Below are 72,089 nucleotides of genomic sequence, written 5' to 3' on the forward strand. Positions count from 1 at the left end.
CTCAATCCTTTGAATTTTTTCTGCTTGTAGAATATATAATATGTTTTTGAAAATGAAAATGACATGTGCTGTGGCTTAAGCCTTTATAAGGGGCTCAATCCTTTGAATTTTTTCTGCCTGTAGAATATATAATATGTTTTTGAAAATGAAAATGACATGTGCTGTGGCTTAAGCCTTTATAAGGGGCTCAATCCTTTGAATTTTTTCTGCTTGTAGAATATATAATATGTTTATAACATATATATATATATATATATATATATATATATATATATATATATATATATATATATATATAAAGGCTCTTCTTTCTAGTGAGAGATTTTTAAAATTTTTATTTTTGTCTTTTCTAAGGATAGGGCATTAGACCAACTTTTCGATCACATATCGGCATCTCAACCGTTCAGTTTTTAGGACATAATGTGTTGATCACCTCTGCAAATTTTCAGCCAAATTGATTATCGTCAAGGCATTCAAACAGCGACTTATAATTATAAGTATGAATGGTTCAGGTTGGACAGATTTGGTTGGTCCATTGATTTAATCTAGTTCGATACTTTAACGATTACCGATTTGGTTGAAGGTGATCTACACATTAGGACCTAAAATGAACAGTTGAGATACTGATATGTGATCAAAAAGTTGGTATAATGCTCTATCCCTATAAAAGACCAAAAAATGAATCCCTTATTCAAAAGGCCCTATATATATATTGCTTTAATCATATATACTTGCTTGCTTGTCGGTACCTAATTGACAACAAATTAAACATACAACAGCTTAGTGGAACATATATATAAAACCGAAGGAGATTAGTCAAGTTGATGAAATCTTGTGGGTACGTAATGGTCTGTAATTTTCGTGGCTTCAAAAAAGAAATAGTGCTTTTGGAAATGACATGTGCTGTGGCTTAAGCTTTTATTAGGGGCTCAATCCTTTTTATTTTTCTGCTTGTAGAATATATAATATGTTTTTGAAAATGACATGTGCTGTGGCTTAAACTTTTATAAGGGGCTCAATCCTTTGTAATTTTTTCTGCTCGTAGAATATATATATATATACGATCCTGATCACATGGTCAGCAGCTGACCATGTGATCAGGACTGTATATATATATACATACCCAGGGTAGTGAGTTGTGGAGTAATTGCAAGAAGTATAGACAATATTTGACCAAGTCACCAAAGACTTGTATAATGTCAAACTTCAAATGAATGAACAAACTGGGAAATTTCCCATTAGGAAGGATTGCACACCAAATACAGTGATTTTAATATATTAAATCAAGAAAGCATATGTCCTGTCTACATTGTTAAGAAAGATAAGGGAATAAATGTCAAACAGGATAAGGTAGATGATGAGAGAGAATCTTGCGTAGGGCACCCGCACGGGACACGTGGTGGGGAGGGCCGATTACTGCCCAGCAGGGGAGGTGTTTTGGGTATTTCACTTTAGGGAGCAGAGGCAGTTTCGAAAAAGATGAAAAATTTACTTGCTTCTGATTGGGTGGCCGTAAGGCCACGTGGTGGGGAAACCCCCACCTAAGTATTTGCCAGATGATGAAGAGAAGTTATTCTTACTTTGGATTAAAATATTATAAACAAATTAATCTTGGAATAGAAGGAATATATTGCTGTGGAAGCTTAGAAAGTGCCTGCAGATCTCTATGTTTGTTTACAAGGTGTACACAAAAATATGACCCTCTCCTATTTCTTTGTTGGCCTAGAAAGTGACTGTAGATCTCTATGTTTGTCTTTGAGGAGGGAATGAAGAACTTCGTACTAGTTTATGTAATGTGAAAGTATGGAATTTAAGATGGTGGAGCTGATGAAATTTCTTGCCAAAATAAATTGAAAATACTGAAAAGAAAAGGTGACTTCCGATTGTGCCAATTACAGCGTGGTATGCATCACTTATGGTATGCATGCAAGACTACGTAATAAGTTGTTGGATGCTTCCAAATTGTGTTTTGCGATTGATTTGTGAAAGTGTAGTCTCAAAGTCTAGCCTACTCGACATTGAAGGCTAAATTAATGATTTTAATTATATCGGTTAATGTCTGCGAGCATGCATTCTACAACAATGGTTGATTAGAGTCGTGTTATCGTACGTTTCTCCTCAAAAAATAGTTGACAGCTAGTCTTCTACAAACATTATAGCGTCTAATTTCTATGTACCGATGAATGATCTCCAATGTATATATAACAGCTAGCTAATCAGCTGGAAAGAAAGATCAACAAACCTCAAAGGGTGGAAAACAAGTGAACTTTGATCCTGAAATATTAGGGAAAATTTCGCAAACAGTACATTAAGTAAATGCCACTAATTAATAATTCTTATACATAAAGTTCCAAACCAAACATTTCGGTACACGAAATCTGAAACTCGACTCACTATCAGTACAGGACGTCAATTTTTGACACCAAAATGTCCATTATGCCCTCAGTTCTTTTTTTTTTTTAATAAATTTTTTTTCCTTCGTTTTTTCTGTTATTTTTTTTCCTTCGTTTTTTCTGTTATTTTTTTTTCTTCCTTCGTTTTTTTTTTCCTTCGTTTTTATCTCTTTCTTTCTTTTCACATTACTAAATATTGGCTGAGTTACAAATATAAGTTGTAAGACCATAAATCTCACCAATTGGAGGGCAAGGGCGGCGTTGGAAGCGAGGGAGTGAGCGTGGAGGTGAGGAAGAAGAAAGAGATAAAAACGAAGGAAAAAAAAATAACAGAAAAAAAAAATTTATTAAAAAAAAAGAAAGAACTGAGGGCATAATGGACATTTTGGTGTCAAAAATTGACGTCGTGTACTGATAGTGGGTCGAGTTTCAGATTTCGTGTACCGAAATGTTTGGTTTGGAACTTTATGTATAAAAATTATTAGTGACCTTTACTTGGTGTACTGTTTGAGAAATTTTCCCTTTATTAAGCAGACTGGCTGAAGAATAGCTAGCATGCCAGATATCAATGTATTTGGTTGTGAGAATAGAGAGAGGATCCTCTCCTGAGTTATGTTTTTGCCTGAGCTTCCTGAGCTTTGAATTAGATGAAGACACGTGGCTCTCTCTAATCTAATGGTCTACACTTCCTCTTTTTCTTCAGAGCCACTATGTTTCTTTCCTTTCTCTCTCCTGTTCTTCTTTAAAGAAAGTGTGTGTAGTGCAAATGCCGTCGTCGTGATCTGCAACAAGATGAGAAGATGGGTTTTCAATTGATTTTGTCCATTGATTTTTTTTTTCGGGTAGATAATTTTCTGCGTGTTATGTACATCTTTGAATATGGGTTTTCAAAGTTCAAGTGAGAAGATGAACTTGAACCCACCCTTTACAGTTGCGATTTGACAATGGAAGGCAATTGAAGTGTTGGAGGTCAGGTCTTGTAGTTAGAATTTCAATTGGATGGCGATGAGAATAGCAATTGGGTCAACTGGACTGGAATGGGACAATGAAAAATTGGATTTTCTGGAAGAGTTTTTGTTTTCCAGTTTTTGGGTTACCTATCTGCTTTGGAGATTCATAAAAACAAAAAACAATGAGTTTTTGCTATGTGCTGTGAATATGTGGTGAAGCCACTTTTTCTTTTTCTATAATGAAAGGGTTGTTGATGCCCTTTGTTATTTCTTCAATTACCAAGCTTGTTAATAGTTCTCAGGCAATGGATCGAACCACTGGACATTGAATAATCTTCACTCCCAAAAGCAGAGAGAGAGAGACTGTGCACTTTAGAGTTTAGAGAAAGAGTCTCCCGAATACTTTTAATAAAAAGAAAATTGAAAATGAGTGAAAATAGAGGGCAAAAGCAATATGAGCCCTTAGAGGAGAAGAAGAACAGCGAAGGAAAGAAGAACAGGAGAGAGGAGGGAAAGAAACATAATGGCTCTGAAGAAAAAGAGGAAGTGTTGACCATTAGATTAGAGAGAGCCACGTGTCTTCATCTAATTCAAAGCTTAGGCAAAAACATAGCTCAAGAGAGGATCCTCTCTCGTGAGAATATGACATGATGATAAAGATGGATTAGACATATATAGAAATGGAAGCTTTTGGGTGTGTTTGGTATGGTTGTGCTTTTAAGAGAAGTTGACTTTTGCTTATTTTTGAGTGTTTGGTAAACTGACTTTTTATAAGTGCTGTCAGAGCATCTTTAGCAGACTCTCTATTTTGGCTTCTTAGCTATTTTGGAGAGCATGTTTAGTTTTTTATATATTTTAACAGCTGCCCCAGACTCCTAAGTGGATCTCCATTATAACTTTTAGCTATCTCGCTCCTAAATATAAAGAGCGAGATGAGGCTCTCTATAATTTATAACATTCATTTTGAGTTATTTTATGTAATTTTTAAATACATTTAAATTATTTAACCTTCCTTTAAAAAATAATATAAATTCAAAACTAGCTATCATAGAGAGCACTGATGTAGACGTATTTCTAAAGTGGCTAGCCAAAATAACTTTTCAGCTACTTTGGCTAAAATATGACTCAAAAATGGCTAGCATTGCTAAAGATGCTCTCAGTGACAAAATACTTAGTAAACTCAAAACTGGCTTATGCTTTTAGTTTGCGGAATGACCAATTTAGACATAACAATATTTTTGCCTTTATTATGTGGTTATATAATGTAGTTGCATTGCTCTTGTTTTTTTTGTTTTTTTTTTCCCTTTCCTGTGAAGAACTTGAACGATTAGTAACGTATCTTTAGAATTTACATATAAAATCCTTGGTGGTTAACCACCTTCATTCCATTAGCCAGGGCATGTAACATTTCTTATTAATGCTATACCTAACTAGCACAGAATACTTGTGCTTCTACGTCAAGCTAAACCAAGGATCAAATCGAAAAACTATAAAATAAAAGATCATCACGAGTCTAGTAACATTGGTTTCCCACCTTGGAAACAAAGCTCAAAATTGGCGAAATCAGTATCATATAGCTTCATTTCACTTTTGCTACTTGTGCTTCTACATCAAGCTCAAACCAAGGATCAAAACTAAAAACTATAAAATAAAAGATCATCACGAGTCCAGTAACATTGGTTTCCCGCTTTGGAAACAAAGCTCAAAATTGGCGAAATCAGAATCATCTAACTTTATTCCATTTCTGCTACTTGATGTATTGCTGGAGTATACATTTCAGCATGTTTTGGTGAACTTTTGCTTGATAATACTACAAAAGAAGAAAGTTAGAAGGAGCGATAACCCAGCCATGTTTTTACTTCAATACATCTCTGTATATGCCTTACTCACATGTTCAAAATATGAGAGCTTGCTTCGATTACAGTAATGAATACATCACCTTTAACAGAAGGGCACATCGTGACTGAATCGTCAACTACAAAGTCATGAAGCTCTGCACAGAGTTTCCATTAATAAATTACAATTTGTTTCACTCCTAATCCAGCTTAAAGATTCCATACAAATAAAATTTGCGATGACTGCTAATCGAATAGTCATTGTCTTGGAACTTAATTCTTGTAGCTGTTCTTTGTTAATACACTAGTTATGAATCCCGCGCGTTGCTGCGGGCGTGTTTTCTGCTTGAATTTTAGCAGTTATATGGCTACGTCTAAATCAAATAGCAATTACAAACACGGGATATCATACAAGTGTATAACTATATAATAAAAATCTTTCTGTTTATAACTTCTAAATCTTAAAAAAGAAAAAAAATTGGCTCTAGCCTTATCTGCTTTGGACCCCTTGTTTAAACTTTTATACAGCACCATGATCTTCTTACAGTCCGGATAAGTTCCATTTTTTTATAGCCTTGGTCTTGCTGGTCTTGTGCCAACGAACAGCCTGTGCAGCCAAAGCATGCTCTTTGTCAATCTTGCGACGCTTCCACTGACCAGTAGAATATGCAAATTAGTCGATTCTTTTTGAGGAAAAATGACTTAGTTTAGTACTGAAAAACATCTACAACTGATATAAAATATGCTGAGTTTAACATATGCAAATAGGCTAGATAGAGAATTTAACGTTTCTTATACATCTACAACTAAAACCGCGATTAATCACTAAATCTATGTGCAAATAGGCTAGATAGAGAATTTAACATATCTTATACATTAATCAAACCACGCATGACAACAGCGTCTCCATAATCAATTACATCTCTGTGTTGTGCAAGGTAGTCCTTTCTCCTGCATGCATTCACTCTCTTGAAAACCATTAAGTTTCTCGCAAAAATGCACCTGAATCAGTTCCTTCTCTTATAAACACACATCACTCAATTCAGATTACTGAACCTAAACCTAAACCTGATCCAATTCCAATGGAGGATTTGCTGAACCGAAAATCAAATACTGAAATTTGACAAACTTTATTCATCGATCAAAGCTGACGAAAACTCAGAAAGAATGCAAGTCTAAGTACCTGCCAGGCGTTGTAATAAAAAGAATCTCTCGTATGAATTCCTTGAAACGCACTGCACAAAGAAAAAGGAAGAGAGGAGTTAGTGAATCTGCAAACAACCTTCAGTGTTGAAAACTAATTATTCCCGCATCCAAATTTATCAAGTTTACCGAAACGAAAAACTCTTGTCCTAACAAATCGGAGATCAAACAAAAATAAAAAAGGAAATGATTGGAGTGAAAAGAACTCCAGGAACCTAGCTACCAACATTCATGGAAAACTTCATGAATTCAAATTCTATGAAATCTTCAAGCTTCTGCACATAAAAAATTAACTAATTTTGGTGGACAGCAATAGAGCGTGGAAGCTGGATCTATCACTTACATAGAGTATAAATTAAGTCTACTTCTTTCCTCTCGATAAGCTCTGAGCCCTCCAGGACATATCTGCCATTTTATTCTTATCCCCTGTAAAAGAGAAGAGATCGTTATTAAAGGATATTTAACCTCTAAGAGTCAATTTGGATAGTGAATTTGGATTCAAATTAAATTATCTTTGATATTCTAAGACGCAAATAAATAAAGTAAATATACATATATTATGTGCGTACACAACATGCTAAACAGTATATGAAAAATGTCAAAGTATCAATTAGGACCTATGATACCTCCAGATTATGAGACAATTTTACAGTAAGAAGTGTTAAAACCTTAAGGTCAAGCAAGCAATCTCTTATAAGGGAACATAGCAACAGAGTGGACATACCTAACATCTCTTCAATTGCATTTCCAAGGGTTGTCGAATCAAGTTCATCTTCAGTTATAACCCTTGCACTCGCCAAGTCTGCCAACAAAGAAGCAGTTTTAAATTGATGTCCTTCAGCAACATCGGGTGACGGTACCTACAAATTCAAAAGTAATAATGAGTTCTCCCTTTTAGCAGAAAATAGGCAAAACTACAGACATTAAAACATGATCAAAACATGGTTGATAGTGGCATATTAGATTCACACGAAAGATTGCCTCATACAACATGAAAACAGAAGTAAAACATTAGGTCTCATTTATGATCATATCATGACATACTTTAGTTCTACAACAGAACTTGAAAACTGAAATTACCAAAATGGAAGGCTTCCCAGTTGCCAAAATCTCATAGCAAGTCATTGCACCAGCTCACGAAATGATTATGTCTGCAGCTGCATATGCCAAATCCATTTTATGCATGAATCCTTGATATGCAGAGTTAGATCAGATTCAAGGAAAACATGGACACATCTTGAAAAATGTAGAAGATAAAGTAAATCTACCATCTCTGACTCGTATCACTTATCACAGACTTAAAAAAAAAAAAAAAAAAGAAGAAGAAGATAATGCTAACCACTACTATTGGACCTCAAAAGAATGTTGCGTAAGTTATCGGCATGATTCACGAATGGATTACTTTTCCAGTCTTTCCAAGCTTATACTCCTAATGAACACATTAGTTTGCCTGCATAAGTTACGTAAATATGAGGATGCAACATGTTTAAGTCTTCAAGCAACATAATTGCAGTAAAAAAGAATCTAATTTATACTTGACCTTATAAAAGAACCAATATATATGAAAAAGAAAAAAGAAAAAATTGAAGGCAAGAAGTGGCATGAAGGCAACAGTGTGTTTTTCAAATGAACCCACATACTCCAATAATCCCTCGGCAATAAAATATCTGGAAGTGGCAGAGGACATTTTTTACCGAGCCATTCAATTGGAGCAATCTAAGTTCTTCAGACCTCAGAGATTGACGACTTCTTCTCAAGTGTGCATGTCACAACCTCAAACAGCGACGGAAGGATATTTATCATATTAAAGAGGCACTTCCTGCAACTCAATTATAAACACTGTATTGGTAAGAGTACGGAACAGTAAGAACCTAAGAAGACCACACAGATGCAAGACTGTAATGTTACCAATTGATTGTCCTCCCTCCGCTTGCACGATTTACCTAAAAATCTTTTTGTTCAATCTGGACCAACCATGCCACCAGAGAAATATGCACTCACTGCATTTCAAAGAGGAATGCAAACACTAACTCAAATTTTCATTGCTTAGTATTCAGATAATTATGTAACTCATGCTCAATCTAATTTTAGAAGGCATCAATATTATACCTGGTTTGGGAAGTGGTTGTGTAATCGGAGATTTCCTTGTCTGATACCAAACAATGAAGAAGTTTCATGAGTACACCATAAAATTGAACATGACCATCGTTTTCTATCATTTTGCTTCTATTAATAGGATATGAAGGATATGCATATATATTTATCCACAATGGGCAGCTTGTCTTCTCTTTCTGAAACTGCTCAAAAGGGTTACCTTGAATCATCTTCTGGACATGTTCATAGCTTTCAACATCATTCCGATTAAGCTTAGGCACAATCATCTACTGCCCATCAAGGTTTTTTTCAAGATCAATAACTTCACAATACTATAAACGTATCTATACCCACTTAAATTTCAAATCTTAAATCATAAATTATTATCCTCAGAGTCATAAATCAATAAAACTCACCTGCCCTTGGAATTACTGTTGATAGAGAGCTTTGAGGACAGGGCATGGGTTTCTTCAAGGGTGTTGTAACTCAGGTCCTCAACCGAATCATCGGAGTCATATCCTGGGTTGGATCCTCCGCTTTCTAAGCAAGGCCAGTAATCGACGGTTCTCTCGGCAAGGGGAGAGAGAGATAGGGGCTGAAGCCCTCGGCATGCAAGCACAGAATAGACCTCTCTCTCTCTCACTCGTTCTCTTCAGCAAACACGCCCGCCCGGCTTCGCAGATTGACAGGTCAGGGGCGTCAGGCAGCAGGGGCAAAAGCGGAAGCACACTGTTACTAAGGGAGATTACTGTTCATAAGCTACAGTAACTCCTACACTGTTTTAGTATATAGTAAATTAGCTATTTCCTAGAAAAACGAGAATCAAACATAACAATCGAAACTATATTCACACATAATCATCAACCTAGATCAATAGGCCTCATCAAAAAGCCCGCGGATCAAGCGGGCCGATGGAGGCCCGCCGACCCGGAGGGCCAAAAGCCCGGCCCGGCCCGTCAAAATGCCCGCAAAAACCCGGCCCGGCCCGTAAAAGCCCGTAAACTATTATATTATAGGATTAAATTATGTTTAGTCCCTATACTATGACCATTTTTTCGTTTCAGTCCCTGACATTCTCAATTAATCTGAAAAGTCCCTAACGTCAAAATTTCTGTCTGATTGGTCCCTCCCGCATCAAATTGTGAGTTGGCCTTAGGTGAAATGTCCAATATACCCCTCTGTTATTTCTTTTTCTCCTTTTTTTTTCTTTTTCCTTTTTAATTTCTTTTTTTCCTTTTTTTCTTTTTTCTTTTTAATTTCGTTTTTGCTTTTTCTTCTTTTTTTCTTGTTCCTTTTTAATTTCTTTTTTTCCTTTTTTTTATTTTTTCTTTGTAATTTCTTTTTTGCTTTTTCTTCTTTTTTTCTTGTTCCTTTTTAATTTTTTTTCCTTTTTTTTCTTTTTTACCTTTTAAATTTCTTTTTTGCTTTTTCTTCTTTTTTTCTTGTTCCTTTTTAATTTCTTTTTTTTCCTTTTTTTTTTCTTTTCGTTTTGCCTACTTTCTCCTTCCTTAACCCACCAATCCCATTCCGATCAAACTCCACAACCCATCTGTTTCTCTCCCCAAATTGAAACCAAACCCAGCAAAGACCTAGCTTGGCGGTGCAGAGATGGACATCGAGCAAAAGCAAGAGGTTAGGAGTTGATCGATCACTTCTTCACCTTCTCTCAAGCCATCTCCCTTTGTTGGGATCCGCCCTCGCCTCCATCTCCCAAACACAAGCAGATCCCAATCAGAGCGGAAATTCGCCGCTAAACCACTCCCCTCTTGTTTTCACAGCCTACTTCTCTCTCTCCCACTCAAATCTCACTTTCTCTCTCCACATCAAGCCTCAATTTGGAAAATTTTCACTGAAAACTACCATTTTTTCAGATCTTAAGGTTTTTGGGTCTTGCTCAAAATGGTGATTTGGATTTTGGGTCTGGTTGAAATGATGGTTTTTGATGGCCAAGTTGACCAAAACCAGAAGTGAAGAAGAAGAATAGTGATGGAAAAGAAAAATGGCCGCTGGCGTGGAGAACAATAATTGGGGTTTCGGGTCGATCTGGATTGGTTCGCCGACGTGGCGCTACCGATGCAGCACGATACGATGGTCATTAAAAAGGAAAAAGAAAAAAGAAAAAAGAAAAAAGAAAAAAGAAAAAAGAAAAAAGAAAAAAGAAAAAAGAAAAAGGAAAAAGGAAAAAAGAAATTAAAAAGGAAAAAAGAAAAATAAAAAATGAAAAGGAAAAATAAAAAAGAAAAATAAAAAAGGAAAAAGAAAAAGAAAAAAGAAAAAAAAAGGGCCACCGGCGTGGAGAACAAGAATTGGGGTTTCGGGTCGATCTGGATTGGTTCGCCAACGTGGCGCTACCGATGCAGCAGGATACGATGGTCATTAAAAAGGAAAAAGAAAAAAGGAAAAAAAAGAAATTAAAAAGGAAAAATGAAAAATAAAAAAGGAAAAAGAAAAAAGAAAAAAAGAAAAAAAAAATTTAAAAAGGAAAAAGAAAAAAAAGGAGAAAAAGAAATAAAAAAGGAAAAAGAAATAACATAGGGGTATATTGGACATTTCACCTAAGGCCAACTCCTAATTTGATGCGGGAGGGACCAATCAGATGAAAATTTTGACGTTAGGGACTTTTCAGATTAATTGAGAATGTCAGGGACTGAAACGAAAAAAGGGTATTAGTACAGGGACTAAACATAATTTAATCCTATATTATATATATATATGTATGTTGATGTGCTCATATTTTCTTAATTCTTATATTTCTATGCCTCTTTCTCTTGGTATATATGTTTAGTTCTTATTTATGGTTCATTTACGTTAGTTTAGTGTCTTTGTAGGTGTGTTTCAAAGAAAGAAGAAAAGAAGCTAAGCTAAGCTAACTAACACAGAAACTGTTGTGCAGAACACCTAACTTCACTGAATTACTGGGAACTGATCGGATGGAATTAGGAGGTGTACGCTATATGCACGGAAAGCCCCATGTGTCTAGTTTCTGAGGAATTTTACGGTTTGTGATTCCGACTTTTCTAGAAGGAGTTATGGCAATTTAAGTGAATGCAGTTCAGCTTGGACTGGAATCTGCAACATCTTTTACAAGTTCATGTCTAGAACCTAACTTCGCTGAATTACTGGGAACTGCTCGGATGGAATTAGGAGCTGTACCCTATATGCACGGAAAGCTCCATGTGTCTAGTTTCTGAGGAATTTTACGATTTGCGATTCCGACTTTTCTAGAAGGAGTTATGGTAATTTAAGTGAAGAAAGTTTAGCTTGGACGGGAATCTACAACATCTTTTACAATATGCACGGAAAGCCCCATCTAGAAGGCCCAGCACATATATTTGGAAATCTTCAGTATGCCACATCATCATTATTGAAGATCCAGGACTTTTAGACATGTTTATATATGTGTGTGTGTTTATATATATATATATATATATATATATATATATATATATATATATATATATATACAGATCCAATTCAGAGCGGAGCTCCGCTTTGAAATTAACGTGTGAAGTTCGAGTTTTCGGTCACTTTTCGGTCGCATATCCACATCTCGACCGTTCAGTTTTTAGGTACTACTGTATAGATCATCTCTGCAAATTTTCAGCCAAATTGATGATCATTAAGACATCTAACTCGTTTAAACCAATGGACGGACTGAATCTGTCAACCTGAACCGTACTAGCTTTAAGGCACTTATCAATGCCTTAACGATCATCATTTTGGCTGAAAATTTGCAGAGACGATCTATACACTAGTATCTAAAAACTGAACGGTCGAGATGTGGATATGCGACCGAAAAGTGACCGAAAACTCGAACTTCACACGTTAATTTTCAAAGCGGAGCTCCGCTCTTGATAGGATCTGTATATATATATATATATATATATATATATATATATATATATATGTTATATATGTGTGTGTGTGTGTGACTGTGTGTGTGTGTGTGTCTTTGTGTGAGTGTGAATTTGTTGTAATTTGGTTTATGGTGAAATTGGTAGTTCTCATACTTCTATATAGAATATGTGCATATATATATTCTAGTATTCTACATGTCATGACTACAGTTGACCGATTCGATTGGATTCGAAAATATGGTGAAATTAGCTGAATTTTTTACCACACTCATAATTTATTATAATAATCTCATCCAACGGTCGGTTTTTCCATTTTATTTGAATTGATAGAGGTTACCCTTTGGAGTGTATGATATATAAATATAGGTTTATAAGAGTAACTAAGTTTGCCCTAGTTGATCGAATTCGAAACGAGAACCAAATTGACTGGCTTTTCTACGACCACCATAAAACATTACAATCTCTCCATCGAGCGGTTGGTTTCTCCGAATTCATTTTCCACTTCATGGTTGCTTTAGAATGAACCTCAACAATTTAAATGCAATGTATAAGTCATACAACTTTAGAAGGAAAATTGGTATAGGCCAATGTGTTTGTAATTTTTTTTTTTTTTTTTAATCTTATGTCCACGCACATCCATCGATGAAATATTTACAAACGTGATGTGAAAAAATAAGCACGTTTCGCGGTCGTCGTGCCATCGGTCAACTAAGAAGGCATATAAGTGACGACGGTTGACCAATTTGATCGGATTCGAAAATATGGTGAAATTGGCTAAATTTTTTACCACACTCATAATTTATTGTAATAATGTCATCCAACGGTCCATTTTTCCATTTTCTTTGAATTGATAGGGGTTGCTCTTTGGAGTGTATGATATATAGATATAGGTTTATAAGAGTAACTAAATTTGACCTAATTGATCGAATTCGAAACGAGAATCAAATTAGCTGAATTTTTTACAGTCACCATAAAACATTACAATCTCTCAATCGAGCGGTTGATTTCTCTAAATTCATTTTCCACTTCATGGTTGCTTTAGAATGAACCTCAACAATTTAAATGCAATATACAAGTCATACAACTTTAGGAGGCAAATTAATATAGGCCAACATCTTTGTAATTAAAATTGAAAATTTTATCTTATGTCCACGCACATCCATCGATGAAATATTTACAGACGTGATGTGAAAAAATAAGCACGTTTCGCGGTTGTCATGCCATCGGTCAACCAAGAAAACATACAAGTGACGACGGTTGACCAATTTGATCGGATTCGAAAATATGGTGAAATTGGCTAAATTTTTTACCACACTCATAATTTATTGTAATAATGTCATCCAACGGTCCATTTTTCCATTTTCTTTGAATTGATAGGGGTTGCTCTTTGGAGTGTATGATATATAGATATAGGTTTATAAGAGTAACTAAATTTGACCTAATTGATCGAATTAGAAACGAGAATCAAATTAGCTGAATTTTTTACAATCACCATAAAACATTACAATCTCTCAATCGAGCGGTTGATTTCTCTAAATTCATTTTCCACTTCATGGTTGCTTTAGAATGAACCTCAACAATTTAAATGCAATATACAAGTCATACGACTTTAGGAGACAAATTGATATAGGCCAACATCTTTGCAATTAAAATTGAAATTTTTATCTTATGTCCACGCACATCCATCGATGGAATATTTACAGACATGATGTGAAAAAATAAGCACGTTTCGTGGTCGTCATGCCATCGGTCAATCAAGAAAACATACAAGTGACGACGGTTGACCAATTCGATCGGATTCGAAAATATGGTGAAATTGGCTAAATTTTTTACCACACTCATAATTTATTATAATAATCTCATCCAACGGTCGGTTTTCCCATTTTATTTAAGTTGATAGAGGTTTCTCTTTGGAGTGTATGATATATAAATATAAGTTTATAAAAAATATTATCTTTAAAGATTAATTTGTAAATAAAGCCCGCAAGGCCCGCCCCGAAAAAGCCCGCAAGGCTTAGCCCGGCCCGGCCGGAAAAAGCCCGCGAGGCCCGCATTAAAATGAGTTTACAAATTATTAGGTGTTTTCACAAATGAGTTTCTACTAGCCGAATCTTAGTTCAATATATGGTGTTAACGGGAGATATAGCTATGCTGCGTACAAAAGTTTTGTTGACTTCAATAGCCACGCCGCATGGAATTTACAAACACCCAAAACACAACCTCAATATGGTTGCAGTTTTTACGAGGTTGATTTTCCTCTAGATGGTAAGCCCAAATTTGATCTCGACATTGAGCTTTTTGATGATATATATGAAGAAGACGAGCCAATTCATGGCTTTGATCTACTCAAAGGGCTAAAGAACCATCAAGAGGTTGATTATTTAAGTGAGGAGGTTGTACACTTTGACATGGTTGTCAAAAATAAAGCCGACCTAGAAAAATCACAATCGGCTAAATTTGAAGTAGAAGCCGAAGTTGGTAATTCAAATACATATGTAGAGCTTGAAAATTCGGCCTACATAATAGCCAGAGAACAAGAACCTACTATATGGGGTTTAAGTTTAATGCTTCACAGCCTCCAAAGGCTTGAACCAAAGGCCGAAAACAAAGAAGTTTCCAAGTTTGCGATAAAGCATCGTTGGCCACCTCCATAACGGCCATAATAATTTTCTTTTTTTCTTTAGAATATGCAAAAGAAAAAAAAAAGAAAAAAAAAGACGACACATGAAAGAGGCAAGAAAGTGTGCTTGGAAAGAATGCTTGTGTTTTAACCCATATATACAAGCAATAATAGTTATCGGCCCCATTTTGGCCGAGTGCTTCAATGTTCTAGCAAGGAGCTTCATTAAAGTTGCTAGTAAGTTACTGTTGGTCATGAGATGTAAGTTTGGGTGGTTATTTGGTCTAGCAATTAAATTAAAGGGCCATTTGTTTTAAATGAGCAAGAAAGAAAGATGCATTTCAGATTCTATATTGATCAATTACATCACCAAATCATCAGTGAAGGTTTAAGGCCGCGAAGACCAAATTTATTTTTTTGGTTAGATGCTTTCAATCGGCCACGACTTTTATAGATGCAACAAGAGGTGATCTTTCTATCATAAGTCTTTATGTATGAGAGTGGATTCTCAAGTTTAATTCGTAAACATTTCCTTAACCACTCGGCGACATTTGCCAAGGCTCAAGGAAATGGGGGGGCTATGTTTGTATCTATTTTTGGTAAACCGGCCCGTAAATCAATGGGCCGATAGATGAGGAAAATATAGTGTTTTTATTGTTGATACTCGATAAATTTCATATTTATGAGATTTTATTAGATATTAACTTTTGGAGAAGAAATGAGAAGGGAAGGAAATAACGGCGATAATTATTCTTTGATATAATTAATGCCGAGATGTTATTGAGTTTGAAGGCATTGAAGACAATATTGCAGAAATAAAAACAAATCAAATATAATGGCGCCGTAAGAAGGAAGTAGTAATAGTGCGGTTAAGGAATGAAGTAATATGGAGCATATCTTAATTTCGGTCATTAAGATCGAAATTCATTTAATTTAATTGTAATTTATTTCCTAAACCTTATGTATGTGACTGTATAAATACGACCCTCCTAGGTCATTGTAAAAGGTCCCCGACCAACACAACTCAAAATCTACAATATCAATATTTTCATTCTTTCTCTAGCCTACTTTAATTTTTATCGCTTTCTTTACCTTCCACACTTTATCATTCCTGCAATTTACTCTTCAATCCCTTTAAATTTCATGCAATTCAATTAATTCGCATTTAGATTCTTGCTCTTTCACTTTTCGCACTTTACTTTCTGCAACTTATATAAAAAAATCAAAAAGAGAAGTACATTAGTGAAGACGCCAAAAGTCCTTGCAACAAAGGCAAGAGAACCCAGCGGCCGAGACGGTTCCTTCCTCGGCCCACAATCACTTGAAAGAAGTCAGATCAAGCGCAAATCTTATCAAAACCTCGCTTGGCCAATTAGCCGCGAGTTGGCACGCCTGTGTATCAAGAAAGACAATTGGACCGCAAGTCTCTCGGCCTCTAATTTTGGCCGAGACGATTTTGAGGCAAACAACAACAATATCATCAATTTGCCAAATCATATGTCCAAAACTCCAAATTTATTGTATCTATGTATTCTATTAATAAGTGTACAACTGTACACACGTGGTAGGCTGTAGATATAAATTAAACAGGTAACCCATTGATGATCTGGTTCTGGTTCTGGGCTTCATGCTCAGTGCAGCGGAAAATTCTGATAAGCTTTTTCAGTTTTTTACAGGCACGAAAAATCCCTGAAACTGCGAAATTCTCCATCAAACGGCCATTCATCTCTATCAGCTTCTCTTTCAATTCGCCAGAGGCTAGAACAAGAGCTGAAACCGAACTTTCACATTGTGTTTTCAAGTATTGGTATGACTTACTCGCAACGCTAACAAAACAGATACTCCAGAAGAAGAGAACGAGCCATCCAAAAGGTGGAACGAGGATGAGCAGTTCTAAAATGCAAGCAAAAGTTCCCAACAAGATGATGATCCTATTCATCAAATTTCGAAAGTTTGTTGTACTGTGATCAGTTTGGAGTATCATGACACCTATTGACCCGAAGTAAGCCGATACGTCGATAACAAACAGCCTCATCAAAAGCGTACTGCTGTAGTCTGGAGACGAATTTGCTAACTCCAGTTGGAGGCAAAAGCCTAAGATGGCGATGAGAGAAACAATGCATTTGTTCAATCCCACCATAGATTTGGCCCGAGGTGCACACTCCTCCATTCTGTTATCGTTAAGACCGTAAGAAAATTAATCGAGTTAGAATTTATTTATCTAATTAGTGAAAAAAATCGACTATGGCTGTGAATGAATTACAGATTATAAAATTAGGAAGGGTCAATTTTAAAAACAGAGCCCTCTGTTCCTACTACATAGAACTTCCCTGTATTCTTTAATATATCAAAGAGATCCCTGTTTCAAAGGCTTCAAATTTCTTCCAAAAAGTCAAATTAGAAAACAAAGTAAGGGAAGCTAAGTGAACCAAACTCCAAGTCATATCCATGGACCATGCTGATGTAGCCGGGCTGCCGGGACATAACCATATCCATCGTCATCATCGTCATCATCGTCGTCTCCATCTCTACTTCTTGCACAATTATATTAAGCAACTCTAGAATATTGCGATTTGGACTATCATTATGATATGCTCCAGCCGCATAAGGTTTCTGTAACTTACAGGTTATCCACTATATATTTTCAATTACGTCTCGCTGAACATGACTATAGAACTTTTATAGAACTTCCCTTCTTTAACAGAAACTATAAAACATCAAGAGCGACTTGACTGAAATAGCTAAGAGTGAAGAGTGTAAATGACTAATGCAACAATAAATAGCGTCATCAGGGCTACTCTGTTTTGAAGTAAGAGGAACTCGATATATATATAGATGAATTTCTTTGCTGCCTAATATAAAGCGGGAAGACAACTGAATCAAATTTCACAACACCCCAAATAGATAACAACATATCCAATAGGGGCCAGTACATATCATGCTCTCTACAGCTAAAATACTTGAAATGTGGGAGAAAATAAAGCCCGGTGCGTAATATGCTCTATACCTTCAATCATTGTAGCCCATTCGGCTCCTCCATTTGGTTCCCTGCAACACTCTGCTCCTCCATTTTGTTTTCGTCTACATCTTTTTCTCCTGTATCTTGTACTTGTATAACAGTCTGTTCTACTCCTGCATCTTGTAATGGCACAACATTCTCTGCCTCGTTCTGTTTTTGGCCTTTAAACCGCTTTTTCACTTCGCTCCACATATAAAGAAGGGATTTCCTATACGATTCCTTAGTTACAATGTCTCTAACAAAGTAAATGATCCACAAACAGAGGGTGAACCACCCAAAAGCTCGAACTAAGATGAGCAATAGTAAGAATGAAGCAAGGGATCCAAAGCAGAGGCTAATATTGAGCAGAAATTCAGCCAAATCTGAATTGGGAGGGTGTAATTTCTTGAGAATTGCCAGTGACCCGATGTAAATCAAGAAAACAGCAATAAAGGTCAGCATAGTGAGATGATCTGTGTCAAATGGAGATTTACTCCCGGCTGCCTGCTTCACTTGAAGGAGCAAACCCAGCATGGCGATTAAAGAGAAAATATATGGGTGCAATGCCCCTCTAGAACTTTGAACCTCCTCCCTGCAAATGTAAGAGAATTTTCTTTTATTGCTTTGTATATCCCCAATCAAAAGATTTTTCAGAAAAAAAGAAGAAAAAAAACAATTGACTGATAAATTAAAATTCTTTTGACGACTCAGGACCAAATTTAAACTATTGAATTGCAGAAAAATCTGAGCTCCAGCACCATCGGAATTAATCTGCTGAATTTAAAGGGTTGTAATTTTCACCCGTCGCAACCGATTGCTGCGTACCCAGAACAGCAAAGACCTGGCCGACTTGTGTGCCCGCCCAGAGGCTCCCTCCCTTGCAGCTAATCCCTATAGTTTTCAACCGGTTGAATTCGACCGACTGTAACCCGACCCGTAGACCAGAGTCGCATCGACTCATATCATATCGACGGTGAGCTGTAACTCTTGTACCTCTGTAAGCCGACCCGAACGCCCTGTTCTTCTCGAACCCAAAACGCACTATTCGTCGCTGGACTGGAACCGCATTTTTTGATGTCGATGGACAGAAATGATTTGAGGGAGGCGTTTAAGATGTACGACATGGTTGGATGTAAGCCTACTCAGCTCTTCCCAGTCCTCTTTTCGGAAACTCCAAAGCGTCAACCCGAACTGTCCCTTACCTCGGCCGAAAGCCTTTCCCACGGCCTCTTCCTCACTCCTATGCAGTTCTTCTGCCCACTACGGCTACGATTCCGTCAAGATCGGAGGCGGTTCGGTTTTAGATTCGGAAACATCATTTTAACTTCAAATGGAGGAAGCGTCATGGTAATGACTTGGTTAGTTAAAAGAGCTTCAGCTGGTTAGTTGCGGACGCAGAACCGCACGTTTTGCAGCCGCCGAACCGAAGCGGCTGACCTTGGTCATCGTCAGCCAAGTTCCATGACTAAAACTCTAGTAATGTTAGTCCTTTGCTGATTGCAAGGGTTTGGGCGGATTCCTGGTAATCTCCGCCCACAAGTGAGCACCATGACCCTCCGGAGCCAAGACTGAAGCTAGCTCTACTTTCAAAATAAACAACGTACAGTTTCAAAATTTTTGTTTATTTCACGAGAAAAACGGATTTATACTTGCTCATTCAAATTCTGAAGATTCTGAGCAATGTCGATATCCATCCCAACGGCTTTTATTTGCGAGTTACTTTTTTCTCTGTACTAAAAATTGGGGACGGAACAGAGAGCCCCGCTGTGCCCTGAAGCCCTCTATATATCTGTGAGTTGTCGTGTGCTTACGACGCGACTCAACACTATTCTTTTCTTTTTCGGTAAAATCCTCATATAGTACCCGAATTATCACAAAATGCACTTTTTGGTACCTACAAATTTTCAGGGAGTCTAGTGGTACATGAACTATCCCTCCGTTAGCCCTTATAGTACCTCCGTCCATTATTCCGTTAAAAATGCCTACGTGGCGGTTATGTGACACTCATGTGAGTAAAAATAGCAAGGGTAAAATAGTCTTTTCATTCATATTTAGAATTATAAAATTTAATATATTGAATATCTATAATTAAAAAATATTTTGACAGATGAAAAAAAAAAAAATTAATACCCAATTTATTCTTCACTGTTATTGGGATACTTGGGTCACTACAACAAATCCGGGCAACAGCCACGGATGGTTTGCCACAGTCAAGATAAACGTGGAGATATGCTTCAGATTTGCCCATTTGCTTCCATTCATTCCACTTATAATTAGAAATAGTGGAGATCCAATATTTTATAGTTTATGATTCTTGTTTCCCTACCCAATATGGCGGGGCCCTACCTTTCACCATTTATTAATTCTCTTCTCATACAAAAGTTAAGAATTTAATAAAAATCAAATTTCTCCCTACAATGAGAGTACCGAATGGGAGACATCTGTATACTTACAAAATAAATAAATAATTAAGAGCAAGAGAAGTCTTTCCCCACTTCGCCAAATTAGATCTATACTTCTGCAAAACAGCTCTCTCTCTCTCTCTGTGTTTTTGCCTGTGTTGAATCGAATGTTCTTCTCAGATCTACCAACCAACCCATCTGAATCCATTTCTATGGCACTCCATGAGCATGCCGAACTACATATCAGTCACCAACCAATGGAATCTTTTCTGGTGAGGATCGGAGCTCCTTTTTCTTTTCTTTTTTCTTTCCTTTTTTCTCCCTCCATTTCAATTGTTAGATTCTCATGTCCTGGTTGGTAATCGATATTAGGTTTTCTGTTTTTGATTGGGTTCTGCAAGTAGAGAAAGCCACATCAGGCAGCCATCTTCTGATCTAGGTTTTTTATTTATTTATTTATTTTTAATCTGATGCTTTGATTTTATTGAGATTTAGTTGTGCTACTCATATATTTTTAATGAAAATGGTTGTCTACAGATTCATTGTCTCACCCAAATTCCCTCTCCCTTCCAAACCAAACCTAGCCGCCACCCATGGAAGGCATACACCGCCAAGTCCAGATCTTCCCATATGGTGGAAACCAAGCCAAGCTGGAGCGAGTCCATCTTGAAAGTTCTTAAAGGTTCAGAACTTCAGATCTTTCCCTCTTTGCTACGAGTGCATGATATCTTTCCCCCCTTCTCTATCTTTCTTGCTCTCCTCAGACTCGTAATGATTCAAGATCTTTCCCATTCTGCATTTCAGTTTTTGGTCTTGTGCTTATCTGTAAAGTTTAGAAATTGTCTTTCCATGTATTTGATTTTACATTTTAGATTCTGGGTCAGATTGAATTAACCCAATTTAGTTCGGAAAAAAAAAATGTTTGGTAATCCCTGTAAAAACTAACAAGTAATTGGTCAATCTATCTTTTTTTCCTGTGAATTCAGATATGGTTTTCAAATCTTGGTTTGAATTTGTGTTTTAAGTATTGTAATTTCAATTCCTTACCTCTGAAATTTAAGGAGGATCATCCTCATATAAATTGTGTTTTCTGAATGAAACATTATTTTTACTTTAGCGTCATGACTGATTAATGGTTGTTCCTGGTTATTTCAGAGTTTAGCCACATAATTGTTCTATGATCTAAATGCATGAGAATCCTAATTGGTGAACCTTGCTAAGATGATGTAACAGTAACATTCGGGGTATGCTTATTGATTATAAGAGTCCAGAAATAAACTTGTTTCTTAAAGTTCATGTCAAATTCTCAGTTACCTTGAACTTTGACTTGTGTGGAAATACCTGTATCTATGCATGACAAACTAGAACTTAATGCTTGTCTGCCTTTACATGACAGTTATCACGTAAATTAGAATGCTTAATATGATTACCTTATCATTTCCACTATAAAGATTGATTAATAGTCCTAACACATAAAAAACATCTGATTTTCAAGTTGTTTATTTCATTTGTTTACTACTGCTAGGTGATGGAAGGTCTTTTGGACATGCTAAAGGATGGAAAATATCTTGATACCTATATTGTGATTCAAACTATGAGGTAAAACTTGTTGACAATTTTCTTTAAATTTCTATGTGGTTTGATTAACCTTCATAGATGCAATGCATATTTACAAGCAAACTATTATGTGTATCAAGTTATCTACTGAGATTATGTGTTTAGTCAATTCTTTTTTGGTGACTTGGCTTTCAACATACATCAATCTATTATTCTGTTTAAGTTTTTTTCATTGCTGTCCTATCAATTCAGATGCTATTTGAACTGTGATGATATTGATCATGGTGTGCAAACCCCTGATGACTATCTGAAGTTAGGGAAGCTTCCTGCACCAGAACTCATAACATAAATGTGATATGGAGTTGTGGAGTTGCTAAGATGATGTATCTCATAACATATATGTGATATGTAGTGGTATGTTTCCCTCATCTTTACATGCTTTAAAGTGGTCTTTTTAAGTTTAAATATGTTAACCTCAAATTATAAACTACATACTCATTGCTTTGCACTATGGTGCTAGTGGTTTGCTGTGCTAGTTATTTTTAGCAACTGATTACCCATGATTGATCCTACAGATGTGAAAATGCTCGTTGGGCTTTGCTGCTAAATTTGGCTTAGCAAGTGTAGTTGTTCTAGGATATCAAGAAGGCGCTATTAAGAGAATTGCAGATAAGGTTGCAGCATAAATGAGGCAAAGTTTGTAGACAAAATATTCTTAGGTTCTGTATGCATTTTTATGTGGTTGCTTGAAGTTGGCAATTGATTTTCATGTTTTACAGTTTGATCCTTGGTACCATAATTATTAGTGAAATGCACTTGTTTCTTTCATATGTAGAGAAATTTGAAGTTGTAATTGAATGGTTTCTGGAATTTTATAATTAAATATTTTGGAATAATTAATTTTATGCATCTTTTTATTTAATATATATTTTTTTAATTGCAAATAGAGATAGTCACGGTTTGTATTGATGGTGGGTATTGAACCCAATAAAATATTGTTAAAATAGTTTAGAATTGGCACACATAATTGTGGGTCCCCTCATAGTAATACCCACGAAAGAGTTGGAATGTGGCACATTTGAAGGATTGCAACTGCTCCACAGCGCACTGACATCTTTAAAAGTGGCTGCAGCGTGGCTCTGGGCATTGGACACGAATAAATGTGTCTCTTGCTTGTCGTTTTCTGTATAAAGCCACGAACATGGGACGTGGCTGTAGCTTATAATTGTAGTGGTGGGTCAATTAAATTAAGTACTTTTATTTTTGTTTAGTTTTTTTTTATTTTATGAAAATTTAATATATATTAATTTAGACATAACTTTTTTCTCAAACAATTAATAGGATTAATCAATAGAGATGGTAGGTAAATCTAGATATTCACTAAATTCAATTCTAGGTCTTTCTTTTAACCTAGTCTAATTTATTTTAATTTAGTTTAATAAAAAATTTGTAAAAGAAATATGAAAAATAGGTGTTTTACTATTTTACCCGCACTTTAACGGAATAATTAACGGAAGTACTAAAATGGCTAACGGAGGGATAATACAGGTACCACTAGATTCCCTAAAAATTTATAGGTACCAAAAAATGCATTTCGTGATAGTTCAGGTACCATATAAAGATTTTACCCTTTCTTTTTTTGGTAATAAGAAACTTTATTAATCGAAACAAGATTACATTTGATGGGGATGACCCAATGTAGCTCGGTAACTCCTAACTCATTAGAAGCACACGAAGTATGGATTTGATAAAAAAAGGTATAAAGTCCGGGTACTTGTAGTTGTAGGATCGACTAAAGGCCTTGATTTTAATTGGTTGATATTGTTTCCAGCTACCCTTAAGAGCCACACCCCAACTCCCGCTCTTCTTTTCCGCAAAACTAATGTCTCTGTATTTGTCATCAAAAAAAAAAAAAAAAAAAGTCTCTGTATTCATATGCCAAATCAACCGAAACAAGTTCAGTCAAACAGAAAATACAAATAAACTCTCAGCAACATGGTCTTCTCAAAATAAAAAAGTCTTTCAACAACATGGAATTAGGGCGTGCTAGGGTAAGTTGTGTTTGTGGGTCATTTTCATTTCTCAAAGAAATATTATTATCAAAATAAAAAAAAAAGAAATCTTTCAACGATATGGAATTGGCATGCTAAGTTTCGTGGCACGTAAACGTAAGGGGAGGAAATCTGCTGTCCCAGATTTATGTGTCCCAATTCTATCACCTCAACATGATTGGTCCACAGATATTAAAAAATGAAACAAAAGATTAAGAAAATATTTTTTTAGACGAATCATGTTGAGGGGACAGAATTGTGATAGAATAATGGAGACAGTTGATTTCATTCCAAAGGTAAGTTGTGTTTGTGGGTCATTTTCTGTAACATCCTGACCCTTTCGAAACCTTCTCTCTCTCTCTCTCTCTCTCTCTCTCTCTCTCTCTCCATCTATCCTCTAAGGAGAGCTGGTACGGAGTTGGGAGCGATCAGGAACCCCATGGATGGGTTTTCTTCATCTTCTTTTGACAAACCTTCTCCCCTCCGTTTTTTTTTTTTTTTTTTTCTCCAGAGACTCCCAGATAGATCTCCAGAGAGAGATGAGGCGGTTCCCCCCCCCCGAAGTTTTTCGTTTTCTCTCTCTTTTCCTTTTTCTCCCCGAAGCCTCTCGGTCTCTCTCGATTTTGCTATGTGTCAACACTAAACTCCTAGCCCCCTTGATCTGATCCACACATATATGTAGATAGGTCCATTTAACAATGGACGGTCCTGATCAAGCGGTGAGTGGATCAACAGCTCACATCACTCCACCAAGTTTCCATTTCTTGATTTAATTTCTTAAATTCCACAACTTCGAACAATCACCGTAAATAGCTCGAGTACTCGGGAAATTCCCCGAAAATTTCCACGAACTCGTCATGTCGTGTACTTAATTATCCAACTCTTAAACTGGAGATTTCACTTTGTGAAAAGTTCTGAAAATATTCTCACGTGCTTTAATGTATATTGAGATCGATAAGTAAATTATAGAACTATGTCACTTAAGCTCGATATCCGGGGCTCACAGATTCTTTATTCACTGCTCAATACCGGGTATTACAAACTCCCCCCGTTTTAAACATTTCGTCCTCGAAATTTAAAGTAGTGTTAATGACACTTAAAAGAAAAACATGTTCTTAATATATGAGCAGTAACTTATGATATTCTTATATTAATCAACTATTAACGAGTAATATATTTGTATTTATGTGGCATGCTCATCAAATTGTTATACATCCAAATCAAACTCATTCATATGCACAGGATTAAATCCATTTATGAATTCCCCGGAATCAATAGGCCTTTCAATTTTTGTAGAGTTTTTACCTTCAAACCCATTTTTAAGGCACCAACTTTGTGTTTCATATACAAACCTTACTTCCCGATGGATGCTAGAGGAAGAGACCAAATAAAATGTGTTCGAGCATAATTTGTGTAACTTTTAATTAGACCATTTGATATGCTATAGCAGCATAAACTCAAATTAGCAAACATATAACATACTTGGATGAAATGATTGTCCCCATCGTTCTGCTCCAATCAAATTTAGTTACTTTTTTTTTCTTCCGCTCAATTGCACTTCTTAAAAACCGATTCCAGTGCATTTGAATTAGACTTCAAAAATTTCACACGAGTACTGTCCCTAGCGGTGGGGCAGGAGGGAATGGGAGTTTTTAATAAGACAGTATGTAAAGATAAGGAGGGACATTTATTTGGTACGAATCTTTCCTCAAACAATAAATTCAAACCAATAAATTTAACCCGAAATGTGACTCCTGCAGTGATTGTATCTGTCAACAAATATATCCCCACCAAGAAGATATGGATTGTCTTTTCAATTGCATTGCTCAACCCTAATTACTCAATCTCTTCCTAATACTGTAAAATCCAAGATCAATACTTGAGCAAAGCTCAAATTTAACAACTTGTTCCAGAGAGTTTGACATTCAAATTGACCATACCTTGTCTTTGTACCATAAAGCTACAAACATTTGATCATACCTGGTCTGGCCATTCAAACCAATTGCAATTCAAACCAACTATTGCCGTCCATAGTTGCATATTCATTCTCATCATCAAATTTTTTTTTTTTTTTTTTTCTCTTTCCGGTTAGAGCCCATTGCTCGTATTAAGGCCACCGAGCACACCCCGTACTAAGCGGATTCCCGATTGGGTTTGGGGTCTTTCACCCTAGGGAAGCACAATCCCTACTTAATTATCCGCTTGTCCCACGAGCCCCAATCGGATTTTGGGTCTTTCACCCTAGGGAGGCACAATCCCTACTTAATTTTATCCCGGGCCTAACCGGATTCAAATCATTATACAGTTAACTTGTTACTTTTCATTCATGTCACATTCTGTCCCTTTTGAAATAAAATCATAACCTGAAATTTTCAATCTCACTATTGGATTTGAAAACATGCCAACTGTTTGGATTAATGCCGTAGTCGTATATGCATAAATTAATCCAATCCCAATAAAGTAACTATGCAAGTAAATCCAGCAATAATAATCGGAAGACATACTATCAAAATGCTTGGTAAAAGTAAACTGACTTAGTATAAGTAGTTTACCTGATAGATACTTGCAGCAGAGACTGATGGATCCTTCCCTGGCTTCGTTGGCGGAATATATACATAATTACATAACCAAATTAATGCACAATGAAAAGAATAATATACATGCACTTGTACTAATAAATAAATACAAATGAAGAAAAGAAGGACATGTAAAGTCTTCAAAACCAAGTTTGGAGCTAGTTTAACTCCCTGCGAATCTGAAAGTTCTGCACAATTTCTCTACAAAGGTATTAGTGATCTGCAATCACACTACATAAAATTCATGCAAAGTATGTTAGATTTACTCAATTTCAAGCATCTTGTGCCCAGTAACTTTTGCTTTTATTTAACTTCTCCTTGTAAGTAATATCGATCAGACAGACAAAATGAAAGAGGACAGTTCTTTTGCTTCTTATGACCAATTAAAATGATAAAACAAAGTAATTAATAAGCATGCAATACAGGAGCAGTAAGATCATAATGCTTTGAAACATCACTTGTAGAAATATACAGAACATATTGATGCAAAAGTCAAGTCCCACTTATACATATTAGTTAGTTTCAACATGTAAATAATAGGAAAACATATAACCCTGCAGTTGCAAAACTTGAACAGCAACTAATTAAACAAGTAATGACACTAAAAGAACTCACTCTTCAGTTTACATATGGATCACTAGGTCTGAACACAACTGACAAAGATTTACCAGTAAAATAAATGACGCTTTTTATGATCATACCTTTAGAGAATCTCCTTGTCTGTCACTTGCATTCATATTCTTGATGATATTACAAAATTACTGCACAGTTCTGATTATATGTCCTTAATCAAGGCCAAGACAGGTGTAATATGTGTAATTTTATATACACTGACTTACCTTAAGAGTATAAGGTTTTCTTCAATCTAGAAGCTTTTGATAAAGATAACATATGAGCTTTTAAAAGACTTGGAGGACACATGTTGAAAGGCTATAAAATATCAATCTTACAATAGAGAAAGTGTAAGAATTTCATTATATACCAAAAGGTTCAGATGCAAGTTATAAGTATCACTAAGGGATCAAACCTATAGACTTGATAGAAATTAAATAAACCAAACCAATTTAAAGTTCTCAACACCCGTACATGACTCAAGCACATAGCAGATACGTTTGACCCTTGACTATGGAAAACAAGTATACAACCATCAAATTAGCAAATAAAGACAACACTTAAGAATCAAAGTATATAACAGAATACCTTCTTGACAAAACAAGGTCACAAGACCATTAACAATCTTTATGATTGTTAACCCCAGCCGAATTGAAATTGAAGTAGTATTGTCCTTCAAGAAGGATAAACCATACCAAAGTCTTACTCTAAGACTATATATTCGTCAAATCCTGTTATATATTCGTCAAATCCAACAGGATAAACAATTCAGAGAAGCCAATAATTGTACTCACACCAGAAACCAACAGTAGCTACACCACTTTACCAAAACCAAAAGAAATCATTATCATCATCTCAAACACTACATGCAACCACAAAACATCAAACATAAACAAACTCACTTAAATCAAACTCACTTAAAGCCTAGACCTTGACCGAAAATAAATCACAACAGTATCAAGCTCCCAAACCACGATCCTATTTCTCCCCCACAGTTTATACCCTATCAATCATATCCCTGCTCTGATACCATTTGTAACATCCTGACCCTTTCGAAACCTTCTCTCTCTCTCTCTCTCTCTCTCTCTCTCTCCATCTATCCTCTAAGGAGAGCTGGTACGGAGTTGGGAGCGATCAGGAACCCCATGGATGGGTTTTCTTCATCTTCTTTTGACAAACCTTCTCCCCTCCGTTTCTTTTTTTTTTTTTTCTCCAGAGACTCCCAGATAGATCTCCAGAGAGAGATGAGGCGGTTCCCCCCCCCCCCCCCCCCCCGAAGTTTTTCGTTTTCTCTCTCTTTTCCTTTTTCTCCCCGAAGCCTCTCGGTCTCTCTCGATTTTGCTATGTGTCAACACTAAACTCCTAGCCCCCTTGATCTGATCCACACATATATGTAGATAGGTCCATTTAACAATGGACGGTCCTGATCAAGCGGTGAGTGGATCAACAGCTCACATCACTCCACCAAGTTTCCATTTCTTGATTTAATTTCTTAAATTCCACAACTTCGAACAATCACCGTAAATAGCTCGAGTACTCGGGAAATTCCCCGAAAATTTCCACGAACTCGTCATGTCGTGTACTTAATTATCCAACTCTTAAACTGGAGATTTCACTTTGTGAAAAGTTCTGAAAATATTCTCACGTGCTTTAATGTATATTGAGATCGATAAGTAAATTATAGAACTATGTCACTTAAGCTCGATATCCGGGGCTCACAGATTCTTTATTCACTGCTCAATACCGGGTATTACATTTTCATTCCGCAAAGAAATATTATCATCAAAATAAACAAATCTTTCAACAACATGGGATTGGGCACGTAAAGTTTTGGGGCATGTAACCACGTGGTGTGGTGTGTTGGTCGAGCAGCCTAGTCTGGAACCCCTAGGTCTAGCGTTCAAATCCCAGCTCCATCCCGTGGCCAGCAGATTTGAGGGACCTAGGTTGATTAAACACCAAGCTTCGTGCGTTTGCGGTGCAGTGATTAGTCCGGCTACGCTGGGATACACTGCATGAGGGTGTGTGTGTGGTTACTACTGTCGTCCAAACCTGGAAAAAAAAAAAAAAAAAAAAAAAAAAAAGTTTTGGGGCATGTTAGGGTAAGTTATGTTTGTGGGTCATTTTCATTTCACAAAAAAATATTATCAGAAGAGGAGTGAAATTTGCAAACCCCACATTACAATATGCACACCCTTCCTAAGTTTTTAATATTTTCTGATGTCCTCCTCTTATATTTGTTTCCCATATTACCCTTACATATTACAAAATTTTTCTTTAATCTTTCTCTCTCTCGCTCTCACGCTGAGGTACAGGATCTTATCAATTTGGACACCCCAGATCATTTGAGAAGAATCAAGGTCGAGACCCGGATCGTTGACCCGAGTGCTCCTACTAGCGACCCGATTCCATCTTCGCTGTCCGGCCACGACACGACCGCAGACCACCATCAATCGAAGCGTCTCTTCATCGTCGACCTCTTGGTGGTCTCGGATCATCCATGCACTGGCTGTAGAGAAAGAATCGAAGGCCCGAAGTTCATGATCCTTTGACGGTTTCTGGGCAAGTTCCGGCAACTCCAGCGTCCGGCCACCCCACGATGGCGCACCAGCACCGTTCTCTTCTTCTCGACGTCGCCGTCACACTTCTGGTGATAGTTAGTTCAATCGTCGACTGTGGAGGAAGAATCGACGACGAGAAGTTTTTGGAGCTCTGGCGGTCATCATCGAATTTCGGCCACCAATTGAATTGCATGTGGTATGAAAATCGATCCCCTCGTCATGCTATTACGTTAGTCTACTTAGGTTTTCAATTCGATCGATTTTGACTGATTTTGGTTTTGGGGTTGCTTTGGCCCCTTCGCTATCTTCGACGCAGGCAAGTTTTCCAGCGATCTTCTGGGTTGTTCGAGGTATGAACCTTCTTCTACTCGTTGTGCTCTACACGCTGGTATAATTGGTTTTCAGTTTTGATTGAGTTTTGATGGATGGGTGTTTTGATTGTTTCGGTCGTCGTCAGAGTTCACTGTGCTTGGCGATCAGTCTGTGTCACTGTGCTTCGAATGCTTTGGCCCCCTCTCCGATTGCTGCAGAAGCTTTGGCTCTGCAACTAGCCTGTTCTCTCTCTGCAAAGCTTCCCACAACTTCATCTATCATATATATATATATATGTGTGCCAACGAAGAGAAACGAGTTTGAGAGGATGAGATGCAACTTTGAGTTGGTTTGGAAAAGAAGGGTAATATAGGAAACAAATATAAGAGGACATCAGAAAATATTAAAAAATTAGGAAGGGTGTGCAGAATGTAAAGTGTAAAGTGAGGTGTGCAAATTTCAATCTCCTATCAAAATACCCTTTGATTGAGCGTGATAACACTCTAATGACATGGTCCCACAGGCCATGTACGGTTAGTTGTGGGCTAATTGAGCTTGACTCATACTAACGGGCCGTTTAGGCGGTGATGGCCCATCGTGTCCGGACAAAACTCAAAAGTAAATAACTCCCGCTCTTTTCCGCGAAACATGACACATTTCATTCCTCATATCCCAAATCGTTGAATCAATCGAAGCAAATTCAATCAAACAGAAATATATCAAACCAAAACAAATCATTACAACAAAGGAATAGTGGTAGCTATAGAAATCAAACAGGAGGTAGCTCATTGATGTGGCTCTGGTCCTGGGCTTCATGCTCTGTTCCTTGACCGCCAATTCTGAGCAGCTCCTTTAATTTGTCACAGGCACCCCCAAGTGATGAAACATTGAAACTTTTCTACTTTGCTTTAAGCCGCTGTACATCGCGATCATTTTATCTTTCAATAGGATCTAAGAGCTGGGAAAAAGATGAATTCCGAACACAGTGCTAATTGTATTCACTAAGTCGGGATTTCGAGATGAGTATATGAGCTGTAGTCGGTGACAGTTGGAGAGGTATTTTCTACTGGTGCTTGTTTGAAGAACACGGTCAAGATGGTGACGAAAGACGACGCCCTTGTGAAATGCTCCCATAGAACTACCCTGAGCCAGAGGAGTACTATCCTCCCTTGTTCTGTTATAATCATGAGGAAAAGTAATCAATTTAAGAGGCAAACTAGGAGTTTAGTGAATTAGGATCCAGTGAATTATATAGATCATAAAAATTAAGAACATCCCAATGTTCGACAACTTCCGTAAGAGATTTCCTAGTTTTAAGGACAAAAGATTACTCAATCCCCTACAAAAGAGCATATTGGATAATACTAGAAATTAAGAAACAATAAACAGAAGAGTACACTCCAGTAGTGAACATAAAAGAGATCTAGAAAGAAGATGCAAGCTACCAAAAAATGGGAGAAGATGCAGAGCAACACAGAGTAGGGACTTGGGACTGATTTGTTTGTTGCAACTCTAATTGTTGCAACTATAAGAATATTGTACTTTTACCTTTGAAAAATAACCTATGAATCCCTCGTAACATAAAAATATAATGATGACATATGAATTTCTAACAAGAATACTTCAGAAAAGAGTATTTTTATTACAACAAAAAGTCAAATAAAACTGAAAAAACAAGGAAAACAAGAGAATCAAGAGTAATTATTACAACAAAGGCATTAATTTATGGGCAATGATATGGGGCCTCAATGAGGCCTAAGATTTGTGGCCTCAAATCTTAGGCCTCAAATCTTAAGTGTCATGCCATGTAAGCAAATGTAATTTTTTTTTTAATTCCACATAATATATCTTGCTACATCATATTATTGCAACGCCAACTTTACCCTTTTATATTTCCTTTTAGATGTTAGGGGTGAATCAATTACATTAATGAATTTAATTAGGTGATGAAAAAAATATCAACTATTAATTATGTACTAATTTAGAGATATGTCTACAAATTATTTTACCAATATTTTTCTTCATTTAATTAAATTCTTTCCTATAATTTTTCTTTCCAAATAGCATTAATATATTGAATTAGGTGTCAAGAAATAGGCATTAAATTTTCTTTCCAAATATTGATTAATTTCATCCAAAAAAATAGCATTAATAAATTGAATTTGGAAAATATGTATGTCTAAATTAAGAGGTAAGAAAAAATTCCATGTTAGTAGCAGTCATTAATTATCATCTACAATCTAAATATTAGGGAAAAAACAAACAAAAAATAATAAACTCAATTTTAATGTTTAAACCCTAGCTACATAAAGAGAAAAAAAATGAACAAAAGAATATATAATAATCATATGAATATGTATTTTTCACGTACATTATATTTTCAAAATTTGCAGGAACCCAATAAAGGTTGAATTTATATACATGTGTTATGCAAATCTTTTGTTCGAATGTATGTGCAAATCTATTGATTGAATTACATGAAATTTTTTCTGTTCTTGATTGACGAAAAAAAATTGTTGTTTAAATCAAAGCATGAGTGTAATGAAAAGGAAAAATGAAAAAAAAAAAAAAACCAAAATAACTTTTTTTTAGAAAAAAACCAAACTAATTTAGAGTCATTAGATTTTGGAATCTTCTCAAGAATTACATAACATGATCTAACAAATAAGTGACGTGTATAGGTGACATGGCATGACACCTAAGATTGAGGCCATAAATCTTAGGCCTGATTGAGGCCACAAATCATTTTCCTTAATCTATATGACAATGATTTCCAAATAAGACGTTCAAATGAATGCATTATCCAAAGATAAGTGGCAGCTCTCGAAATTAAACAGGTAGGGCATTGATGGTCTGGTTCTGGCAGCCGATCAGCTCCTTCAATTTATCACAGACACGAGCAAGTGCTAGAAATGCATTGCTTCTAATCAAGCGGTCACTCAGTTCAAGCAATTTCTCTTTCAATTCGCGGGAGCGATGATGAAGACCTGCAATTGCACTTCCATAGAGTGTTTTCAACAATCGGTACGAGTTAGTCACAACGCTCAGAAAACAAATGCTCCAGATGAAGAGAACGACACATCCAAAAGGTTGAACGAGGACGAGCAATTCTAAAACAAAGGCAAGACTTCCAAACAAGAGGCTAATCTTGTTCATGAACTCTCCGATATCTGCATTGTTGCGGGAGACTTGGATTATCATGAAAGCTAAACTCCCAAAGTAAATGACTGAGTCCATAATAAACAGAGTCATCAGCATACTGCCTTAGTTTGTCTCAAATAGAGATACATTTGCAAACTTGATTGGGAGGCAAAAGCCCAAGATGGTGATGAGGGAAACAATGCAACCATGTAATGCCCCTGTAGAACTGTTGAGAACTGCACTCTGATCCATTCTGTTGTTATCACCATGAGAAAACTAAATTAGAAGTCTGTTTATAAAATCTTGATCAATTTAGTTAGTAGAAAGACTTGGGTTTTAATAAGTTACAGAGTATATAAACATTAGGAAGACAAATGTTAAAAACAGAGGCCCCCTGTTCCAACTACATGGGATTCGATCCCCATGTTCTTCAATATGAGTAAGAGCTTTTTGTGTTTTAACAATGAAAAATTAATCGTCCCTGTTATGGGCATTTAAGATTAGCATATTTCAAGTTACCAAAAGATGGGAGATGATGCAGAGCAACAAGAATCACTCCCATTTGTAGCACTCTTGGTACAATCAATCTCATTCTAGTTGAGTGTTAAGAAGTAGCTCTATGATTATTGTACTTTTAATATTCCCTATGAAAGTATGAATCCCACAAATGTAAACAAAGAAAAGAAAAATAATATATGAATTATTAACAAGAATACTTCAGATGAATTAATCAGAGATCAAAACAAAATCCCCCTGTTCCATATTAATATTGAGCAGTAATAGATGTTTCAATTATAGTAAAAGCACTGAGCATCAATTAATTACAATCAATAACAAAAATTATTGGGCAATAAGAGATGTTTTCTTTTTCCTTGAGCAGAAATAGTAAGAGGTTTATGAGCTAATTAGCTAATGCCTGGCAAAAGCAGAACAACAGGCTAGGTCGGTGACTACAATGCAGTTCCGGATTTTTTTTTTTTTTTCTTTTCTGAAAAATCATAAGCATCAGTACAACATATGCTGTAAATTACTACAAACCGCTAGACGATATTAACAAATATAAAAGATTAAAAAAAAATTCTAAAAAAATAAATAAATTAGCAGCTAAGTGCATCTGGGATGCAGCATGCAAAACTTTTCTTTCTTTTTTCAAAATTAGCCTTAGCTGAAAGATATACCATCAATTCCATATATATGACTCAGTAATCTTAACAACAAACAGTAAAGATCAAGAGCAATATAGAAAAAGCAAATTAAGGAGTTTCATATGAGCAAGGAGAACCAAAAGTTGCAAAACCAAAGCAAATTAAGGAGTTTAATTTGTACCAACCCTTGTGAAGGTGAAGAGTTAACCGCAGTGCTTTCTGCAATTCCAGAGCTTTCAATCTCTACCAACACTTTTCTGAAACCACAGCAAAACTTAGCTTAATAAGGGACAATGGAGGAGAACATACTTACGTCCGAGAAATGACGAAGAAATGATGTTGGGTGATTTGGGCATTCAACGGGAAAGATGTTGGTCAATTGGGCTTCGAAATGACGAAACTGTCCTATTCTGTGACGAATCTGTTTCGGTTATATGGGGATTTAACACAAATAGTGTGATTTTAAGGATTTCTGGTTTTTTTTTTGGCGGAAAAGGATCTTCTCAGACAGGTTGATTTTCCTCCACTTGAAAAGGACGTTCTCAGACATATGTTGATTTTCCTCCACTTGACACTCATGTTTTTTTTGGCGACGTTCTCAGACATGTTGATTTTCCTCCACTTGACAGTTGATTTGCTATCCACTAAGTAATCCAATCCTCTCCTTGGTTTTTTCCAGCCTTGTAATTTGTCCTTGACATTCAATCTCCAATTTCATTGTAGAAAATTTTACCCTTCTTTATTTTCATGTAGAAAATTAAAGGGGGAAAAAAAAAAATAGCTCGCGTTTGCTTGCACGAGTAATCCAGCTTTCACAGATTGTTTTTGATTATGAAATTGGAAAGCCTATGAAAGATTGGAGGACTTCCTTTCAATTTTCCTTTCTCTTTGAAGCTTGTGGAAGAATTCAGTTTTTTTTTTTTTTTTTTCCAGCATCAATACTTTGTTTGATTTGTTCATGATTTGTTATTCATCTTTTCTAAATTTATAGAAGCCTTGGCAATTAGCAAGAATGAACCATTGAATTCGATCAGTCACTATCTAAGAGAAATAGATATTCATTGGGTAGATTTCAAGTTTTGGTTTCTCTTTGATAGTTTAAATATAATATGGATTTTTTTTTTTTAAAGGGGTTTGGAACCCAGCCTAACTGGGAGGCTCAGCCCCACGCCCGAATATTATTAATAATAGGAGAACTATTGTACAACGAGGGGGACATATAACCTTCACCTGATATTATTAATAATATGGATTTCTTTTTTAATTCACCTGATATTATGAACCGATGAACAACACCAGAGTTATACTCTGATCGGCGTACAATGCAACACATATATGGAGTTTCATTCAAATGACATGCTAGTTATTTTTTTGGAATAGATTATTTTATATATCACAAATTGATTAGTTGATTATTGTTGTGGTTCATAGTTCTTAGAAGGTGAAGGTCTTTATCATTTTGCTGAATTCTCTACCTTTATCAAAATTTCAATTTTGATTGATTTCACTACAATGTATCCTTTTCGGTTGCTATACTAACATGACTCTTATTATAAAGTATGACTATGGAGCTAGAAGAGAAAAGAAGTAAAAGATAGATCACAACCTCATAAATCCTATTTTTTTTGTTCGCCTAGAGCCCCAAAAATCTCAGGGCCGGCCTTGTTAGGAAGGATGCTGAATGAGAAAAATTTTACACCAAAAATTATACTGGTTTTAAGCACATCATTTGGCGGTTTAGGTATAGAAGAAAAACAAAAAGGCATAGATGGGCTTTGGTTGGGAGATAAGAAACTTTATGACATGTATAGTTATTTAAGATACATACAATAATAAGATAAACAATTTAATATATGCATGATTTTCTTTGCGTTTACTAATACAAACTCGCATGAAAATAAATGTGAATACTACATCCAAATTGTAGCATGCACAGCTCTCATAAGAGCAAGTCCAGCGGTCACTTTTTTACCTGGCAAATTGAGGGAATGATGATGTGGTGACTGGGCAACTGCAAAAACAGTCCCCCACTGGTCCAATATTGTCCAGCCAAATTTTGGCTTTTGATGACCGAAGCCAAGAAAAAAGGCAACTCCTTGACATTTTTCTTGACCAGCCAATGCCTCTGCCAGCTCATGCATTCCCCAAACGTGGGTGACGTATGTGGAGAGAGAAGAGAGTTGTGACGCGTGGAAGAGAGTCATTGGTCCACTTTGAATTCAGATTGCAACTATCAACAGTAAAAATGAACAGTTGAGTCAACAGTAGAATGAACAGTGTTATAAACAGTAAAAAAAAATGAACAGTGTTGACCGGGCAAGAAAAAAACGGGTGCTAACCCATGTCCAGTGGTAGTGAATAGTAACTTGACTGGTCGAATTCTTGACTTCTCGACTTTGCCTTTTCTTGACTACGGGTGCACTTGCTCTAAGTGCACCTAAAAGAATTCGAATTGTACCGACCGTTGTGAACGCCATGTTGTCCGCCATCTTTTTTCACAAATAGTCTAAATTTCTCAATTCAAGATGCCTTACGGTGAAATATTATTCTCTTCAGCATAGAATGAAACTGCTTTTATAGACGTACATCCTTAACGACTTCATAGTCCACAGTTAGTAAGAATAAAGCTCAAAACTCCTAGCAAATTCCAGGAAGGATTTCATTATTACTCTTCTCCCGCTCTAACGCTCTTTTATGCGAAACTAATTCCTATCTCTGCTTCAAGCCTCAAACTCGATCAGAGAGAGTACTTTGAAACTTAGAGTGATTATTACAACATCATCATTAATTTTCGTAATCATACGTCCAAATTTATTGTATATATGTATTCTAATTGAAGGGAAATGTATCAAACAGGTTAAAGAAATGGATATGTATTTGATTGAATGATTCAATTGTACAAAGGACTGCTATTATATAGAAGCATCAGTAAGTTATTCTAGGTAAGCTATAAGGTGCATACAACATGATCCTACAATCACTCCTAAACTTGGAACACAATCTTGATTCATCAATCTCTTCAATTACTCTGTACCAGATCACAACAAGATCATTGCCTTATTTTCTTTCCTTTATCACTCCCCCTCAAGTTGGAGTGTGGATGTCAATAACACCCAACTTGCCAAGGTGCGTGTGGAAAGCAGGTGCTCTTAGTGGCTTTGTAAACAAGTCAGCTATTTGATTTCCAGTTTGCACATAAGCAGTTTTGACTTCCCCTCTTTGAATTCTTTCACGAATGGTGTGACAATCTAACTCAATGTGTTGGTATGCACATACCTCCAAGGCACAAGTATCGGAAGCACAAGACTCGTATCGCCAATACACAAGCAAGGTAAGCTCCCAGCCGAGGGTCCCGATACCCTTCAAGGCGATATCGGGAACCCCAAGCGTCTCACACCGAAAGAAACTGAGCCAAGCTCCCACAAATCTGCTACATTAAGGTCATCTCCAACAACCCAAAGAGGTAACTGTTTACTATCACTTTCCATTATCATTATCTTATACAATACTGACTTAGGCATCGGAGCGTTGAAGGCCGGCATACCCGGTCTTCCCTCTGACCTTCGTCTGTTTTGCAGATAAGCGAGACCGATAGCGATAGCCACAGACTGATACACCTTGTGTTTAGCTGGATCAGACCCCTCTCGAGACAGCTGAAACATTTGGCGCTAGAAGGACTCCCCTCGCTCCTTGCTGGCAGGACAACACATCAATGGCTACCAGCATCCCCGATACCAGCAACGACGATTCGCCCCACGAGGCAACGACCCGCGAGGTCTAGCGCACTCTTGAGTTCCAAGCCCGAACACCGAGACTCGCTCAGTCATGACCACCGATCCAACCACCACGCTAGAGATAGCAATGCGCGACCTCATGGAGACACGTGCACAGGTCGAGACCGAGTGCGCAGCAGCCATGGTGGCTCGCCGGGAGGTCGAAAATATGACAAACCAAAATCACATCCTCCGGGAGGCACTCCAGCTGCGAGTGGCGCATAACGAAACATTAGACAGGACCCATCAGCAGGAGACCCCGATACCAACTATCGGTGGTGTCCCGATACCAGGAACAGTCCTCACCACCGACCCAGGCTCTAGCCTCGCTGGCACCTTCGTGCCTCCAGGCGCTACATCGGGAAGCCCCACAGCCACGCCTGGCAGAACGAATACAGGACCACAAGTCATCTACTTGAATTCATCCCTACTCCCCAATCAACTCGGCACGGCGCCACCACCTCAGCCTGTCCCCGATATAGTGAGAACCTTGGGTGCAAACACCGCCATAGCCACCAACATACCTCCACCCGACCCCAATACTCGGCTATTGCTCCAAATGAGAGAAGCCATCGCTTCCTTACAGGCATGGGTCGAGAGCGCCGAAAGCAGGACCGGCTGGCAACCGATCACGGCAGGTTTTCAGGGAAAGATGGGACCGTTCACTGCCCGAATACAGGCTGAGAAGCGCCCACTGGAGGCCAAGCCCTTTAAGATTGAGAAATATAACGGCACCCGAGACCCCTACCACCACTTAGAAGTATTCCAATCCATCCTACATGGTACCCGATACACGGATGCAATGGCATGTCAAGCGTTCGAGGAAACCCTAACAGACGAGGCCCTGCGATGGTTTCTTAATCTTCCACCCAACTCTATCGATAGTTTCCAGGAGTTTGGGGACAAATTTCTCCGCAGATTCATTCTGTGCGGCAGCGGCTATCGCACGACACCTGACCTATTCCGGCTCAAACAACGGCCAAACAAGCGATTACGAGACTGCGTCCGCCGCTAGCAGAAACAAGCTACACAGTGCCGTTCCCTCGACCCGGCCCTAGCGGCATCGGCATTCAAGCAGACACTCCAGCCAGGATACTTCCTACTACAGATAAACACCAATCCCCCTGCGACATACGATGACCTCCTCAATGCCGCTACCACCTTTGCACAAGTTGAATACGGCCAACTTTTGCATATGTGAGAATAAAACAATATATGTACAACCTGCATTCTTCAGTTTTGAGCTAAGATCACTTGCATGATATATATGTTACCTCTTTCAGCCATAAATTTTGAGCTTGCTAACGAGGAAGATGCCATATTCCATACTCATTCCCTGCGCGCAGTCATTAGATAAAAAAAACCTCGTACAAAAATCATTCCATTCTTTCTAATAATTAAGGGACTTATTAAGTTTGTAGGTCTTACTTTTGATAACAATGTTTCATGTTGTTTCTACAACGCGGAACTTACTCAATTCTCAATAAGGGAGAAGGGATTCGTGAATTAATGATGAAAAATACATTGAGCATGTTGAATTGTGGGCAATTAAAAGTTTAAAACAAGCTCCTTAAAATAATACAGGTTTGCTCATTTAAGAAACAGTTTTAAAAGATTGTAATGAACCAATACATCTCAACCGCATATATTAAATTAAAAAGCTGAAATTATAATGATTTAAAATTGTGCATTTGTTTTCAACCATCAGATTCACTTGTCTCTCACATTCCCTGAAAATATGTCCCTTAGGTGAGCAGACATCTTAGATTATATATCGAATGTTTGCTGCAAAAGAAAACTTTGGCCATCTCCTAAATAATCAGGCCATTAGTCTTCACTATTTAGTTCATAAAATAAAATTCAAAAGTTAATAAGATATTATGACATATCAAAAAAGAAAGCAAAAACCTTCAACTATAAAAGACATAGAATGGAAATTCCTGTTTGGACCCAAAATGAGCATTTTGACCTGACAAGACACGTCTTGGAGAAATTGAGCCAATGTCAGTGGCTCAAGCTATATATTGTCGAGAAGTTCGAAATATATATTTAGAGGCTAAATAAAGCCTACTATGGAAGCATGGAAACATGAAAAGTCAACTTTAGCACATTTTCCTACTTCGGCTAGGAGAAACCGAGCTAAACAAGGAAGGAGGGGCGGAAGACTGACCAAATGAACTTGAAATGAGCTGAAACTCTGCAGATCCATTCTAGACAGCCCAATGATCATTTCTTATGAAGAGTGCCAGAGATGTTTTTGAGTGGAAGGCCTTCAAAAAATCAGTCCAATTTTCTACAGAAGCAAAACTGGAAAACTGGACCTGTAAGAGGTCCAGCAGCATTTCCAGCCCAACCGCATGGTATAAAGCTCTGAAAATTTGTCAGGATGATCTACACTCATAGTGGAACATTTTTTATGAAGAAGTCGAAGGCTCATTCTGAAGGCTTGTTGGAGAAATAATTGAAGGAATAAAGGGGCAGAAACTGACCTAAAACCAGCTCAATATTCACATGTTCATGTTTCCTACCCACATGAAGAAAGCTAGATGCTTTTCTTTTTTTCCTTGGATATATTTTTCTACTACAATCTCTTTAATAGATCATCATCACTTCCATGTTTTTGCACCTTCATGCCTTGCTTTCATTTCATCATTTCTCTATCTTTTCCATATTTTACAAATCACTTTCATACTCCACTTTCATTATTTTTCTTCCACTCATCATTTCACTCTTCTTTTTCTTCCCTATATAAACACCTTCTCCTCTCATTCTAAGAGACACATTCACATTCAACAACAACATCTCTAAGATGATCTAAGTTCTCTCTAGAGCAACCTCTCTAAGAGCAACTCCTCTCCTTCTCTTTCTCTTACCGGTGATCACACTCCTAGTCCTAGTCTTCTCAGAAGCCGACTTGCAGTGGCACCAAACCCTCTGTCAACGTACTTCGGTCCTAGTATCCTCGAGAGCCGATTGTAGTACCACGACCAAACACCAACACCGACACACATTCACATTCAACAACAACATCTCTAAGATGATCTAAGTTCTCTCTAGAGCAACCTCTCTAAGAGCAACTCCTCTCCTTCTCTTTCTCTTACCGGTGATCACACTCCTAGTCCTAGTCTTCTCAGAAGCCGACTTGCAGTGGCACCAAACCCTCTGTCAACGTACTTCGGTCCTAGTATCCTCGAGAGCCGATTGTAGTATCACGACCAAACACCAACACCGACACACATTCACATTCAACAACAACATCTCTAAGATGATCTAAGTTCTCTCTAGAGCAACCTCTCTAAGAGCAACTCCTCTCCTTCTCTTTCTCTTACCGGTGATCACACTCCTAGTCCTAGTCTTCTCAGAAGCCGACTTTCAGTGCCACCAAACCCTCTGTCAACGTGCTTCGGTCCTAGTCTCCTCGGGAGCCGACGGTAGTGCCGCGACCATAACGGTTACAGAACCAGTCAAGCAAGGGTAACGCCCTAGCAACCCAGCCAAGCTAAAGTCACGCTTTAGCAAGATCTCAATACTTCCCGGTGATTTCGCTCTGCTCAATCTGCAATATTGAGTATCGACTTGTGAACAAGAAGAAACTTCAGCAAAGTCCTCACCACGAGGCACAAAGAATCCCACGACGAGGTTGGTGCTCTCCTCGTCTACAATCGCTTGAAAGAAGTCAGGTCAAGGGACACCCCCGACGACCGCACCCGAACGGTGCTGGCACGCCCGCGCAAGAAAAGAGACTGTTGACCAGCTGCAACAAAATTGGAGCCAAACATTTTGGCACGCCCAGTGGGACAAACTGTGAGCTGTAAATCACACCACTATTAAGAAGTTGAGGTTAGTAAGGGGTTGTGAATCAGAACGGAATAGGTGAAGTCTCTTTTGTTAATATTGACCTAAACTCCTTATTGGTGCCTAGTTCAGGTCCCTTAAGGTTAAGGGCGGTTTTTATTAACACTTGTTGAACTGTCTTCACACTTATGATCTTTCTCATCTTAGTATGAATAGCCTATGTGAAATGGTGTCTAGAAAATGGACAACGTTCATAACAGGTTATTGAATCCAGAAGTGCGTACAAATGGGCCTAAACCACTATGTGGGAGTAGTTCATGCCAAAATGGATTCTGCCTCTTTTGTTCGCCCTCCCCCATCTGGCCATTTCAGTAAGGTTGCCCAAAGGATTTGAAAGAAAATTTGTGTCTAGGCGACTATACTTGGGCCGCACGTCTAAACCTTGATTCACAGTGTCTTATTGAATTAAGCTATTTTCAATTCAGACTTCTAGAAGCCATTGGGAAGTCAAGCGCAAACCCTTATCAAAAGGTTTACGTTAACTGCCCGAAACATAAGACCTCCAGTTACAGACTGTCGTGGTCTTTCTGAAGAACAAGTAATCCAAAGATTTTCTCCCCACCCTCCATCAACAGAGATGTCAACCGAACGAGGAGGAAATCAACATCCTACTACTGAAGGCGAGAAAGTTCCCACCGCCCAGCCTAATCAGGCTGACGATACGTCTAGCATCACCCAGGTAGCCGCGAGCGTGCTTACAACTATTGACTTTGTGCCTATTCTCGTTCCAGAAAATGCGACCATAAAAGAGCGGCTTGACATCCTTCAACAGAATTCAGCTGCATACCATGAGAAGATGGAAAAAGCCCTTGCGGAGGACCGTCGACGGCTTGATGAGTTCACGATCTCGGTCAAGAGGCTTGAGCTAGGGGCACAACAAACACAAGGGCAATTGGATGGCATGAACCAAAAAATACAGAAGAACCACGAAGAGCTGTTGGTCGCAAGCAAACACATCGCTTCAGAAGTCGCGGCGATTCGCAAAGAAGGATCCAACGTCGTGACCCAGGTGGCCATGCAGAAGGCTGACCTCGATCAGGCCAGAGAGGTTCTACATAAAACACTGGGAGATCCTAGCGCCATTCTGGGCTCTCTAGGTCAGTCCCCCATATCTGGCAAGTACATACCACCAAATGCTCGAGAAAAAGCAAACGGCGGCAGTACAACCACATCCGCTACTGCCGCATCAGTCAGAGGTAAAGAGACTACTCTGGCAACGGGTGGGAAGAACAACGCCGCGTCATCAGTCACCCAAGGAACCAGGACTTTGAAAATCAATGAAGGGGCCTTTGTTGATCATAGCCTGTTTCCACAATATGACAGTGACGGAGTTGAATACGTGCACCACGATCCACCTCCAGCAAACCATTATGGTACCGACAGAGTTAAAAGTCCAGCGAAGGTCACCACAACCACAAAGGGTCAGCCAGCAGTGGGTTTTACGTCACAGACGTCAACCCTACACAAAGTGACCCATGGAGGCGGCATATCTTTGGTTAATCAGGCTTCACAGGCGCCACCGCTGATCTGGCCAGTTGATGATACAGTGGTTCACCCACCTCCTCCTGATCCTAGATATATAAGGAGAGAGGAGGTAGAAGCAATGATCAGGGCCGCGAACCAGAGGCCTAACCTGGAGGAGGCCTACCAGGGGCCCTTCCCACCGCATATTACACAGACACCTTATCCTAGGGGATATAAGAACATTACGTTCTCTACTTTCTCGGGAGAGGAAGTCGAAAATGCCGCGGCCCATTTGGTTAGGTTTCGAGTACAGTGTGGCCAATACCAGAACGATGACAATCTGAAGTGTAACATCTTCGCTACTTCTTTATCGGGGTCTGCCTTCACCTGGTTCACTAAGCTGCAACCGGGATCAGTTGCAAGTTGGCCCGCGATGGAGAAGCTGTTCAAGGAAACCTTCGGGACTATCGAGCCGGAAGTAGATCTGGCTTCACTCACTCAGATGGCTCAGCAGCCAACTGAATCCGCTGTCATGTACCTTCAGCGCTTTCAGATCCAGAAAGGAAAGTTGAACGTGATTCTACCGGAGAAAGAACTGGTAAAGTTGGCAATCAAAGGCTTAGAGCCCCGCCAACGCAAAAAACAGCATGGAAGCATGTTCAACTCTATGGGGGAACTGATCACAGAAGTAGGGAGCTTTGAGCATCTCCTCAGGGAAATGGACGCCATGAGAAACTCATCCAAAGGAACATACATGCCTGGGAAGCATAGAACTGTGGCTGCGCTCAGCCATCAATCAAGTTCCTATGATCCTTACTATAGGAGCGAGGAATCCGGCCTGGCAAAGGCTGACGAGTCTGAAGAAGACGAGATAGCTGCGCTGGAACTCACCGGGAAAAAGGCTTCAACGTTAAAGCAACTGAAGTTGTGCAAAGAGCCGTTGAAGCTCAAGTCGGTGGTTTTCACCAAACCAGAGTTCACAAGTTATACTTACGACGCGAACAAAGCGCATGAAATCTTGAATGAAATGATCGCCGCGAAGATGGTGAAAACCGACTTCGGACCATTTCCCAAACCGGAGCAATTAAGGGGAAAAAAATACTGTAAGCTCCACAATTTGTGGAATCACAACACAGCCGACTGTGTCAGGTTGAAGGATCAGATTCAGATTTGGTTGAATAATGGTAGCTTACAGGTTGAAGCGCCAGCAACAGCTGCGGCGCTGGTAGATTTGGATCCTTTCCCAGACACTGGAGTCAACATGGTTGACGTAGTTTGGGACACAAAGGATCGACAGAGGCTCAGCCCAAATCGTACCACTGGGGGCTTAGAAAAGGTGATGGAGCAGTCCGTGATGCGGAGATCAAAGCCGGCTCCACCTGTCGTGCTATGTTCAAGGTGCAAGGAGGAATGTGATATCCAGGCGTTGCACGAAGAGGAAGAACAGACCGTTCGCTTTGGTACTTTACCACCAATAAAGTTACCAGCACATTCTAGAAGCTTCCAACCAGGTAGTCCGAGAATGCACGCTGGGTCAAGAACTTCTTATCCAAGGGACTCTAATTTGTTCAAGAAATTGAAGGTTGCGAGGGAAGAAGAAAGAGCAAACGAGCGGTCAGACGTTATGACCGGACCGTATATTCCTCCGGTGTCGACGTCCACTATCAAGGAAGGGAGATGGTATACCCAGAAGAAGGGCAAGGCAGTGGAAATGAGCTCTTCAAGGAAGAGAAAACTCCAGCGGAGGTTTGGAGAAGCAAAGCGAACCTTGGAAGCGCTGGATCAAGGTTTGATTAAACCATCGCAGTTGGTGAGATCTCCAGAAGAATACCAGAGACAGGTGGAGGCACTGACCTCCAAAAGGTTCATCGCCCCGCGGGTTCTCCAGCGGCTTCCTAAGATGTCGCAACGGGCTTCAAAAACCAGCGCTCGCCAGAAGGAAAGTCAGGAGAAGTCCCTAGTTCCCGCGAGGCAAGAACCGCCGCCAGCTCGTAAAGTCAATGTTTGGCGGAGAGTATCTCGCGAAGGAAGAAGTAGCGAGCCTTCCATCTTTGACAGGCTGGGGGGCAAAGACAATTGGTCCGCAATTGTGCAGAAAGTTCAAAGCTTGGTGGTCGCTCTCCCAGAGGAAGTGCCAGCGGCAAAACAAATTTTAGAATCACTGAACCAGGTTCCCATGGTACAGGAGCACGAACAAACCAAGGCGGTGATCCCCGCAGAGGAATCATTGGTTGCTTTCATGGTTAAACGGTTCAACGCCGATATCCCAGCAGATGAACCCAAGCTCAATCTTGATGATGACATGGACGAAACAGAAATGGTGGATACCTCTTGCAATATGGTTTATGTGCTCCCTGCTAAGTATGCCTTACCAGTCACTGCGCAGGAATGCGTAGAAGCTGACGCGATTGGAGAACAGCAGTTGCAGATCACTTCAGCCGCAACAACGCAGGTGAAAGAAGCAGTGTTCCTTGAGACTGAAGATGCTAACAGCAAGGGTTTCTTCATGAGCTTCACAAGACCCACACCCGCCATGGTGCAACACATGCGACCTTTGTATATCACAGCAGAAATTAATGGGATTAAGGTCAGCAAGATAATGGTTGATACCGGCGCGGCTGTGAATGTCATTACTACCAGAACCATGCATCTGCTAGGGATCAAGAAAGAGAAGATCCAATCCACGTCCCTTACGCTAAAGAACTTCGCTGGGACTGTGACCAAAACATTGGGTTTGATTTTCCTACTAGTCAAGGTGGGTCCAGCAGAAGGGGTTTACGCTTTCTTTGTTACAGATTGCTATGCGGCATATAGCGCAATTCTGGGCCGCGACTGGATCCACAGGAGTTATTGTGTCCCATCCACCCTTCATCAGGAGATGATCATGTGGGACAGAGTCGCGGACAAGGCGGAAATTGTTAAAGCAGACCCACGACCTTTTTCGGTGTCCGCCAGCTACGTAGACGCAAGGTATTACCTAGAACCAATCTCTCCTTTACAAGTCGGTGGTATTGATGATAAGGGCAGCCCCACAGGGGTGACGACCTCTGAATTGGCACAATGGGGGCTCGCGGTCGCAAAAGACGACCTCGAAAGGCCTGGATATGCGGTGTCATCTCCAAATGTTAATTAATGGATCACAAACTCATGGAGGAAGAGGTAGAGGCCTTCCATTCCTTGTACGAGAGGCTATTCTCATACATGGTGGAAAAAGAGGCCTATGATCGAGTCGCGACCTTAGAAATTGTTAATGAAGAGGTCACGGACCAAGAAGAGGAGGAAGAAGAGATTCAGCTTGCTCCAGCGGCATTAGATGACACACCTCCGAAGGTTAGGGACCCTACTGAAGAGGCCTATATGGAAACAGTCAAGCCAATACAAGTGGCTTTGGAGCAACAACATTATAAGAGTAGTTTTGATTCAAGACCCCTTCAGTCAAGACGAAGACCTTTGACTTCGAGGTCTGGGGGGCAATGTTTGGACCCAAAATGAGCATTTTGACCTGACAAGGCACGTCTTGGAGAAATTGAGCCAATGTCAGTGGCTCAAGCTATATATTGTCGAGAAGTTCGAAATATATATTTAGAGGCTAAATAAAGCCTACTATGGAAGCATGGAAACATGAAAAGTCAACTTTAGCACATTTTCCTACTTCGGCTAGGAGAAACCGAGCTAAACAAGGAAGGAGGGGCGGAAGACTGACCAAATGAACTTGAAATGAGCTGAAACTCTGCAGATCCATTCTAGACAGCCCAAGGATCATTTCTTATGAAGAGTGCCAGAGATGTTTTTGAGTGGAAGGCCTTCAAAAAATCAGTCCAATTTTCTACAGAAGCAAAACTGGAAAACTGGACCTGTAAGAGGTCCAGCAGCATTTCCAGCCCAACCGCATGGTATAAAGCTCTGAAAATTTGTCAGGATGATCTACACTCATAGTGGAACATTTTTTATGAAGAAGTCGAAGGCTCATTCTGAAGGCTTGTTGGAGAAATAATTGAAGGAATAAAGGGGCAGAAACTGACCTAAAACCAGCTCAATATTCACATGTTCATGTTTCCTACCCACATGAAGAAAGCTAGATGCTTTTCTTTTTTTCCTTGGATATATTTTTCTACTACAATCTCTTTAATAGATCATCATCACTTCCATGTTTTTGCACCTTCATGCCTTGCTTTCATTTCATCATTTCTCTATCTTTTCCATATTTTACAAATCACTTTCATACTCCACTTTCATTATTTTTCTTCCACTCATCATTTCACTCTTCTTTTTCTTCCCTATATAAACACCTTCTCCTCTCATTCTAAGAGACACATTCACATTCAACAACAACATCTCTAAGATGATCTAAGTTCTCTCTAGAGCAACCTCTCTAAGAGCAACTCCTCTCCTTCTCTTTCTCTTACCGGTGATCACACTCCTAGTCCTAGTCTTCTCAGAAGCCGACTTGCAGTGGCACCAAACCCTCTGTCAACGTACTTCGGTCCTAGTATCCTCGAGAGCCGATTGTAGTACCACGACCAAACACCAACACCGACACACATTCACATTCAACAACAACATCTCTAAGATGATCTAAGTTCTCTCTAGAGCAACTCCTCTCCTTCTCTTTCTCTTACCGGTGATCACACTCCTAGTCCTAGTCTTCTCAGAAGCCGACTTTCAGTGCCACCAAACCCTCTGTCAACGTGCTTCGGTCCTAGTCTCCTCGGGAGCAGACGGTAGTGCCGCGACCACAACGGTTACAGAACCAGTCAAGCAAGGGTAACGCCCTAGCAACCCAGCCAAGCTAAAGTCACGCTTTAGCAAGATCTCAATACTTCCCGGTGATTTCGCTCTGCTCAATCTGCAATATTGAGTATCGACTTGTGAACAAGAAGAAACTTCAGCAAAGTCCTCACCACGAGGCACAAAGAATCCCACGACGAGGTTGGTGCTCTCCTCGTCTACAATCGCTTGAAAGAAGTCAGGTCAAGGGACACCCCCGACGACCGCACCCGAACGGTGCTGGCACGCCCGCGCAAGAAAAGAGACTGTTGACCAGCTGCAACAAAATTGGAGCCAAACAATTCCATGAAATCATTTTTAGCAGGAGAAGTTCAATGGTAGATTACTGTACCAATACGGCGGCAATATATTTAGTAGATTGACTTAATTTGATACAAAAGTAGAATATTCTCAAACTAATCTATGTATTAATGCGTGAAATTAGTCTACCAATATATGAAAGTTCTATTTATCTGCATTCCATAGTTGAAGATTTCATGCATTGCAGTGTCGCCTGCCGCTTGCATTCCACGGAGTTGTGAACCGACGCTTCTGAAATGAGAGCTCAACTTTATGTTTCTTCAACATTTTTAGTAGCAGAAGAAACCTTTGTTGCCCAGATGCAAGTGTGACACTCATTTCCCCTACTAAAACTCTACCAATTCTATGTTGGGCCACCAAGCCAACAGTCTGGGTTTTCAGTTTTTTTTTTTGGTTCATAAATACTTGTAAAAAAATTTGATTTGGTCATAAATCATAATCATGTAGAGCTTCTTCATGATTTTGTCAGCAGAAAATCATGTATATGTGAAAGGAGAGATGCAGCATGATATCTCAATCACGTATACGTGCATGTGAACAATCAAACTTGTACCTCATTGAGTCATTGGTGTGGTTCTGGTTCTGGGCTTCATGCTCTGTAACGCGCCCGTCATTCCTGATGATCAGGTCCTTCAATTTCTGATAGGCACGACCAGGTGCTGTAATAGCATTACTTCCCATCAAGCGGACATGCCAATCAATCAGCGTTTGTCTGAATTCTACAAAGTCTTGAACAAGATGTGCAATTGCAATTTCGCAGTGTGTGTTCAGAGACTGGTAATACTTACGCACAAAGCATAAAAGGCAGATGCTCCAGACGAAGAGTTCAGTCCATCCAAAAGGTTTGATAAGGACGAGCAATTCTAGAATCAGGGGCAGAGTTCCCATAAGAGGCTAACTTTGTTCATCAGATCTTCCAAATCTGCATTATTGTGATCAGCTAAGATTGCCATCAGAATTAAAGAGACGATGTAAATGCATGTCTCAATAGTGAATAGGTTCATCAGGCGAGTGCCGTAGACCGTTGCATATGGAGACACATTTGGAAACTTCAGTTGGATGCAGACGCCTAAGACGCCGATGAGACCAAGTATGAATGAATGCAATGCCACTATATAATATCCCTGAGGAGCACCCTCCTCCATGGTGTTGATGCTGTAACAGAGAAAATTAACCTAGTTATTAGAACTTCATTGTATATCTATATCAATTAAATTAGTAGAAAGACTTGGTGTCAGTAAGTTGATGATACAAAAGTTTAAGAATAAAACGTTAAAAAAACAGAGGCTTCCTGTCGTCTTTGATATCATTAAGAGATGAAAAATCAATCAAAACTGTTGGGTTCTGGGATTTCAAGAGGAGGATATTGGACTGGATGATCTTTGCTACAAATCCAAAAATTTATACGAGTAACAAATGAATACCATTGAAAACAAAGATTACAGGTTGATAAAAAGGACTTTGGCATCTCCCAAGAACCGTATCAGTCCCCTTCTCTTTACTATTTCTTCATCAAATATAAGGTGCAGAGTCACATACAAATATGAATGAGAAAATCATGAAAGAAAACTAGAATCTACAAGTATGGAAGAGAGAGAGGAATTAGAGGTTGCGACTTGTGAGATTGTAAAAAAAGTGTTCTGGCTGTATTGACACACTCTGTACCCTACTCGAGGTATACACGAAACTTTTTTGAGTTTTTACTCTTTTTATTTTAATTTTTTCAACATAATTTGATCTCAAATTACAGAACAACGAAAGCAAAGGCGCTAATATGCACTACTTTTTCAGCTTTAGCAGAAATATACAAGTAACTACAATAACAAAAACTGAGATCCTTATCAGTATGTGCCCAGGCTGCCTACGAGAGTATTTGATCAATTTAACATAATCAAAGTTTAACAAGACACTAATGAATTGAACTTCGATTACTGAAAATTGAAAAAGATCGAATTAAAGATTGATTTGTACTGACCTCTGTAGTCTTGCATTGGTATTCTGGTGGCCGTCTCTCTCCATAGTTATGCTGTGGTTACATATGGTCATGAGAAGATTCATCAAATAGGAAGTACATCACTATTACATAGTTGAATTGCAGATTATTTAAGCAGCTAAGGCGCAAAAATCCTAATCATCCTAGAGAAAAAAGATAAAGAAAATGATGTTGGAAGCTCATGTTGCCTGCAGTGAACTCCTGCAGGGCAAGAGAGGCAGAAAGCTGGGTAGAAGTGGGAATAAAATACTGAAATTTGCTGCAGTCCCAAACCAAATCAAACCCATCGGTTTGTTCCGTTTTTGCCTTTTTGGTTTTAAGAGAACACTATGCGGTCCAAAATCAGACCAGCGTTTTGTTTTCAAGATCCTGATATACACTAGATTGAATCGCCACGTATCAATCGTTATTAATTTGCTTTTTTATGAATTTTACAGCGGTTTGATATAGCTGTGCTTTGAAATAAATATGAGACTCAGAGCTAATCACCTATGGTAGTATTTTGGAATGTGAAGAGTGTCAAGAACATATCTCCGAATTTTCAAAACAAAAAAACTTACTTAGATCAATTTCAGGCAATCCAAAAGTGAATGCAATAAAGGGACAACTATATAATATACTAGCATAAATGCCCGCGCGTTGCTGCGGGTTTTGGAACGGACTGTACAAGTTTTGAAAGATAGAAAATTTAGTTCATATTTATAATACAACTGCTGTTAAAACAGCTTCTCAAAAATATATCCATTCATGCTCTATATCAGGAGCTAACATTACCATTAATATAGATGTTCTGGTAATGTTCAAATATATATTACAAATGCTGTTAAAACAGCTTCTTCAAAATACAGTGATCTACTTATAGGCTAACCTAGTGACTATATCAAAACTGACATCAGTTGCTGAGAGGTTGTTAGCCTAGTGATGATTAGCTGTGGAGGTTGTCCAAAAAGTTGCCGCCTCCATTTCTATTTACACAAAAAGTGACATGATATTTCAGTCCATTTTTTCCTTTTCCAAATGCAACATTTTACCTGAAAAATTAAAGCAGTGCAGGAGATTCTGGGGGATTATTACTGTACATCAAGTACAGTATTTTGTATAGACAAAGAATAATGTAAACTATTGCAAAGGCAAGAAGGTGAATATGCAGCACCAAATTCAATCTGATCATGTCATTCATTAAATATATCAAGGGAAACATTTACCAACCAAAGTCTTGATGTGCTCCCTTCGGTCAGCAAGCCTTCCAGCTGCAATGGTGTTATTGTACTGGAAGTACCTGACAGAAATCGCAAAATTGAAATGCCAAAAACAGCTTTGAGTTTATTACATCATATATAGGAAGCCAAACTTTAGTTCATAAAAACGAAAAAGAGTATCTTGATTACCTAATCTTTTAAAGGCCACCTGTTGTGTGAAAATATATATCCTTGCAGGGAAGAAACAGCAAAATGTGGCATTTGGAATCAAACATAAAACAATGCCGAAAAAAAAAAAATTGGTACCTGCAAATAAAAACACCCAAAAAAAAAAATTCCAAAAACCTAAAAGCCAAAGTTCTCAAATTACCCAAAATAAAAACATCAAATGTGATCATACTCAAACAGACCACCCAAGAACACATAAAAAATAACCATACCAATCATGAATACAAAATAATTCGATATTTCTATGCCATGATTTAATACAGAACAAACTAAACAACAATTTCAATGTTTATAGAAATGAGAGACACATTAATAAAACGTGTGATCTTAAACATATCATTATCACAATATTCTGTTTGAAATCATCTGATTGATTAATTGTGAAGGGCAAAACCATGTAGTACCAGCATTCACTGAATCTATCTAAATTCTAAATAAATGACTACTGAGGTTCATGTACATCTTCCCATGATCTATAGACAGCACATACAGATATTCAATTATGTTTGATTGTGTTAAAGAGGCATAGATTTGTATCTAACCAGTGGGATTAGAGTTTGATTGATGTTTGTTCTTCATATAATAATTCACTAATACATAAAGGTACATATCTTGGTGTGATAAATGAGAAATCCAACGAAAACAAAGAACAACAGTAAAAAAATTAGAGGAACCTTTATATTGAAAACGGAACCAATGAGGCTTCCAAAATATTGAAAATGGTCATGACTCCCAACTTCATATTCTTTTGTTATCTGTCTATTTTATACTGTATTTGTAGTCAAAATATTCAAAATTCCTATCTGGCAGGGATAAAGTGGAACAATAATCAAGTGATTACTACACATGAAAGGGTTTTTCTTGACACCAATTTCAATTAGGAGCTACAACGAAAAGAAAGAACAACAGTCCAAAAATTAGAGGAAGAAGCAATACTGCCACCTCCCATTCCCGTCCATTTACATCCCTAGCAAATGCAAACAATCAGCCAAAAAAAAAAAAAAAACAATCCAACTTTTCAGCAGAGTAGTTGTCAATGCATGAAAACTGATTTTGAGAATCTGCAAATCGAAACCTTGTAATACAATTGATTGGAACAAATGGTGGAAAAAAAGAGAACAAAAAACCCAACAACTACATACCTCTACATGCGAAGAACCCAGCCAAAAACGAAGAGAAAGAGAGAGAGACAGAAGATCGCGACAATGAGCCCAACACCTCCTTGACCCAACAAAAACAAAACAAACACCGATTACAACAAGTAGAAAAGTGAAAGAAAACATTAATCCATTGAAGCAAATCATATGCACCTGAGTTTCCAACAAACCCGAAATCGCCAACAAAACAAAATCGCCAAAGAAAGTACTCTCCTGCTTTCCTCGATCTAATTTCAATCTTCGTCTTCCCTCTCGTTATTAACATGAACTCCTGCATCACCGAAAACCCAAATCAGTGACATGCAAGGAACAAACAAACCCTAAATGGAAAGAAAACAAACACGATCACAACATGCAGAACCTATTCTCTGCAACTCTCTCCCAAGAACGCAGAGCTGAGGCAAAAAGGAAGAGAAAGAAAAAAGGTCGCGTCCACCGAAACAAACCATAAAAGGAAAACAAACACGATCACACCCAGGCCAAACAGCAAACCGCAATTAAGCAAATAATGGAGAGCAAAACCATAATTTCACACAATTAACTGAGAATTAGAAGATTATAAATATGCACAACTCCTAATTACTTAATGCACACCCTCTATATTTTTTGTCATCAAACTTCCATCTCTGCCCTTCCTTATTAATAAATAAATAAAAATAAAGAACAATCCACAAAAATAAAGTAAGAATTGCTCAGATGTTACAACTGGTCTTTCGTGAGTTGAACTCACAACCTCCCACTTACGAATGGGAGACTATGTCACTAGACCAAATGGTACTGGGCAATTAAATATAATCTTTTATGGTTAAATTTTCTCCTCATTTGCATAATTGGTTAAATTTTCTCCTCGTTTGCATAATACAATCGATATCTCTTCAAGATCATAACTGAAGGACGTCAATTACAAATGAGATAATTGTAATTCACATGAAGAATTAGCGGGCAATCAGATTGATTCAAACATACTGAAAGAGGTTATAAAACCATCAAATATATCTTAGATACCTTAATACATCATCATCAAACTGGTTTGCAGAACAACCAGCCCGACTCATTTTTTACCGATTTTAATATTGATTATGATTAAATAGATCATGAAGATACTAACATTGAATCTTTTAAAATCTTAGAGACATCAAGTTTTTTAACTAGGAAAAACAAAGGTAATAAAGTTAAGTTGTCGGTGAGCCGTGGCCTATTGGTTAGCTAGCCTAACTAACACTGTGGAGGTCACGGGTTCAAATCTCACTGACATCTGGGATGGGGTGGGGTGGGGAGTTATATTGTCGTCTAGAGTCAAAAATAAAAAAAATAAAAAAAATGTAATAAAGTTAAGTTATTCAATCTTCTAACTATATACAACCTCATTGATAATAAATTAAGAAGAATAATAATTAAAAATTACTATATTAATGTGTCAAAATTAATTAGCAATTAATTACACAATACATCAAAAAATAAAAAGGAGAAAAAATTGTAGGGGAGAGATTAGGGAGAAAAAAGAAGGGTAGGAAGGAAAACATGGGGAAAAATTAACTAACATGTGCAAATGTTGAGAGTCAACAGAAGTGTCGTCCGGCATTAGTTCCACTTCCAGCTTTCTCCGGAGCTCTCTTGTGTTTTTGGAAACCATGGAACACTCTGCTTGTTTTTTTTGTTTTTTGTTTTTTTTTTTTTGTTTTGAAAGACGGCTTGTGTTCCATCATAGATTTGCCCAATTTGTAAACATAAAACTGAATGACGAAACTGACCACATATTTTCTTCCTGAAATAGAAATTCCATTTGAACCTAAAAGTCTGCAGGGACATTTTCGTCAAAGCTTCAATTCTGATTGCGACAAAGCATAAATTTCCAATTATTTTGATAGTGGGCCGATCAATATAACCCGTTCTAACGGCCTGTTTATGCCAGCTTGGGCCATGTCCTTCTGGTCCAGAAGCAAAACTGTTGATTCCCGCTCTTTTACGCCAAACTAATGTCGCGGTTTAAGCCCCCAATTCCCAAATTAATGTATACATGAAGAAAACTTTGAAACTCGGTCTAGTTATTACAAAACATAACAAAGGCATGAATTCGCCAAATCAAATGTCTAAATTCGTTGCAATAGCTGCTTCAAGTTTACGTGGTAGCTACAGAAATAGAAATTGCAGTGTTACACCGGTAGCTCCTTGCTCTGTTCCTTGGTTTCATGCTCTGTCGAATAGCGCCTCCTCTTGATAAGATCCTTCAACTTCTCATAAGCACGGCTGAGTCCTGCAACTGCACTACTCCCCATCAAGCGGCCATTTATTGCGATCAGGTTCACTTGGAATTCACCCAAGGTTACAACAAGAGCCGCCACTGCACTTTCACAGAGTGTTTTCGAGTATTGGTATGACTTAATTGCAAAGGTAAGAAAATAGATGCTCCAGAAGAAGAGCGCGAACCATCCAAAATGCGGAAACAAGATGAGCAACTGTAAAATAGAAGCCAAAGTTCCAAGCAAGACGCTGATCCTATTCATGAATTCTCCAAAGTCTGTGTTACTGTGATTAGTCTGGAGATATGTCAATAATAAATAGCCTCATCAGTATAGTATTTCGGTTGTCCCGCACAAATGGAGACGCATTTGTGAACTTCAGTTGGAGGCAAAAGCCTAAAATGGTGATGAGAGAGAGAATGCATTTGTGCAATGCCATTACAGAACTTCTCCAATATGCAAACTCCTCCATTCTGTTGCTGTGATGATCATGAGAACATTAATTGTGGTGTCTTCAATATCATTAAGAGATGAAAAATCAATTTAATAACTGTTAGATTATGAGACATCAAGAAGAGAATATTGGATTTTACGATCTTTGCTTTCAAAAATGTAATCTAATACCAAAGACTACCATTAAAACAAAGATACATGGTGATAAAAAAAGACTTTGACATCTCCCAAGAACAGTCCATTTTTCTTCCCTATTTCTTGAGGTTTAGCAGAAATATATTAGTGACTACAATAACAAAAACTGAGATCCTTATTAGTATGTGCCCAGGCTGCCTATAAGAGTATTTGATCAATTTAAGTTAATGAAAGTTTAACAGGCACTAATGAATTGAACTTTGACAATAGAAAATTGAAAATGATCAAATTAAAGATTAATTTGTACTGACCTCCGTAGTGTTGCATTAGCATTCCGGTGACCGTCTCTCCTGCAGTAAAATTGTAAAAATATAGTGTTCAGTTAAAAATACTCAATTCTAAAGTTAGAATTTAGTAAATTACGCCTTTAAAAAATGTTGTGAGCTTGATAAGGGTAATCGATCTTAAATGACTAGATGCTAGATTCCTAGTTCACAGTGATGTCACTGTAAAATGACCAAACGAACATTACATTGACCAAATGAGCTTCACAGTTGAGAGGCATATGACTCAGAAGAACATGTACAAAACTAACGTTTCATGACGCCAACATTAAACATCGGAAATTTGGAGTTTGATGTCCAAAAGATTATCACCACCAACTCCAACATTGTTGTGGGATAGAAGCAAGTGGGGTATTCAAGATCTAAATACACAGCAGCCTGAGTAATCAGTATGGTTCGGGGAAGAACACTATCCCCGACCCCTATGAAGAATGGCCCAACTACAGGTTCTTCCCATCCCCGTCACTGACCCGACCCGACTCATGAAGAACACGCCCAACAACAGGAACCTCCCGTCCCCATCACTGAACCGACCCGACTCATGAAGAATGGCCGAACTACAGGAACTTCCCATCCCCGTCGCTGACCCGACCCGACTCATGAAAAACACGCCTAACAACAGGAACCTCCCGTCCCATCACTGACCCGACCGGACTCATGAAGAACCGGCCGAACTACAGGAACTTCCCGTCCCCGTCGCTGACCCGACCCGACTCACGAAGAACGCGCCAACTACAGTAACTTCCATCTCCGTCGCTGACCCGACCGGACTCATGAAGAACCGGCCGAGCTACAGGAACTTCCCATCCAAGTCTCTGACCCGACCCGCCTCATGACTCGCTCTCTTGCCGTCGTCATTGACGTCTTCGCCCTCTGGGACTCTGGGTCGTCACTTACTTCAGTTCGTCACCGAACTGTCTCATCAGAAACCCACATAGGGTGCTGGTTTCTTCACGCTGTACGAGTTGAAAAAATTCTCGCGCGCGCTCTCTCTACGTACCCTGTAACAACAGTTTAAAGATTTGTAGATACAAATGGTTTAAGTGCTTACTCTTCCAAATGTTGACGATCATTGACGTCGCTGGCGAAATCCATTTCAATGGCACTGCTCTCTACTTTGATTTCTTCCATCCTTCAGCTCAGTAGTGAAATCGTTTCCTCCTCAGCACAGCTTAATTGCGCAGCTCGCCCTTATATTGCGCAGCTCGCCCAGCTCACCCTTATACATGCACAGTAAGGTCGGCTTCGGAAAAGTACCAACTCGTACTCCAAATTTTTTATAACAAACTACATTTAAGTTATTGACAAAAGATGACTTTACAAATAAATCATCTAAAGATTGAATTAAACATATAAAGACTAAATCTTACAAATAAGGACAATGTGCTCTCCACTTGCCACATGTCATGAGTTAATTTACTTTTTTATCCTTAACTACTTCTTTTAACTTCTAATCATTTTATAAAGATCAAATCTTACAAATAAGGACAATCTGCTCTCCACTTGCCGCATGCCATGAGTTAATTTACTTTTTTACCCTTAACTACTTCTTTTGACTTCTAATTCCCTTATGTTACTTTTTTTTTTTTCTGAGAATAATTCTTTATGTTACTTTTTTTTTCCTTGAGAATAATCCATTTATGTTACTTCACAAAATCTCACTCTCCTACTACTCTCATCTCATCATCTAATGCTGCTACTGTACTTGTCCAATCCTGCTACTGCACTCATACTCGTCCAGTTCTGCTACTGCACTCGTCATCGCCCAATCCTGCTACTGCACTCATACTCGTCCAGTTTTGCTACTGCACTTGTCCAATCCTGCTACTGCCCTCGCTGCACTCATACTCGTTCAGTTCTGCTACTACACTTGTACTCGTGTTCTGCTACTGCACTCGTCATCACCCAATCCTGCTACTGCACTCGTCATCGCTCAATCCTACTACTGCACTCATACTCGTCCAGTTCTGCTACTGCACTTGTCCAATTAATCCTGCTACTGCCCTCGCTGCACTCATACTCGTTCAGTTCTGCTACTACACAGTAGCACATAACAACAATAAACTGCAGAAAGAAACTTCAATTAAACACAGTAGCACATAACAATAATAAACTGCATAAAGAAACTTCAAATAAACTGCACACAAATAAACATCAAATAAACTGCGCACAGTAGCACATAATAAACTACACACAGTAGCACATAACAATAATAAACTGCACAAAGTAGCACATAACAACAATAAACTGAACACAGTAGCACATAACAACAATAAACTGCAGAAAGAAACTTCAATTGAACACAGTAGCACATAACAACAATAACACAGTAGCACATAACAAATACAACAATAACACAGTAGCACAAATACAAGAATAACACAGTAGCACATAACAACAATAAACTGAACACAAGATCATGATGTTCTAGACAATCGGTCGTTCAAATATTGTCAAATATTGAAAGCACAAGATCATGATGTTCTAGACATAACGCAGAAACAAGCACCAAAACAGAGTCGAACTGAGACTAGCTCATATAAAAAATTATCTCTGTTACTATAAAATATATTTTTCCAATCTGTCTCATACAATGTACTAAACCAAGCCATGTAAAATCATGTGCTACTCAAACTCTCAGTACCAGACAAAGTTTTGAATTGCAAAGAAAACAATAGACTCAGTGGTAACAGCTCCAAATAAGCACAAACACACAGTAGCATCAAAAACTAATCCAAACCAAGCATTTACTCCAATTTTTCCAAGCCAGCGACTGTGAAGTTGCTTCGAAAATGACAGACAGAATTCTAAGTCTCCCTACTCACTATCAACTATGATATTCCGATATTCAAGCTCAATAATCCACAATACCAGATGTTGAGAAACAAATCAAATTCGAAGATTAAAGCCAAAGGATGACGAACCTGAGCAAGTAGTTTGGGCAAATTGGCGCCTTGAAAGGAAGAGACGGCCTCAACTCCGCTAATCTTGCCATCTCCGTCCAAATCCGCTCTCCTAAGGTAAGCCATTTGTCTAGCTCCGTGTACATACCTCCAATAATATGGAGTATTTGCTATCTCACCAAGCATAAGTAACACCCACTTTTGGACATCCACAAGACATGGCAAGGCCCAACCGAGACATGCATCGTGTAGCCCTATGTTCAGGCTACGCGGCGGTATCCGGAAGTCGCAAATCCGCCACCGGGAAGCCGCCTTCCCGCCCTTGCCAAGATGCCGCCACAACATGACTTTCTACATGCTTCTAGGCTTTCTAGACTAGAAATATGTGGAAACTTGTCCCACATCGAAGAATAAGTATAGGAAGGGCATTCCTTCATCTATAAAAGGAATGCCTCCTCCCACAACTCAACAGATGCCACATTCATTACATCTCTTGTAATCTTGTTAGGCCGCAAGGCTCGACACACTAGTATAGCTTTCAAGTGGACGTAGTCTCCCGCTCATGCGGAGGCGAACCACTATACATCTTGTGTCAATCTCTCTCTCTCTCTTTATTTATAGCTAACTAGGATCCCCACGGATCACTAACGTTAACATTGGCGCCGTCTGTGGGAAGCCAACACAATGGCTTCGTCACCTACCGTGAGCTAAGTCTGCTTAGCGGAGCTTGAAGAAATTCCTTCCTTCTTTGAGTTTATGTTTGAATTAATGTTTCTTGGCGGCAACTTGAGCAGAGTGTGCAGAAATTTGCACCTTGCAGGCCGGTCAACATCTGGTCAACACGTGGTCAACGCCCAGCGGAGTTAGTCAACGCCCATGGAGTGGTCAAAACTTGCAGAAACACCAGCATATGGGGTGGTCAATGCTTGGTCAACGCCCGGCGGAGTCAGTCAACGCCCATCAAAGGCCGGTCAACATCTGGTCAACGCTGGTGATCAGCGGTCAACGCCCAACTCACAAAAGTCAACGCTGGACTCCAAAAAAAAAAAAAAAAAAAAAATCTGGGCGGCCAAATTTTCTCTGGACACCCAGAAATCTTCTCTGGGCACCCATCCAGTTTTCAAAATTTCCCGCCAGACTTTGATCCGCCCACCTCCTCCGCCCACTGCAGGTCGGGGATTGCACTGCTGTTACCTTCACTCCGCCGGACTTCGACCTCGATCCGCTGCACACAGCTCCGCTGCACCACCGACCTCACATCTTGAGCCTCCGCTGCGCTCTTCCGCCCGGCTATGGCGACCGCAGCTCCTCTGAGCTCCGCTAGGAGACCCAAGATCCGCCGAGCTCAACCTCCGCTAAGCCACAACAGTCCGCCAGGGGACCCCGCCGGCATCCTCCTCCGCCGAGCTCCTGTTTCCCTACACTCCGGGCTTTCGGCGAACGTCGCAACCAGGTGCTCCTCCGCTGGTGTTGATTTCCGCTGGTGTCGATTTCCTCCGAGCACCATGCTCCGCTCCGCCCAACTTCCATCTCCGCCGACCAGGACTACCGCCGCTGGGCTTCCTCCGCCAAGCGGACACCGCCAAGCTGCTCCGCTGCAAGTTTACCACCGGATAGATCCGCTTCCTTGCCCAGCGCTAGGCACACCCCTCCGCCTACTCTCCGCCAACCATCACTGCTAGCGCCAGCAAACCTCCGCCGAGTGTCTCCGCTGACCATCAACACCGCTGAACTCAAACTTCCGCCAACCAAGAGTGCAGCTGACCAAACCGAGCAGTCATTCCCGCTGGCCAAGCCACCGCCGAATTGTACACCGCTAGCTACCATCAGCGGCAAAGAAAGCACCACGTGCTTCTGCTTTATCTCACAATTTATGGCCACATACACTTCTGCCGCATGGAACACCTGGTCTCTTCACTGAATTTGCAGCAGAACCAACCATCAAGATAAGTTTCTTATCTCTTATTTGGAACACACGTGCCTGTGCCTTCACACAAGTCAACAAAAGCATGATTAGCAATATATGCTTGGGCCATATAAATTATGCTTCTCTTCTGTGCACACATATAATACACTTATATATGCCTTGATATATTCAATTATTATCATGCATGCATGTATTTGTTAGCAAATAACTTGACAAACCTGTCTACCCATGCACACATATATACTTTGTGCAATCATATTAATTTTGTGCCACATGCCAGTATATAGGTTCTCAACTACACCTTGCTTACGTAAACTATCTTGCCTATTGATAAGTGGGTTACTCAATAATGGAAGCATACGTGTAACTTTTCTGTGAAACATTACTAATTGACCGCCCATGCTGAACTCTATCACACAAAGACTAGCTGGTCATGATTTCATTTATTTGCTTGTTTAAACTTCAAAGCATTGAAATTAAGTTTATGCACATGTGCAACCTCCTTGGTTTACATGCTAGCAAATGAGCATATATGCATACTATTTGTCATCAATCACTACATTTATACACTTTGCTTACAATTTTATCAAGGTACACATGCAAATTATTGGTGTCGATTTTACAAATCCACATATTAATCATTTATTTTGTTTCAAGGAAATTCAACTATTTCTATGGAGCATTCAACCGCAACTACGAGTTGACGGACATTATCGGAGTACTTTCTCCGCCACAATGCAATGGAGCGTCACGCTTGGCCGACTCCAATTCGCTCCAAATCGGCATAAGATAAGTAACTACATCTTATCTCTTACGCTCCTGCAATTTGAGCTACCGCCGATGCCATGTCTATACATGTCTCCATGACCCTTACGCATGCCTACGGCGTGTTATTAACACCTTTACCACATCGTACATGCTTGCTCTATGTGTTTTGTCATTTTTTCGTGCACATACAAACTTTACGAGTCCACGGTCTACGACCAAAACCGCCAAGCGGTCAGGCAACGCCTCATAATAGCCATTGATTCGGCAGCAAGGGACTAGTTAACACAACCTACGGCAGCCATTGATCCGGCAGTTAACCCCGACGCTTGGGTACCAAAGATTGGGATCGCTTCCCAACACCCTCTGCTCCGTGCAGCTCCCCCTCAACAAACATGGCTGGGGAGTCGGGGACTCTCTAGCGGGCCTAGCAGGGGCCCACCCATTGAGCTTCCGCTCATCCCCATTGAGCTTCCCGCTCACGCCTTCCCGGCACCCCATTGAGCTTCCGCTCATCCCCATTGAGCTTCCCGCTCACGCATTCCCGGCACCCCTTGAGCTTCCGCTCACGAGCTTCCCGCTCATGCCTTCCCGGCATCCCATTGAGCTTCCGCTCATCCCCCTTGAGCTTCCCGCTCATGCCTTCCCGGCAATCCTTGAGCTTCCCGCTCATGCCTTCCCGGCAATCCTTGAGCTTCCCGCTCATGCCTCCCCGGCAATCCTCGAGCTTCCCGCTCACGCCTTCCCGGCATTCCCAATCTTCACATTCATGTCTACACGACACACCACACGTTAATGGAACATGGAATTCTTCTACCATTTGTCGCTCCCGACAAATTGAATTCTTTTCGCGTTCCATTAATACGAGCGACAACCAAACAAACGCTTACCTTCGCAGTGCTCATACGACTTACATTTATCATATGCAATCCATATGCTCACACGGCCATACGCGCTCTCGAGTTTGTACGTCATAATCGATCGTACTCGGCGCCATTCGCGTGTATACATCAACATGTATCACGCACCTCATACGTTTATAAATGCCAACGCATATCAATGCAACTCACATTTGTTGCCCAATGCAACGAGCATTCTACATATGCCTGTCTTCTTGTCTTTATTGTGCAGGTTAACGAGTCTCTTCTTGCTTACGGAGTTCGGGGACTTGTAGGGGCTCCGTACCGCCCGGTTACTTATGCTTGATGACTTCATGATTTAAACTCCCCAACCAAGAAGCTCCTCTTACTTGGGGACTTCGGGGACTTGTACATACCTCCAATAATATGGAGTATTTGCTATCTCACCAAGCATAAGTAACACCCACTTTGGGACATCCACAAGACATGGCAAGGCCCAACCGAGACATGCATCGTGTAGCCCTATGTTCAGGCTACGCGGCGGTATCCGGAAGTCGCAAATCCGCCACCGGGAAGCCGCCTTCCCGCCCTTGCCAAGATGCCGCCACAACATGACTTTCTACATGCTTCTAGGCTTTCTAGACTAGAAATATGTGGAAACTTGTCCCACATCGAAGAATAAGTATAGGAAGGGCATTCCTTCATCTATAAAAGGAATGCCTCCTCCCACAACTCAACAGATGCCACATTCATTACATCTCTTGTAATCTTGTTAGGCCGCAAGGCTCGACACACTAGTATAGCTTTCAAGTGGACGTAGTCTCCCGCTCATGCGGAGGCGAACCACTATACATCTTGTGTCAATCTCTCTCTCTCTCTTTATTTATAGCTAACTAGGATCCCCACGGATCACTAACGTTAACACTCCGATTTCACACGGATCACATCCAAAACCCCAAACATAATCAAATCCGGTTTGAATCTCAGGCGACAATGGCGAATCGAATTGTGCCTGCGTGGGATCGAGGGATTGGATCGATAAGAGGTGAGAGGGAGAGAGAAATTGGGTTGGATCCGTTGAAATTGAAGAAAACCTTACATTGCTACTGCGTTGGATCCGTCGGTGGAGGTTTTAGGGTTTCTGATTGCGTTTTGGGATTTTTTGGTTGTTGCATATTATGCCAGTGGCATGCGCGTAAATTGTGATGAAAACTGAGCAATTTGGTCTTTTTCCATTAACATTCGGAGCCAGGCCTGTTTTATTAGGTTTTGGGCCTGGGCTTGTGTCCTTATTTGTATAAAACAAATTGAATGTGAGTTTTCTGTGTTTATATTTTTGGTCATGTGCTACTATGTAATTTTCTAAATTTTTTATTGTACGTGGCCCCGCTGTTGGACCGTTTATAAAGTTGTCAATTGCCATCGAAAATATTCTTGGGAATTTGGGTGTGAACACAGTCTGATGTGGCAATCAGCTCAGATAGACCACAGGGACGGAGCCACGTTGGGGCACAGTGGGTCCCGCGCCCCAGTGTGATTTGAAACAGATTATATATAGTTGCACAATAGATAGAGGAACTACGGGCAACTATTGACTCTCTAGTGCGAAGGGGAAAGGGGGAAAATGTGTATCTATTGACTCTCTAACGTAAGGGAAAATGTGTATCTATGTAACAGAACTATTTTTCTTTGAATAATGAAAAGGGAAACAAAAAAGTAAAATAAAAAATGTTCAACTCTACCTCACTGTCCGGTATCTAATTTTAATAAAAGTTGATTCCTCGAAATAGAAATTTGATCTAGAATTCAGTTAGAATAAATTTATCACCATTTGTTTTTCTTTTACTATGTATTATTTTTTACTTTTAAAATACAAACACGGAAATAATTGAAATATTTATTTGATTAAAAGAATATTCTTCATATATACTATTCATGAACTATATTACTATACTAAAATCCAAGAGAATTTTGAAGTGCAGATTTTTTATATATTTCTATGTCAATTTAAAAATTAAATTTTATATTGAAATAGTGTTGAAATAATGAAATTCAACTGAAAAAAAAAACTCAGCACTGAACTATTTATAAAAATAAATTTGATACAGTTTAATTCCTAATAAAAACACAAAAACTGGATCGTTTCCGGTTGATCTAATCAGCAATTCATTAATTTCAACTCCAAAATCTCAGTCCTCCTCCTCTCTCTCTCCAGTTTGGGTCAATATGGATAGTCGGTTTCCAGCTATCCTCTCTGTCTTTTTTGTTTTGTTTTGTTTTTTTTTTTTTTTCATGACTATGCTATTCTTGTCTTCACTCTTCACCATATAAAATAATTTTGATTAAATAAAAGAGGAAAGAAAATGTTTCCAATCGACACTATAAGTCTATACCCAATTTAAAGTCACTAGCTAATTCACTATAACCAAACATTCAGCCCTCCCCTACGAAACTTCTTAACACACGGCCCTTTCTTTATTCATAAATTCTACTAGAATTCAACTATACCACACACCAAAATAAAACAAGAAAAAGATTCTTTGCATCCAACAATTTTAAGACACCTCTGCCAAAAAAGAAAAAAGTAAAAAACAATATTGAGACATTGGAACCATTAAGACACTGGAACCGACTGGGTAATTTTATTGCTTAATGCTGTATTTCAAAAAACTCGATAAAGATGTCATAAAAAAAAAAAAAAAAAAAAAACTCGATAAAGATGTGTAGTCAATTGGTGATGGAAAATTAAGACACTTCTCTTCCTTCCTTCTTTGTTCTAAATGTTTTCGTACATTTTCTTGCCTCTTCATTGACTAAATCAAACAGATTCTTCTGTTCCTTTCTTCTTTGTTCATTTAGTTTTTCTACATTTTCTTGCTCTCTTCATTGACTAAATTAAAAAGATTCTTTTCTTTCTTTCTTCTTTGTTCATTTAGTTTTTCTACATTTTCTTGCTCTCTTCATTGTTATCCTATTACGAGCTAGTTACATCGACATCTTCATGAAAAAAAGTAGAACATATGATCATCGGTATAAAAAATTCATCCAGACTCTGCTTATTTAAGCAATACCGACCCACATTTCATCGATCTCACCATAGATATGGTGTGATACTGTCCTTTGATGTTGGTGTAATTAATTTTGACGCAGTCGGAAAGGATCACCTAGGTTTATAAGCAATAAACCTAAAACAAAGGTTCTGGAGTCCACCAGAGATAAAAGAGAAAAATCTCAATTTGATTGATAATATGATAAAAGATAGTTCTGCAGCCGTTTAAGGTTGCTTATATATGAGAAAAGAAACCCTAGGGCGACTAACAATGAAACCCTAAAGCCCACGGGTAAAAATAAAACAAACCAAAAAAAAAACTAGGAAACCGAAAATTCTAAAAAACAGTAAATTGCAGTTTTGAGGCCCTAAACGACCCCGAAAAAGCTCACACATTATAGCAAAGCTACGAGTTTTGTTCCTAGCGTGATTCCCTTTCCGGAAAGCTATGGCACGATCGAATCGGACACCAAATGCGAAAGTTGCAATAGTAACTTTCGTTTTCCTCCTTTTGCACAATTGAATTGTTCTTCAATTCGGACCGCCATTCGTTCTACATCAAATTTAAACCTCTCGTAAAGCTCCACACACAAAAAAACTAATTCATCTTTAAAACACAGCTCCCAAGCGGTGCAAATCATCAATATTCTACTCTGCTGCATCTTGTATAATGGTATGGAGGTTTTATTACGACCTCTGGTTCAGCAGAACACCCACAGAACTGAAATTTAATCACCGAGAGACACTAATCAAATTCAATGAAAAATGGACACCCAAATCAACCTCAAATATTAAAATCTATCAGAACAGCTATAACACTCTTGCATATGTTACACTTTTCAGTTGAGCAAACTCTTCTATAAATTTTATTATGATAAATCATACGAGTCCACTAAATAAAGGAATGATCTCCTTCCTTATTTTTGAGAAACCAGAGAACTATTAATCGGATATCTTTGCCGCGGTGGACGCCTTGTCCTCTTACCCCAACCTGTCACTGCCATACTTCTTTCCTCAGGTTCCTGCAGCTCCCCACATTGAGGCTGCTGCTAGGTAGTGCGCAAGTTCCCAAACGCTTCATCCCTCTTCCCCCGCCAACCGTACCTTACCAGCATTTCTCTGTGATAAACCTGACTGCCAGCTGCCACCACTTGCTCTAATCGACCCTTCAATTTTTGAAGATCCTCAGTCACCTCATTTCGTGACAAACAAGCAATACCAGGGAGAACATCCCTCTGGAAGTCCCCTCCATCTCCTCGTATTGCCCCTTTGTGGCCGTTTTGACAGCGTGCGGCACTTCTTCTTTTGGGTTGTCTGAAGGCACATTGCAGCACTGCTCTAACTTGGTTTCCGCCACACTGCACTCAAAGTAATCCCTCGCTCCCTTAACTTTTACCACATTATCTGTCTGTTCAAGATTTTCTTCGTTTGAAGAAACTATTTCTGCAAACCAAAGAAGGGAGTTGTCAATTACTGTTGCATCATCTTCACGACAAGCAGAAATTTCTTGATCAAGAACATGTGCAGCATTTTCCTGCATCTCATGAGCTTGAGATGATGAGATGGCAACCAGAGCCTCAGCTGCAGCCCTGAATCAACCATCATGAGATGAATAAAAAAGTTCTTTACATTTTCTTTCCTCAGAAGCTTCTCCAACATTGACATCTGTTGCAACTGTTACTGGTGCCTGTACAGCTATTCGAGTTTCTTCTTCAGTTAAACATCTGTCTGTTCAAGTCTATTTGGTGCCTTGAATAAGCATTGTCATTATCCAATCCCTTTTCCGAAAATATACTCTGCACTTTCAGTTGCTCTCTACACATCTGTGGCGTAGGATCATGAACTGTATCACCTTTCACTTACCCAACTCCAACAGAATTGTCATTGTCAACTGCGCGCTGAAGCAAGTGGACCATTACAAAGTGAAGCTGCTTCAAGCCAATGCAATCTTCCTTGTGGCTTTTCTTGGTTCCTCAGTCCGTGAAGAAATTCATTATCATGCACATAAGCACATTAGGTGAAGGCTTTGCATTCGCCCTGCAACCTACACTCGAATAGTGCCACTCAGGAACATGTTGTGTAAAATCTTTAGAAGCAGGAACTATAGCTGCTGTCTGCATAGGGGAAGTAAAGGTTGATTGAATTTATCACCCTTCAACTCTGTAATTCGTTGCTGTCAAACTTGGTGCCAAAAGCAAACGTACGTACACCATTTTGGTGTGACACTTCAGCTCCTAAACCCGGAGTTAATGGTATGGAATTGCAATCTACGAGCAATCTGTCACCGATACTTTATCAATTTATCATTTTGCAGAACACCGTGACTTTACGATCGATCATATCTCACTTGAAACTTTTATAATCCACATAATTCATATTTTAGAAAGAGAGTTAAATTGGCACCCTTTTTTTTGACATATCACACCCTCTCTCCATGCACATGTCCATTGAAAAATTACTCACTAGAGGGGGATGTGGTTCGTAAATAAAAGCAACACCAATTAGTATATAACCACTATTGAGTATTAGTGAACCACCCAAAAAAAAACAAAAAAAACAAAAGACGAAACAAAAAAGAAGAAGTAGAAAACATTAAAACAACAAATTAACATCCATATTGTATTACAAAAATTCTACGGCATGAGATATTTTTGCAGTAGCAACTAGTAATTGCTAATTAAATAGAATTTTGTAGATGCATTGTGGTTTATTTGTTATTTGAAATGACTGATGCCTTAGAGGTCAAGGCTGAAATTTCCCTGGAATAATGGGTAGGGTGGGATTTATGATGGGATGAGTATGGTGGAGATAAAAAAGAATGACACTAAAAGGTTTTTTATTTTTTATTTTATTTTTTTATTTTTTATTTTTTAAGGATTGGAATAAATTTTGTTAATGGGCCGATTCGCCCTATTATGCCGTTTATGTTTGATTGGGCCAGGTCGGCTCGGTCCAGTTGCAAAACTCAAAACTTGGTGCTCCCGCTATTTCCCGCCAACTCACGTCTCTGTTTTCACAAAGTGCTGCAACTGCACTCATGACTCATTTCCTTCAAGCGGCCTTTGATGACGATCAGTTTCTCCTCAAAGTACTGGAACGACTTAATCACAACGCACAGAAAGCAGATACTACCGAAGACAAGGAGGGCAATCACTCTTAAGAGCTACCGATGAAGAGGAGGACAATTAACGCAAGAATTCCGAACACGATATGTTATTCCTATCCATAGATTCGCTGAATGAGAAATACGATGGATTCTTGTGAATGTAAACCGCAATTCCGAATTGAATGGGAAATTCGCTGAATCAGCATATTGGATATATAAGCCAATTTGCTTAATGAAAAACATAGATGGCTAAGCCGGGGTAGAGTTTCTTCTTTGTTAGTTCATACAAGCTGGGAGAAGATGCAGGTTTGCAATAGTTGGGTTTGAGCTTTTGGGATCTGAGATGATGTAGCAGGACCTATCACCTAGTGGCTGCTACAACAAAAGCTATATATCTATAGGTTTCAAGGGAAATAATTTACCCCTAGAACTTGGGCTTAACTTCCAATTTGCGCTCTGAGTTTTGCTAAAATCAGTTATATCAAATCCCCTAAGGAACTGTTCTGAATCGAAAATTACCCTCATCCCTTGAGCTATTGTAATCAGAATGCGACAATTAGCAGAATCAAATAGTATTGCAGGAACTCTTTCCTGCGAAAGTGATGTCTCTGTTTTAAGCCACAAATCCCAAATCAAATTTAATGTATTACAAACTCAATCCAGCAGAGTAAGCTTGAAAATTTGTCAAATTCATTACAACAAAATCCTTCAATCGCAGAATAAGATGTTCAAATTCCTTTTATTGTATCAGGAGTACGTGGCAGCTATAGAAATTAAACAGGTTCTTCAGTGGTGCTGTTCTGGTTCTGGTTCGTGTTCTGGGCTTCATGCCCTGTCATGCGCCCCTCATTCCTGATGATCAGGTTCTTCAATGTCTGATAGGCACGACCAAGTGCCGCAATTGTATTACTGCCCATCATGCGGCGATTCAAATCAACCAACTTCTGTTTCAATTCTCCAAAGTCTTGAACAAGCAGTGCAACTGCACTTTGGTAGAGTTTTTTCAGCCCCTGGTAAGACTTACTCACGAAGCATAAAAGGTAGGTGGTCCAGAAGAAGAGTGCAATCCATCCGAATGGTGAAATAAGGATGAGCAACTCTAAAATCAGGGACAGACTTCCAAGTAAGAGGCAAATTTTGTTCATCAGATCTTCATAATCTGTATTATTGCGAGCAGCTAGGATTCCCATCACAACTAAAGAGACGATGTAAAAGCATGCCGCAATAATGATGAGGTTCATCATCACGGTGCCGTAGGCGGTCGCATATGTAGACACATCTGGAAACTTGAGTTGGAGGCAGACGCCCAAGACTCCGATGAGAGAAAACATGAATGCATGCAATGTCAGCAATATCATTATAGAATGTCCCCGTGGAGCACTCTCCCCCCTTGTGCTGGTTTTAAGAAAGAGAAATTAATTTAGTTAGAATTTTAATTATAACTATACCGATTAAACTAGTTCAAACACTGGGTATCAGTATGTTGATGATTTTTTTTTATTATAAATTAAATAGAGGATTAGGCGATATTAGTTTCTCTGCCATAGCCGATTTGGGATCGATAAAAAGAAATTTAGAAGAATAATGTTAGAAACAGAGGGTGGGGTCCCAACTAGATGGGGCTTCCCATGGTCTTCAATATCATTAAAAGATGAAAAATCAATCAAAACTGTTAGATTATGGGATATCAAGAAGATTATTGGATTTTACGATCTTTGCTTCCAAAGATAAAATATAAAACCAAAGAATACAATTGAAAACAAAGATACATGTTGATAAAAACGACTTTGACATCTCCCACGAACCAATCCATTTTTCTTCTATGTTTCTTAAGCTTTAATTAGAAGAAATATATGAAGTGACTACAATAACAAAAACTGAGATCCTTATTAGTATGCCCAGGCTGCCTTTAAGAGTATTTGATCAATTTAACTTGATGAAAGTTTAACAAGACACTAAAGAATTGAACTTCGACTACAGAAAATTGAAACCGATCGAATCAAAGATTAATTTGTACTCACCTCCGTAGTCTTGCATTGACGTTCTGGTGGCCGTCTCTCTCCATACTGGCGCTGTGGTTATAAAAGGTGATGAGAAAATTAATCAAATTGGAAGTACATCACTATTTCGTAGTTGAATTGAAGATTATATAAGAAATACTCAGCAGTTAAGGCGCAAAAATCTTTCCTAATCATCCTATACAAAAAGATAAAGAAAATGATGTTGGAAGCTCATGTTGCCTGCAGTGAACTCCTACAGGGCAAGAGAGGCAGAAAGCTGGGTAGAAGTGGGAATACAATACTGAGAAATTTGCTGCAGTCCCAAACCAAATCAAACCCGCCGGCCGGTTTGCTCCTTTTTTGGTTTTAAAAGAACAAATGTGCTAAAAATTATATAGTGTTTAAGAATACTCAATTCTGAAGTTAGAATTTAGTAAACTATGTGTTGAAAAAATAATGTGAGCTCAGGTCATCGATCTTACATGGTAAATGACTAGATCCTAGTATACAAGTGCTATCACTCTATAAAATAACAAAATGAACATTATATTGAATATATTTCCTTCAACTCTTGATGTTCAAGCCGCTTACAACTTACATGAGAATGTGAGCTAATCATCTATGGTAGTAATTTTGGAATGTGAAGACTTTTATAAGCTGCACTGGAAATGGGGAACTTAGTTTTGCCACACTTGCCAAGCCGAGTTTCATAACAAAAAATTTACTCAGATCAATTTCGGGCTATCGAAAAGTGAAGAGAATAAGTGGGCAACTATATATGAGTACTATCTACTTAATATCATAAATGTAGAGCAAATATACACGTCATTAATTAAGATAACTACTTTTTGTAGTATTTGTTCATAACAGAGGAATGTACGGTCACCAAGAAATGTGTGGCAATAGTAATATAGTATCCTTTGTGATAACAGGGGGAGAGAGAGAGAGAGAGAGAGAGAGAGAGAGAGAGAGAGAGAGATTCTAAATGTGTTTTTATAAAATTCTTTGACTTTTTTCTTTCTTTGGAGGAGGGCAGATGGTTTTTGTTCTCATCATTTAGCAATTTGGAGTTTGATGTCCAAAAGATTATCACCACTAAGTGCAACATTGTTGTGGGACTGAATCAAGTGGGGGTATTCAAGATCTAAATACAGCAGCTAGCCTCAGTATGGTGGGGAATTTTGACACAGTCTACAGAAACTGAACCATCACAACCCTGTAACGATGAGTTACTAAAAATCAC

The 72,089-nt window shown here is 38.8% G+C and overlaps 3 long non-coding RNA genes across 17 annotated transcripts; 1 reads left to right on the top strand and 2 right to left on the bottom strand.

Annotated features, from left to right (window-relative positions):
• Positions 1-5,307: 5,307 nt before the first annotated feature.
• LOC133726329 (uncharacterized) lies at positions 5,308-9,202 on the bottom strand. 13 transcript variants are annotated; one of them, XR_009854761.1, is made up of 11 exons: positions 8,892-9,200; positions 8,696-8,765; positions 8,491-8,530; positions 8,290-8,381; positions 8,076-8,200; positions 7,721-7,831; positions 7,462-7,571; positions 7,106-7,241; positions 6,725-6,807; positions 6,362-6,413; positions 5,308-5,830 (listed from the first exon to the last, which is right to left on the bottom strand). It is a non-coding gene; the product is annotated as an uncharacterized LOC133726329 (long non-coding RNA). The 13 variants fall into 13 exon arrangements; XR_009854759.1 differs by having other exon boundaries at positions 8,022-8,200; XR_009854758.1 differs by having other exon boundaries at positions 7,462-7,538; positions 8,113-8,200; positions 8,892-9,195.
• An 11,181-nt stretch (positions 9,203-20,383) lies between these two features.
• On the top strand, positions 20,384-22,831 carry LOC133745846 (uncharacterized). The gene is made up of 6 exons (XR_009863820.1): positions 20,384-20,624; positions 20,725-20,791; positions 20,890-21,034; positions 21,878-21,951; positions 22,162-22,323; positions 22,485-22,831. It is a non-coding gene; the product is annotated as an uncharacterized LOC133745846 (long non-coding RNA).
• A 28,377-nt stretch (positions 22,832-51,208) lies between these two features.
• LOC133745854 (uncharacterized) lies at positions 51,209-53,580 on the bottom strand. 3 transcript variants are annotated; one of them, XR_009863843.1, is made up of 6 exons: positions 53,426-53,580; positions 53,218-53,335; positions 53,050-53,128; positions 51,869-51,909; positions 51,690-51,759; positions 51,209-51,511 (listed from the first exon to the last, which is right to left on the bottom strand). It is a non-coding gene; the product is annotated as an uncharacterized LOC133745854 (long non-coding RNA). The 3 variants fall into 3 exon arrangements; XR_009863838.1 differs by having other exon boundaries at positions 53,218-53,580; XR_009863840.1 differs by having other exon boundaries at positions 51,209-51,445; positions 51,686-51,759; positions 53,218-53,580.
• Positions 53,581-72,089: the final 18,509 nt, after the last annotated feature.

This window comes from Rosa rugosa, chromosome 1 (genome assembly GCF_958449725.1).
Source record: "Rosa rugosa chromosome 1, drRosRugo1.1, whole genome shotgun sequence".
NCBI classification, from domain to species: domain Eukaryota; kingdom Viridiplantae; phylum Streptophyta; class Magnoliopsida; order Rosales; family Rosaceae; genus Rosa; species Rosa rugosa.